Consider the following 72,089-nt stretch of genomic DNA (forward strand, 5'->3'; position numbering starts at 1 on the left):
GACTTGTCAGCTTCTTAATTTTTAGTATTTTTTTAATGCACAAACTTATCTTGCACAATACAATTTAAGTTAAAATGCACACTGCACAAATTTGCACTTTCGAAGTATGTAACGTTTATCTAAATAACTTTTAAATGCACTATTTTTTTCTCTGCACACTTACATGTTTTATTTAAGTACACTTACATAATGTTGATAAAGTTAAGAAAGCAGCTTTTGTGAAATCAAAGTGTTTGAATATTATTTTTATAAAGGAATTTTTGCGAAAATGTAGAAGCTTATACATGGCGAAAAGGGTACAAGATCCCCCGGCAATTGTTAAAAGTGCACTATTGAGATATATTTATTTAATTGGTTTATTTAGGATTAAGTCGTTACCCTTGAACATTTGAAATAAATTAATCATGTCAATTTATAAATACCTATGTATCGTAAATACATATTTATGCGATAGCTAGAGAATACTGTGAAATGTATGTTTTTTTTGTTTTCTTCGAGTTCAATCGTAACAAGTGTTAAATTCCAATATAAAGGTCTCAACTTGAGATAAAGCATTTATCATTTTATACGCAAGATGTTGGAAGCCTCAGTATCTGAGGATGTTAATATCATCCATACGGTATCAGTGTCTAATGGAAAAAAATGTTCATAAATACTCATTTTGAAGCTCTTATAAAACTGTCCTTGCCAAAAAAATATGTGAAAAAATCTACAGTATTTTTCTGATACTAACGAATTATCTCCTTTAAATTTCAATCCAAAAAAAAGCAATGACGTATTCTATTATTTTGATTTTTAATGTAATATAAAACAAAATCGCACACAGCATAACTAGTAAGGTATTTTTGCACAATGACGTTTTCAATAATACTGTCAATTTGTCCATAACATTTTACTATAGTTTCATTTAACCAAAACAACATACATTTCGTCAGTCAGAAATTTGATTGATATAAAAACATACAGAGAAAATATCGCAAAACTACATGGAAATGTTATTTACATTTTCATATTTAGGATTAGGAGATTTGTTTGTTTATATTTTAAAGTATTATCGTATGGGGTGATCTCACTCTATAAGGCTGTGTCGACAATAAATGGATGCGTAGAAAATGCAATGCTAATTTTAAATATAAATATAATAATAATTAATTATCATAATAAATAATCTTTGCATAATATATAGCTTATTAAGTTAAAGGTTCAGAATCAGTGTGCAATTGGTAATATGTAATGTAAGATAATAAAAATAATCAAAATATATAATTAGGATTATAAATGATACTTACTTACAATATCTGCAGAACGTATAATACAAAATAATCATAATAATAATACGATAATTCTCTGTATTTCAATTACGTCGAGTTCACGATGTTTAATCTTGGTAATTTAGATTCAATGGTTCCGATTACTTTTTTGGATGTAATTTCGAAAAATTAATAAATAATATTAATATCAATTTTTAACGATTGGGATACTGATTTTTGGTACTTCTAAATTCAGTCACATCACTCCACTACTTTACGAACTGCACAACTAGTAACGCTTTCCCGAAAGGGTTAAAACATAAATTCTGTTTGCTTTTGTATAAATCAAAACCAAAAAGAATTGCTCTTGAGTTCTATTTTAGTGCTTTGAAGCACTAAAATAGAATTCAAAAGCAATTCATTTAATAGACGTCTCACACTTCGATCGGCTACAACGACTGTTATAGAAAAAGTAATTTTACCAGCTCGAAACCAGCATACTAAATTTGGCGAGCGTGCCTTTGCTGTTGCAGGACCGATAGCATGGAAAGCTCTTCCACCAGTAGTTAGAAAGAGAGTGAGATAATCTTACAAAATAACTAACAACATATTTGCAAAATAATTTTCATCATTTTTGATCAAAAAATATTGTTATTATTATTATAATTATTCTGTAATTCATAACGATGAAGTCAACGATTTTGTAGTAAAATTACTACAAAATTATTTTGAATAGTCAGTTGGCTTATTAATAAAATAACATATGAATAATGGAAACCGTTTTTACAATAAACGTTTTAAATAATTAATAAAAATATTAAGAAAATTAATTAACGTTCTGAGTAGAATTAAGACATGTATATTCATTTATATAATGTTACAATTTTATATTATTGATGCTTTGTTATTTTAATTCATCTTTCTTTAAAATGTTTTTATACAATTATTTGAGTAGCTTTGTCTATGACCTATATTGGTAGAAGTTTTAAAAAAAATATTACAATTTATTTTATAACAAGTAATTTAGAAAGGGAGTTGGTTAAATAAATAGTTAAACGAAAATCAGACTACATTTTATATATTTTAATCTTATTTAAATTGTCTAATTCGTCATAGAATAAACTGTACTAGATTAAACACTTCTTTATTAATACTATTTGTGTGTAATGTGATACTATATTACAAATCTATAAAGATAACCTACAATACGTGCAATATGGATTGAGTAGCTCGTGTTTTAAGCGGAAACATAGTCATGTTTCTGTTTTTGGTGTCATATGTTTGTAACTTGCACCTCTATAATTTCTTTTCATTTTGTAATAAACAATTTTTAAAAGCACATCAGTCACAAATAAGTATATTTGAAAAGAAAAATGTTAATTTCTTTCTTATTTTTACTTATATTGCACTTTAAATTATTGCACTGTATTTAGAAGATTCGTCGACTTTTTATTTTGTATTTTAGATATTTGTGTTATTTTCTACGATACATAAATATAACAAAGTACAATATTTCCATAATATCGCATAGTTTTATTTGCAGTACTATAGAAAGTATACATAATGCACATATTTCATCGTTGTATTAATATATATTCAGTAGAGCAATAAAAACAAAAAATTCTATCATATATATTCAATATATATATATATATATATATATATATATATATATATATATATATATATATATATATATATATATATATATATATATATATATATATATATATATATATATATATATATATATATATATATATATATATATATATATATATATATATATATATATATATATATATATATATATATATATATATATATATATATATATATATATATATATATATATATATATATATATATATATATATATATATATATATATATATATATATATATATATATATATATATATATATATATATATATATATATATATATATGTATATATATATATATATATATATATATATAAATAATTTTATATATATATATATATATATATATATATATATATATATATATATATATAAATATATATATATATATATATATATAATTATATACATATATATATATATATATATATATATATATATATATATATATATATATATATATATATATATATATATATATATATATAATTATATATATATATATATATATATATATATATATATATATATATATATATATATATATATATATATATACATAAATAGTTTGTTTTTTTAAGTTTCTTTTTACATATTATTTCATGCACTTTGTGGTAAATTTTTGAGCACCTAAAATAACCTTTTTTCTTCGTTCATTTTTATTAAATTGTTTTTTTATTTACATACAATATTTATCATAACATGTTTTATTCTAGCCACGTTTAATAAAAATCATTGTTGTTACTATACTGTTAAATATGTAATGTGTTTTAAATGCTTCAAGCGAAGTATTACATTTAAAACATATGAAATTGATTGTATGTATAAATGTGTATATCATCATATTACAAAAATAGTCGTTCTCATTTGTTGTAATAATATTTCTTCAATTCAGAATTGTGTATCGAGTATCAATTAAACAAAAAAATGCATTCAATGCGAATTTGAGTTTTATTTTACAATCCTTTTTTGACATTAAAAAAATCATAAATGAAAACTAAAAAAAGGGAAATTAAGTAGACACACACTATTTGAGTAGGTATCGAAAGAAGGTGACTGAATCCAAATCTTCAGATCAAACAGTTAAAAATTGTTTTTATAATAATATAAAGAAAAAGGTAAATTACATTTGCAAGTGTATATAATTAATGAAACAAATATAAATGTTATGAAAAAAATAAAAATTATGTCTTTATGCATAATCATAAATAATTCACAAAATAAGAATTCTCTAGTAAAGTACTCTCTGAGAAAGTCTAAACCATTTTTGAAAACACTGCTTAAAACTTTTTGGAAATTTAAAATTTACTTGTCAGGGAAGGATTTAAAAAAGTAAGTATTATTTTGGAATAAAGCTTATTTTATTAACTTTATTTTAGCGCCAATAATTCATTTTCGTTTTTTATAGATGAGTTTTGATAGATGAGAGATGTCCGCCTCCGTAGTGTAATGGTCAGCACGCTCGGATACCGTTCTGGAGGTCCCGGGTTCGATTCCCAGGGGAGTCAAATAAATATTAGTGATTTTTTCATTGTAATATTTATTCATATTACCCTGGACTGGTACCTGAAGCGGAGGGCTGATCACCTTTCCTTCATGTGTAAACAATCAAGATAACACTGCGTTTATATGACGCAGTGCCCTGTGCACCATTGGGGTGAGGATAAGGGTTTTATTATTATTATTATAGATGAGTTTTAAACATATATACAGTACAATGACATTCATGCCAATTCATGAAAGAACAAAAAAAAAGGAGTATTATGTTAAACGTTTATCATTTTTAATAAAAGAAATAATAATAATAATTTGTAATATTTAACCTATTCAGGATAATATTTAAGTCAATATTTTACATGAATATACAATAAAATACACTTAAAATAATGGTAACATGTGTAAAATTAAAATTATATTGGTACATTTACTTTAAACTCAGAAAATCTTTTAGGTATATACAAAATAATTTAGGACTTATGTACATTGGTTTATCTTACATGTGCTTAAAATTAATATTTCATACTTGCTGAAAATAAAAGGCCCTGACTTGAATTAAGTCTTCCTTAAATCTAAGTTATCACAATTTAATATTAATTTGTATTATTTACGAACATTTTATTTAATATAACGTATTGGGTATTAATCATATATTTAGGCCCTTAATTTCTCTCATCGTTTTTCGCCTGCTTTTTTTCCGGGAAAACCTTTTGCATATGGAGGTTTTGCATTTGTTGAAACATAGTAAATTCCATGAGCCCTAAAAATAAATAGCAAACTTATAACAATTGATTATAAAAGGTTCTTAAAATATTTATCTAATTGCGTTTAAATAACATAAAACGCTTTAAATAAAACACCGGCTTCCTTGGATTCTCTGTAAGAAATAATTGGAAATTTTACGCATCCGGAACAAAAAAAAAAACAAAAGTCATACAATGCACGGCAATTTGTATGATGATGCCTTAGATAGTAAGTTAATATTTTTCAACGCTTAAAATACAATACATTCTCTTTACTGACATGTTCTCCTATTACTACATATTCAGTATCTATGACATTGGAAATCATATTTTTACAAAAAATATTAAGGTGCTTGGTTTTTTGTATTTTAACCGAGGCTATGGAATATAACATTAATTTCTTTCCTTCAGCGACAAAATAAAATACAAAGCTCACAAACATTTTTCTTAACAACATTACTCAGGACTAGATACAAGCTTTAAAAAAAGCATGCCATTTATTATTATGTTGTCATAGATAATAAGATAATTCTATCAACATTAAAAATACAATACTTACCCTTGACTCACATGTTCTCTTTTTGGAACATATTCAGTAATTAGACTATGGATATCTTATTCACCCAAAGTAACAAAAAAATCCTTTGGCAACAAAATAAAATACACGCACAAACCTTTTTCTTCTCATCTTAGGAACTGATGCAAGCCTTACACAATGCATGCCTTTTTTGGGATGTTGTCTTAGAAATAGTCAATGTTTTTCAATGCTAAAAGTACAGTACTTACTCTTGACTGACATGTTCTCCCATTAATACATATTCAGTATCTCTCGGTTCACACCAACCGATCAAATAAGATATGAGACTAGGGCATGGGCCTGCCCAGAATCCGTCGGGACTATTGATGGACTCGATAAAGTATGGTGTTACTTTTGTGTGGTCACATGATAAGGTTTCTGAAAATGAAACGTTTATTTAAATGAAATAAAAGTGTTTTTTCAAGGCCGCTTTTGTAGTGTCATCTATTGTTTAAAAACGAAAGCTTGTTTAAAATGGTTCAGATACATGATGCAAGTGGCCATACATATATTTATCAAAGATTTCCACCTTCATCACCTACGTTTATGAAAAATCCGATAGGTGTCAGAAATAATTAGTTTTTTATTTTAATATTTTCAAAGATATTCTTATAACAATTAACTCATCTGAAATGTGTAGTTACTATTTGCACTACATCAATCCGATGAGTTATTAATTTTTTTTATGTAATTATTCATTAAGATTTACAGATTATCACCAAATTACACCTGTTTTAAATAATAACAAATTTACTAGTTTTGTTATTCCAGTACTTGTTTGTTTTTTTTTATGATAATATGCTGTAGAGACTTAAATTAGATAATCAAAGAATTTATTAGTTTGGACATTTTGAATTTATTTATAGTAATTTTGTGCCAATATAGTTGTGATGAAAGAAATTTGTTTATTGTCATCTAGATTAAACTTGATAAGTATTATAATACATACTAAATATGGTGTCGTGGGCACATCCAGGTTGACTTGTACCACCATTCAAGTAGAAATCTGCGTGTCCATTGGGTCCCCACTGTCCCAAAATTCCAGCCCCAGTGTGTAAAACATCCACAAAATGTGCGTCAGTAGGGTCTAAATCTCTGGACCTATTATTGCCCATGTAAAACACTATGGTTGGATCCAGTCCTGTAAAAATAAACATGGGTTTTTAATCCAGAGTTATCTAATTTTTCATTTAATGCGTTAAATTAGCCGAAAATTTTTCATAATTATCAATAAATTTTGACATTATTGTTTTCTTTTTAAACCAACTAACCATTACAGCGCTACCCTGTAGTGGTTATGGAGAGAGAATGGAATGCCATACCACTCTGTCTTTGCAATCTTTCTTCGCCTCTTCCAAATACATACATCTCATACATATATTTATTTAAAAGGAATAAACCGCAAAGCCTCTATTTTAAAAGCTTACCTACAGGTAGGAAAGTAAGAATAAGGAAGGTAGATTTAAAAGATACATTACAAACACCCAGACAAATTGAAAATATTAATTTATTGTTTTCATTTTGAATTTGTCGGGAATCGAACCCGCAATGCAAGTTTCGCAGTCGACCGTCTTCCCAACTATGCCACAGCGCCTGCCTGTGAATTTAAAAAGAAATCAATGTAGTCTTTGGGGATTTGACAAAAAATGTATGTTTTATATGGCTCGAACTAAAAAACCTTGGCTCCCCAAAACTAACCAAGGAATCACAACGGGCTATATACTAACTATAATTTAAAACATGTCGAATGTGTTTACAATTTTCATTTGCCTTGAAAAAATATAGTATAATGACATACCAGTAATCCTGCCAAGTTTTCCTTCCAGCAAGTGGTTGGATACAAGTCCAGCAATATGCGCTCCCACGCTGTACCCAATCAGGTGCAGCCTGTCTGGAGGAACTCCACGGGGGTGGAACTGCAGGTATTCTACCAGCTGAGCGATACACTGACTGCAGAATCGTGGGGCCCATGCTATCTAGTGGCAAGTTAACTTCAAATTTAGTATATTAACATTACTTTATTCCAGTTTAATTGTTTTAAGTTAATTCTTTGCGAAAAATAAATTATAGAAAAAGACGACACAACGTTGAACCTACTGGTTTCAACCCTAATGTATGGAAGTGAAGAATGGAAAGTCGATTGAATGCCGTCAAAATGCGATCCCTCAGACGAATATGAGTATAAGCAATGTATGATAGATGTTTGAATGGTGAAATAAGGAAAGAATGCAAGACTGAGATCAGCATTATGGATACAGTTAAGAAAGATGTGTTTAAATGGTTTGGTACGTGAATCACATGAGTGAAGAAAGGATAGTAAAGCAAGTTTATGAGGCGAATGTAGTTAGAAAAAGAAGCTGAAAACTTGACGCAATTAGGTATGTTAAATACTTGAAAGCGGTCGGGTCAGGAGTCGAAATAATTGGCGGGTATATATGTGGAGATGCATGAATGTGGACGAGGTGAGGAATGTTTGCAAAGAGAGAGAAGTGTGACATTCTTTTCTCTCTGTCTTCCCCTGCGGAGAATAGGTGCGATAGTTGGTTTGTCAATTTGTCAAAGAAGACTATTGTTATAGGAATATAAAAGTCTGAGCGTGTACACAACTTATAACTTATCATTATCTGATTTTAAGTGATCACATTATATGGTGTATAAAATTCACCATTCCATCCAAGATTGATAACAACATTACTCAAAGTTAAAACATATATGTACATATATGCGTCGAATTGAATACATCAACTGCATTATTCGAAAAAAAACTTTGTCTACAACTTCTATGGTTGAAATAAGTGAGATAGCAAAAATTTTCACAAAATTTATGAGAGCTTCTTTTTTTAATTATTTGACATACTAGGACATCTGTAAATGTCATTCAGGAATATCCAAATAATTTAAACATGTATTATTTTTTAATATAAAAAAAATATTGTATGTTCCTTAGCACTCAAATGCGAGTATGAATTACAGCAATGGCTAGTAATTGGTAAATATCTTTTTTGTAATAGTTATAATTTAGATAAGTAATGTATTAAAAGAAGAAAAAAAATTTCAATAAAACGCCACTTCTTAACCCTTATGATAAAACTTTAGAAATTTTCTCGAGGAATGTTATATATAGTACGATTTTTGGAGGGTGTAAGTGTATCGACAATTTTAGATTTTAATTTATTCTATTCACTGTATTTCAATTTTCTATTGTGCTTTTCTTGCAAAATCTTTTTTTCTTCGACACTATTGCATCAAATTACTTAAACCCCTCAAAAATGAAGACAAATAAATAAAGTTGAATAATGTTAAAAATACTAATTGCACAATAAATATAAATCAGCCATAAACGAAACGAATGTCAATTGTATATCATTTAATTTAACCCTGTCAAATTGCAAGGTTATTTTTTAGACTTAAAGATCAATAACTGTAGTGACAACTAGAACATTGAACTTATACAAGTTCTTCATTTCAATTATTCTCACCCAATTCGAAGATGTCGATTTCTAGTGTTCTCAAGAGACTTATACATTTACATTGTATTATTTATTATTAAAATATGAAAAAAGTGTACTCAAATGTATTGTAAAAATATGAAGAAATATTTGAGTACAAGAATATCCCTACACATTTAGGCTTTATTTAATGTACATGAAATTGGCTACTTACTTAATTTATTCAACAGTTTACATAAATTTGAAGTGAAAAAATAAATATTCTTCTCCAAAAATAAATATTCTTCTTCTTGCCCTTATCCGCACCAAATGGTGCATAAGGCATAGCATGAAGTTAATGCAACGTTAAGCTGATCATTAATTATATGATGACAAGGTGATCAACCCTACGTTTCAGGTACCAGTCCAGGGTTTATTGATAAGTTTCATGATAAATCTTATACACTTACATTTATTTTGACCCATCTAGGAATCGAACCTGGGACCTCTAGCAAGGTTTCCAAATGTAATAATCACAATGGGGGCTGACAAATATTAGTATCTTATATATCTACATAAATTTTAGAATCCTGTTCATTATAAACTAGTTATATTCTCAGTATTAACTGTTATTTTTCAACAAATATTACATTACAACGTCTGTGCAATCCTTTATAAGGAAGAGCTTTACCTGACTTAGACAAGGTTCCTTGACCAGTGTTCCGAAGTCCACGATAAAGATGTTGTAGTTTCCTCTGGTAAAATATGCCTTCCTCATATCCGTGCTGGGTGCTAAGTTCCTACCCCCTCCGAAACCATGAATTACTATCTTAACGGGATGGCTGGGGTTGAAATTTGATTTGAATAATGATTTTGTATCGGTCACATCAATAAGCTGTCCAAGTTCCTGCGTTTTCCTAAAGAAAGAGAAAAAATATGAATTACAGCGTTAGATTGTGACAAATAAACTTTAAAGGGTTCTGAATATGAAATAACCTGGCCTTATTTTAGTTTATACGTCTAATAATATATTGCATTCTTCATTGGGTTGATCGATCCCTTAATATCGGAAGAATATATATATACTTTTTAATGGTACAGCTCCCTTGTCTTTTTATTTATCTATTTATTTTTATTCCAAACTTTGAGATGAAACGTGAAAGCCTCTATGGTTCATATGTCATATACATTAAATAAAATTAAATGAAAGAATAAAATACAATGGTTACTTAAATGTATAAAAGAAACAAAATTTAACTAAAAATCTAATGAATTGAAATTAAATATATTTTAATATAGGCATGCATGCATACATATAATTATGGATAAACATATGTACAAACGTAATAATCGGAAATAAAATGATTAATTATAGTTTTTGATGTGTTTTTAACTAATTAACAACTAACAAATACAATAAAAATTGTATCTAACAATTTCAATAAAAATATTTTAAATGGCTACGCCTATACAATAAATGCAAACAAACCCTTTATGTTTACTGTATTTTATATAAGTAGGTCAGATTTATTTTTGTATTAAATTACAACGTGAAATATGAATATGTCACGCAACTGGTTGAATAACTGTGTTTTCTCATAATAAATAAATATAACTAACAATCTAAAAAATGAATATAAAGCAGTAATCTATTCACAAGGCAATGACTTTCCCTTGTAATTGAATGACGGTTAATCACTCAATAACATTCAATTAATTTGTAAATGCAACTCGATTGTTAGTTTGATGACTTGTGTTTATTTGCCGATAACAAAATCAGATACAAAAAAATAATAGTATAGAATAGTTGATTACCTATTAGAGAAAATTGTGCAAGATAAGACTGTTATTTTTTAATGAAGAGCCTTGAAAACCGGTTCAAAATATTTCCATAAATGTTTATTTTAACTTTCTGAAAAGAACTGCAAATAATTTCCATAACTAGTAAATTTTGAAATATTTCAATCCATTGCGAGTAACGTATACTCTGTATTATTTTAAATCACGAGGGTATAAGATACATCATTACTTTTTATTTGATATCATACAGTTATTCAGACAAAACAATATTTAAATTAACATTTAACATATATGAAGAAGAAAACGGATGTCGGGGTATTCACAGGGCTTACGACCTGTTATAGGCTAGTTTAATTGATTCCTCTTTATACACGTGCAACATTCACCATTCTACTCATGATCGACAACCACACTTCTAAAATTTTCGGAACTCGTATGTAGGTATACATATTTTAATTGCCCTGTAAATAGCCCGACTTCATTTTCTTTCATTAATTGATTTGGCAGTCACTTTGTAGTAATATCTATCCATTTTAATTTAAGTTTTACTCTGTAAATATCATGGTATTTACCAAGTAAAACATATACTAAAAAAATGTACCTATTTCATATATAATATATCACAATATTTACATATTCAATTAAAATGTGATGTTAAATGCTTTGTCTTCTATAGTAATGTTTTTGTCAATTTTTGTTTGATTGTCAATTTTGTATGTTTTACCTTGTATACAAGAAGAACTGTATCCTAGGATGAGGACATCTGTATGGAGGATTTAAGCAAGATGTCGTGTTGAACAGATCTCGAACATTTTCCGGCCTTTTCGGTTGGTCGTCTTCTTGACAACATATTTCTGAAAAAATATAAAAGGAAAATGAACATTAGAATTACAGTATATTAAATATTAATGAATGAGGTCAAGAACGATTTCTACTGTCCCAATTGGAAATTATGTATGGTGTCTATATTTTATTTATTTTTGTTTTTTTTTTACATACTTATATGAAAAGTTGCTATTGTGATCTTTAGTATCAAAACCCGAAAAATATTTTTGAAACAAAAATGATTTATGAATTTAGTTTTGTAGAATATAAGCTTTATGATCAATTCGTGAAATCAGAATGTAAAATATCCTTCTGGATTTGTGAATATTTAAAACACTTAACATAACTATGATAAAAAATGAAACAAATCTAATATACTTATAATAATTAAGTTGATAAAACCACACCTTAGTTTAAAAACGTCATAAAACCCAATTAATAATAATTCATGTGTGTAATTTAAAAAAAAATTGATTGACTATTTTGTCCTTGATATGAAGATTTGATGGAAAAAAAATCATGATCATCTCAAAACAATGTCGGATGTTTAAACAAAATAATGAATTTGTCATTCTTATTCAGTGTCCGAAGCTTTGCTTGTATAAAGTTTAATATGCACTAGAATTTTCGCAGATGCACAAAATTTAAAAAAAATGACCACCATCGCTTTAAGGATCTTTAAAAATCTCGCATTATTTTTTTCGTTTAGTGTCTAACATTTAGATCAGTTAATAATATTATATTATTTATAATATTATTATTAATATTATAAATAATATAATATGAAATAATAATTTTTATGGCCATTTTACAAAATATCATTATTTTGCTTTGTGTTTGGATGTAGATAGATGTGCTTTAATTTTTTAAACATTCCGTACTGCTCCCCGATCCGTTTAATTAACTCATTAGAAACATTATAAAGTATTTATTTACTGACGGTTAGTAATCTAAAAAAAATGTTTGTGTTTAATTGTTATTTTAAATTTGGAAACTCGTCTCGTTTTAATTGTATCTATGTAATGGGCTCAAAATAATAACCATAGAATATATATTTGTCAGTAATTGTAAGGAGCGTTTGGATATTCTTTAACCAACTTTGCCTCGCGATTTAGCACTCAAAATTTACTACTCCGAAATATCTTAAGTTATTCTTAATTGCAGTGTGTGGAACTATATTTCTTGTAAAATTTCTTATGTCAAGAATGAATAAAACAAAAGGGGTCATGGAAAAAAATAATTTGACGCTTCCATCCAATAATTAAAATTATCTTATAATCCGCGCGACAAATTGACACGCGGATTCTTATACACTTATTTTTAATGAACGTAAATAATTTTAGAGGAAACTACATAAAAAATAATTAGGTTTTCATAAGGCTATATAAGCTTGTTACTTTGAATTCGATGAAGTCATATTAAGTTCGTTAAAGAAGTATCAGTATATCGAAAGTGTATTTTTCCGACTCCTATTCGCATACAGAGGAAATGGATGATGAAATAAAATACTACCTGCAATGAAACTGTTTTTTTTTTCATTTATAGCTTATCTTTCAGATGAATTTCAAAAATATATATTTTCACTCAGAAATGGATGGCTAAATATTCGTCGTATTAAAATATTACGCAGATGCATCCTGTTAAATTGATTTCCATTAAAACTGTAACTTTTCAAATACAGACGTTTTGTAGCGTAAAAGCAAATAAATTTTATAATTTAAATTAAGTCGTTCCTGTAGTAAGAGTATTGAAATTTTATCACTTCCTTTTAGGCCTTATAAAAATGACATTTACTTAATTTTTTTAACACCACTGATATCCTTATATATATATATATATATATATATATATATATATATATATATATATATATATATATATATATATATATATATATATATATATATATATATATATATATATTATATATATATATATATTTTTTTTTTTTTAAATATGGTGGTTAACTCAACAGGATCGAAATCTCAAAAATCTAGATTTAGAGTATCAATAATCTAACTAAACGAAAGCAAAAATAAAAATTAAGTATTTAATTTATTCAATGATTTTCTCATAGTAAGCGATTTTGTATAAAACTTCCATTAGAAATATTTACATATTTTTTTATAATATAGTGAAAGTCAGTTGTTTAAAAAAAAGTACAAGTATGAACATAAAACGAAAAAAAACTGCCTATTATTTTCTTTAAATACCTTACTGTTTAACAAAAAAAGTATTATAATTAGTATGCGTAATAGGTATACTATGTCATAATACAGTAAAAACTCATTAGGTAAAAATTATAACAAAGTAGTCATGGCAAAGATGAAATTAACCTACATACGTATATTCTCATATTACGGTGGAATATTAGATTATTACGTAGTAGAAATTTACATTTCGTAGTAACTGTTGGAAATAATTTCCTCCATTAATTGACTCTGTTTTATTACATGTTAAGAAATCGAGTGACCACTATTAAACTAAGCCTGACCAATATGCAAAGCTATGGCTTTTTGATTGCGGATAGCTTAAAATTTTCACCTTAGGAAAAGGCTGAGATAAGTATTATCGATAAAATTAAGAAAGGTGTGTTGAGATGGTTTAAAGTGAAGAAATGAGTGAAGAAAGAACAGTAAAACAAGGTCGAGGAAAACTTGGTACAATTAAGTATTTTAAATACTTGAAAGTGGTCAGGTCAGGAGTAGAATATCGGTGATTATGTATGGGGAGATGCATGAATGCGAAGAGGCGAAGATTGTTTGTAAAGACAGATTGGTGTGGCGTTCTAGTCCCACTGCCTACCCCAGGGAGCAAGCGGCGTTATAATAATTTTTTTCCTGGTATATATATTATTTTTATACATTTAATTAAGTACCTACTTACGTTTATTATAAATGCCACTGCAATATTGTTTTGCATTATGAAATGAAGACTTATTAACTCAATTAAGAATAATTACCTTTTTTAAAAAATCTTTTTCAGCATCATTAGAATGTTTGGAACTTTAAAAAAATAAAACCTTTTATCGCTGGGTAAAAAAGAAAAGTGAAAGAGTGAAAGATGTTTATTTTATGAGTAATAAAAACATACCCATATCACGATTTTCACGGCTGATTTTCAAATGTCAATTCCTTGACTATTCTATTTTATTTTTATCTATCACAATATTGCACATATATTTCATAATTCATTCATACTACATCACTTTTATTATATGTAATATGATTCATACTTTCTCCAGAGGTCCATAACTTTCTACGTCATTTCATAGTTATAAAATGATGCGTAAGGTATATTATAAGTTTCGAAGCAATTTCCTGCTCGAATGTTAGTTATATTATGGTTTTGTATACAATGAAAGACTGAGGTAACGTGATATATGTTACGTAGTATAAGATTTTATTGAAAAAAATATATTTAAACATTTTTTTAAAGAACAAAAGATGGTCTAGAATATCAGTAAGAGTATCTTTAACAGTCTGCAAGAATCCTATTATTATTACACCCTATTCTGTAATATAATATGCATGATCCTTACAATTTTACAAATGCACCATAAATTATAAACTTTGATGCTTTTTTAACGGTTTTAATGACACTAACAGTGAATTGATTATAAACATTTGAAAATTATACGGAAAGCTCAACAAAAAGCTATCGATGTCAACATAAATAACAAGAAATAGTTAGAATTCTTAATGTGAATAACAAATATTAATCACATTTTACTAAACCCATACAGGTTTATGTATTTCTTAATGTTTACTATGTATTTAAAGGATTCAAGTGAACAAAAAAAATTGAGTTCGTGGCTAGGTTTGATGTATGAAAATGATAATAAATATTTAATTTACGTTTGTTTTTAACGATTGCTTTTATTTAATGACCATTCTAAGAAAAGCGTAGTTATAATTTTACTACTGGCGTGTATTTAATGATTGTTAAATCGAAGGTTTTACGTGCGGTCATGTCTCTGAGGGTCAAACCTTGCGCTTCTTAAATTGATGATTTTCCATATTTACTCGTCCGTGAAAACAAGATAAATACACGACATGCCATGGCATAATTTTTTATTCAAACAAATAGGGTAAGCATACATTAATAGTAAAGTAGTGAATTATATTTATAAAATGAATGTTTTATTTTATTTTGTTTAAGCGAATTGTGATTTTGATGTTCATATAAATAACGCAGACAAAATAGAGAGGATGGGTAATTTACACATGTTATTTGCTTTCTATTTTGAATTTCTTGTGCTTATTTTATTATTTTAATTTTTGTTCTTTTCATTTACCTTATCTGGATCGAATGTTACTTAATTATTGTTGTTGTACTTAATATTGGTTATTGTAGCGTGAACGTACTTAACTAGAATTAAACATACAATGTATAGAGAGACGGTGAATGATTATACGAATAAACGAATTGGTTGTGTGGATTTATTTCATTGTTTTGATTTTTTTTACATAAAGGAATCACTTTCATTTTGGTATGATTGGTGTGTTTTGATAAAGAAAGTGTTTGTCTTAACCAACCTGTACTAAGTATATGCTTTCATTCTAAATATTTTATTATTATTCATCTGAAATATTTTGTCATACTTAAATATTTATTTATTTATTTAACTATAATATTTAAAATGTGACATACAGGAAAATTAGCTGTGAAATGATGGAATATATATATATATATATATATATATATATATATATATATATATATATATATATATATATATATATATATATATATATATATATATATATATATATATATATATATATATATATATATATATATATATATATATATATATATATATATATATATATATATATATATATATATATATATATATATATATATATATATATATATTTATTATATATATATACAGTGGGTGGCCAAATTATTACGGACACTTGTACTTTTTTGTAATTTTCAAGTTTAAATGAATTTTTTGGTCAAATGAATAAGTTTTAATTATTTTTTCTTATGTATTTTTGTTGCTGGTATCATAATTATTGTTTTGAAGATGTATCAATACTGTGAAATATCAAAAAAGTATTTTTTTTTTCATTTGGATGTTGATTAGTGAAAAATGATATTGGTGTGAGCTCAGTTAATATTTTTTTAAACCATTTTTCTGTAAGTTTTTTGAGTTCAAGACTATAAAAACGTAAGTGTTGTTTAATAATTTATTAGTTTTACTAATTCGATAAGTTAATTTCAATGAATTTTTAAATAAAATTCAATTTAGTTTGAACTGAACCATAATATTCTCAATTTAAGTATGGGCAAGTCTTCAAACATATCTCCGAGAAAATATAGGGAAGTTATAACTTTACTACTTCATTCCACATATTTTCAGAGAGAAATAGCAGCACTTACAGATGTTTCGAAGTCAGGAGTCTATCGGATTTAAAGAAAAATTGATAAAAACCTGCGTCTAGAATCAGTCCGCGTCGGAAAAAAAGGCAGAAAAAGCATCACAACTCCGCGTGGTGCCCATAAAATCAGGGACATCTATTTCCAAAATCGTAAAAAGTCTGTTGATTGTCTAATTGTTGTTGATTTCGGTTGATAAACGATGAAGGAATCAACGTATCCAAAAGGACAGTTCAGAGACGGTTAGTTGAAGTAAATCTAATGGGTCGACGTCCAACCAAAAAACTACGCCTGACTGAGGCATGAAGAAAAAACGACTCCTATGGGCCAAATCACACCGGAATGTTACTGTTTTGGACTAGATTCGAATATTTATGGCTTGTATTCGTATAATAAATTAAGAAGATAAAAAATATATGTATTTTTTAAATTATGGTAATACATTACAGGTCTGCTTCTTGGACGAGTAAACATTAAAAATTTTGGTGGGAAAAACTTCATTTTTCCGACGTGGCCCAGGAGAAAAATTCCACCCAGACTGCCTTGTGGAGATAGTTAAAAATACCCTGTTAGCATAATGTTGTGGTCCGTAATCTCATTTAAGGGTATGGGATGCCTCTTTATCATGGAAGGGACCATGAGGCAAGAATAGTACCAGCGAGTACTGAAAAGTCGACTCCAGCCGAGGCTCAAGAATGGTTCCCTGGCGATGAAAAGTATGTGTTAATGCATGACTCGGTATTGTGTCATAAAACCAAGAGTGTTATCACATTTCTGGCTAAAAAAAACCTCTGTATTTTGCCTTACCCGGGGAATTAGCTGGATATGAACCCCATTGAAAACCTTTGGGAACTAACGAAACGTGAGATTGCTAAAAAAGTCATCACCACTATGCGGCAAATGATAGAAACTCTTATCAGAGTATGGCATAATAACCCTAATCTCTGGCACAATGCAAAAATCTGCATTAAAAAGTATGCCCTGACGTTTGGAGGTTGTAATCGCAGCAAAGGGTGTTATTACTAAAATTAAGATTTTTTCGAAATTGTTGAATAATCACTTATTATGATAAAAATAAATTGGTATGATTAAATCCATGATGATAAAGTTTCTAAATTCTAAATAAAGCACCCCAATCAATAAAAAAATATTCAAAAAACCAAATTATTTGCTCATTAAATTAATTTAATAATGAAAATTACAGGAAATTCGAAGTGTCCCTAATAATATGGCCACCCACTGTATATATATATATATATATATATATATATATATATATATATATATATATATATATATATATATATATATATATATATATATATATATATATATATATATATATATATATATATATATATATATATATATATATATATATATATATATATATATATATATATATATATATATATATATATATATATATATATATATATTAAAATGAGAGACGATATGACTTTTTACGATGTAACGTTACTAATAATTATGAATAATCATAAAACGAGTGTTTAAAATAACATAAATATATTGTAATAAATTATAAAAATTCAGTGACACCAATATTTAAAATGTTAGCATTACATTTGTATTATTTACATGTAAATGAATAACATAGAAAATAAAAATGCAAATATCTTTTCAGCGTAATATTATGAAAATTCCACATTATCTTACTTAACAAAAGCTGCGAAAACCATTTTCAACACTCAGGTCAATGCAAATATGGACGTTTAATAATTACGCAAGGTGTATTTGTATTATGGTAAGCATTGAGATATTTTTGAAAGATTTTGTAATTCCACGTATCTGTCAAAATAATTATTGAAACGACCATGTGTTTGTTTCATATTACAAAATGCATGTTATTTTACATTTTGTATTTGGTCAGAAAAAAATATTCATAGACACAAAAAAAACTATTTGATTTCAAATTTTTGTTTAGTTTAATAATAAAATTTGATTCTAATTATTGTAATTACAATCACATAGAATCTCACAAATCTTCGTCATATATTTTCACCTGAATTTGTCAATCGTTGTTGCCTTTATTTTATATATTTATACTTTGATTTGATATCGTGTTTGGTCAATAAATACATAAAACCAAGGTATCACGTGCGGAGTCTCTATTTTATGATGGGGACCAATATAATTGTCTGGGGTAGTATTCCCATAAAAATATAACGCCTTAACCTGGTAGTGTAGTTAACTTTTACTTTACTTTTTTTCGATTTTTTTTACTTTACCTTTCTACTTAAAGTAATCTGGAATACAAAACTAATCTAGTAATTAGCGCGTAACTTTAGAGTTGGAATAGATTACTTGTTTTCACATTAAGTATATGATATTTTCAAATAATAAGTAGGTAAATCCCAGGATATTGATAAAGTTTCATGCTTATCGAAAATTGTAAGGTCAACAAAGATTATACAGATTTGATACCTTCAAGATACTAATAAGTGAAGCTTAATAATAATAATTAATCTAATTAGAATATCTACAGGTATGTAGAATGTTTATTTTTATTTTAATTATGAAATTTATTTTCTCGATCAAAACATATTTGCAAGTACAAAGTACATAATAGTTTGTGCGGAGCGAATGGATATCAAGAAAATGACTAAGAAAATATATGTGGCGAATTTGAGTGGGATAACAGAACGAGGACGGCTGAAAAAGACTTGGCACGATCAGATCAATCAGAACCTAAAATCTGGTGGTGCCAAGAGTCTGCGTAATCGGAGAGCATGTATGATTAGATGTATGGATGCAAAGGAAGCGAGGAGTGTATGTCAGGACAGAAGAGTGTGGCGTTCCATCCTCTCTGCCTGTTATAGAATGTTAGTAGAAGTAGTAATTGTAAGTAATACTTCAATCTGTTGTAATATAAATGTTTTAAATCATTAAAAATAATATCTTTCTATTTTTTTCAAATAAGTTTCACAGTTCGTGGTTTAATGTGTATATAAATATCAGTTGATTACCTTGTACTTAGAAAACATAGACTTCCTTTGGATATACCTATGTGTGGTACGTACATACAATGACCCATGGAGTAAGACAGAATACTTTGTGTGATCTAAGGTGCCTTGTCTGCAATTAACAGCCAGCCTTGAGACACTTTGAGAAATCCTTCGAGTAACATATTATTTATGAAGTTATTTCGAGATGAGGAATGAGACAAATTATCAGCAGACTTTGAATGGGGATTGAAAAGTTGTTTGGCTGTAATATTCTGAGGAATTTACCTTGCTTATATATATTAATAATCCACTTCCATAATAAAATTTATTTCAATAATTGATTCGGCAGGCACATCGAGGTAAAATCAGTCAATTTTTAATTTAAGTTTTACTTAGTAAATACCACTATTTCTTAAAATCTATTGTGATGTCCTTAGGACGTTGAAGAAATTTAGAATTAGCTTTACATACGGTGTTTGAAAATGATGCGGAGTGCATCTAAACACGTGTCACAATAGATTTTAAGAAATAATGGTATTTAAAAAGTAAAACTCATATGAAAAAAGGACAGATTTTATTACAAAGCGACTGCTGAATCAATTAATGAATTTTTTTATTATGGAAACAGCATAAATAAGCCCTATAAATACACAAACTTTAATATTCTTCTTCATCTATCTTGAGATACAAGTAACATTTTTCTTTCATTTCCTTTCCCATGTAGCAGGAATATCCTTCGCTCTTAGCTCCTTCACTACTGCTATCTGAATCATCTCAAATATATTCCACTCCCATATCCAGTGTAGGATCTAGAATGCCAAACTGACTACCTTACCCTTATAACTGGCGACAAATTGACGTAAGGTTGTTCCTGTACGCAGCACTATACCCCATTAAGGGTTATAAAAATAAAAACTCTATTATTTTAAGTTTATCTAAAAGGTTTCATTCATTTAGTTAAGATCTACATAGCTTTATTGAATGTTTAATGAATATTTCGAAACATAAATAAAGCTTTAAGGATATTAGCTTTTACCCTAACTGGTTATTATCTGTATCCACAAATCCTGTTATTATTTGACCTAGTGACGAAATCTACATATAAACAAAAATTATGCCGGTAATATCTCTTTTTCCATACCCTCATCCAGTTAAAATCTGCTTCCGCTATTTAAGGGTTTTTTTACATTCTATTTTCATTATTCCTGGTACAAGAATCTAAAAATTATCAAGACAAAATGAAAACTGGATATTCATGTTACGGCAGAAAATAAACCACCAATATGCAGCATATTAATACTGTTGATTTGTTGTGCATATTTCACTGAGCTTGTTTATTATTCTTACGTCACTAAATCACGGAATGTGAAAATTAGAGGAAATTAGGACACCTTCAAACTATGTGGGTGCGTGCGCAAGTTGTACGTGAAAATTTGTACATAAACCGACATCGTTATTCCAAGTGAGTATATTGGAACTGAACGAGATAAAATTTTGAGATCGTGAGTATTATTGGAGAATAAGGGTTGAATTTTTAATGAAATTATAGTGATGCGATATGTGTACACATTCCCTTCTTTTAATAATTTGGATCTTATTCTATTTTATGTAAAAAAAAACATGTTTAGCGCCAACCATCTATTCACCGAAATTGTAATCTCCTGCATTGTTAATATTTTTATGAGGTATAAAAATACATAAAAATTATTTTAAACTAAACATTTAAAAAAAGTCATTAAAAGTAGGACCATTTATTAGAGCATTTTTATATTTAGTATGTTTTGTACACAATAATTAGTATTACGATATATTAAAGTGTGTATTACCTGTTAATATTAGCAGCACAATCACTGAAGAAAAATGTAGGAAATATTTTTTTAGGAAAGCCATCGTGCACGTGTTTACTAAAACAATCACAAATAATTTGGCACCAAACGTCACTTGATTTTAAAACATTTTTTAAAATTATTAATTTATAAGTCCTTAAGGGTGATTACAGAGAACACGTATTAAGCAATATGAAAATTAAGGGAAATTTGTACGGTATTGTTTATTTCTTTTAAAATATGTATAGCCGAATATTATCAGGTAACTTCACTCGAGGCGTGTTATCGAATGAACCGACCGCGACGGATTGCGGTGGATTGTGCCGAGAAAGTGAAGTGCAGATGTATAAAACGAATGTTCTTGTTAAGCCTACGAAACTGGATTTCAGGTGTTGACAACCTTAAAAATAAATGGAAAAAAATACAATATTATTTTTTAAATTAAACACTTGTTTTATACCATTTAATGAGTTTTATTTCATTTCACACTACTTGTTTCAAAAACTACAGATGTTTTCATCAATAGGTGATTACAAAAACTAACGTGCAAAAAATTATTCAGGTATATGTAGAGATGGGTGGGGTAATAACAAGAGGGGGGGTTTAGGGGCTGTACTTTGTTTAATGGTAATATAGATAATAATGGTGATGTATGAGGGAAAAGCACATTATTACTTAATATTTTATCAGAATTAAATTTTTTATGTAGGTATTTCTAAATTTTCTAAATTGTTCATGATTTGACCTTTGCATATGACTGAGAATCTTTATTTAAGCACATGTCATTCCACAAAGTTAATGCCGAATCAATAAATAATACGAAAATATAAAGCGCTTACATTAAAAAAAAAAGTGGTTAACTCATTTGTTTATCAATTTTTATTAATTAAATTTTGTAAACAAAATATTATACCTAAATTACTAACTCAAAAAAGTCACGTTTAACTAACTGGAAATCGAGATTAGTTTTATATGAGTATGTATGTTGTCTTACGTGCTTAATAATGCGAAAGTGGATAAATACATGTACATTATATGATAAATAAATTATCTATCTAATCTTCTAATCGATGACAGATTAAAATAAAGCAGGAATTAATTTCAACCATTTATAAATAATATCGACTCTTTATGTTGGGAAAATTTGAACATTTAAACAAAAAATAATATACTTAACTTATTCTCAAGTTTTTTTCGACTAAAACGAATTTAGTATCTCAAATCATGTTCATAGGTGTAGTGTTTTTTAAAAAATGTTGGTGAGGCATGAGATATTAAAGAATTATTTATGCAGACAAAATATTTACGTTATATAAGGTTTTGATCTCTAAAAGCGGAATTCTAAGATCTGATTTATTTTTCTTGTTGCTTGCAAGAAATTAAGTGTTATATTTTACAAAAATATTTTAAATAAAATTTTGAAAAAATAAATACCCGTATCTATATTTATTTGAAATAAAATTTCATATACCAGTAAATACAGATAGGATAATAATAATAACAATAATAATAATAATAATGGTTTTGGATAATTTATACGTATCGCGCCATTTTCGTAAAATACTAGCCCAAGGGCGCTTTACTGGGATTGAATTTAGGAAAAGTAGTAAAAAAAATAATGTACCCAACAAATGCGTTAACAGTTTTTTTTTCTAAAGATTCAAACACTCTCACAGTTTCTAACTACTGGTGGAAGAGCATTCCATGCTATCGGTCCGCAACAGCAAAGGCATGCTCACAACGAAGTCATACATATCAGTCATTAAAGCAGTTACATATCATTTATTCATTAAAGTCATACATATCAGTCATTAAAGTTGTTACATGTAATTTATTCATTAGAGTCGTACATATCAGTCATTAAAACAGTTACATATCATTTATACATTAAAGTCATACATATCAGTCATTAAAGCAGTTACATATCATTTATTCATTTAAGTCATACATATCAGTCATTAAAGCAGTTACATATCATTTATTCAAAGCAGTTACGTCTGTTTGCAATGTATAATAATATATAATATTTACGTTATTCGTCCGACGGACTTGGACGAGAACGGTATTACGGTAGGAACGCGTTCACTTTCGATACGCTGATACCGTGAAAGTAATTACATTCAGATGGGCAGAAGCGAAACGAGGCAGTGACATTACATATTATGTATACCATAACACATATGACACAACGTCAAATGTATTATCATTCGGATAACCTTATTAGATTAAATTAAAAAGTGTAACTGTAATTTAAAGCTTTTTGAATATTTTCATTTTTATTATAACAATAACTGAAGCACAAAGCGAATTATTTACACGCGGACAGTTGGCCAAAATTCAGATAACAAATACTTTAAAAGTATAAGATCTTAAGGGACTATTTATCTTGAACTTAAATTTTCTTTTAACATTTTGAGTTGTTTCTGCCTTGATTAGCCCGCATGGACAGTTGATGGATATTTACATAATGCATCCCGTCTTCGCCACTATTTTTAGTTTACGCAGAAGCGTGAGAAGTATTAAGGCATGAAAACTTCGATTATTAATCTTTTCCTTTTTTAAATGATTTAACGAAAAAAAATATCCAACTTACTTATTGGAAAAGTTATCGTTAGATAAGTTAAACGCTTAAAATATTTTTTAATCGCTTCTGTAGTGTAGTGGTTAGCGCGTTTTGCTAGAGGTCATAATAAAAATAAGTGATTTTTTACTCTAATATTTAATTCAACCCTGGACTGGTACCCAAAGCGCAGGACTATCTCGATCACCTTTCTTTTACATAATTGACGATCAAGATAACTTAGCCTCAATACGATGGAATGCCATCTACACTATCGGGTGTAGATTTCTGTAAAAAAAAACAATATGTCACACATTTTTCTATTTAAAAAAAATTAAAATGTCTATCATAGTTTCTTCTACAGATGTTTAAGCCTAATGTTGCATTTTATATTTGAGGAATTATTTTGATTATATATTTAAATGTCTCAATTAATACGAAGAGCTTTGTGATAAGAGTTAAAAAAGAACCGATTAACCTGTAATTTAATTTGGATAAAATTTTCAACCTTGAGATTTTTTAATTTAAAATAACATCCAACTGATGCCAGATACTGGTTAAAAGTGGAGTCACATATCAAACGTAGATGTTTCAAAATTCATGTAATATTTACAAGTCAATTATGGGTGTAACGAAAAATGTAACAAAGTTTACTATGTAAAGTAACCCTTCTTTGATAGGTAAAAGTTACTCTCAAAGTTCTTCATTACGTTTAAGATATTAATAAAAAAATCTTTTACAACGGTATTATGTATGTTTATTTTAATTCCCGATCTTCTAATTATATAATATTGTCTCCGCGATTCACATATAACAAGTAAGTACTCGTTCTAAATAGAATATATTTAAATTCTTTGCATTTTTGCTGAACAGAATACATAAGCAGGTTATTTTGTCTATGCCAACGTTAAAATATTTCAACCGTATTGATTCTCATTGATATGCATATTCTCAATAGAATTAAAAAAAAATAAGAAACCTGAGGTACATATTTGCTGCCTTAGACCCTCAGTTTAATTCTGAAAAAAAGAGCTTGTTTTATTAATACAAGTAAACAATTCATTTACGATTATTTAAAGAGACATAATTTTATTTATTATTTAAGTCTCTTAATTTCGGTAAGTTTTTATTTATCTACTAATTTTCTTAAATATATTGCTAAACATAATCTAAAGAAAGCGAGAATTAATCGATACGGAAATTTGCTTACCGTCTGAAATATTTCAAAATGTAAATTTTTGTCTGAATAATTAGAAAGCTCTTATTGTTTTTTTTCCAGAATTTCTTTACTGATTCATATACTTTGATATATGTAAGTAAAATATTAATGATTTGCCTGCATATAAAAATAGGTAGTATAAATTGCGTAAATATTATTTCATAACTGGGAAACTTTACATAAATAGAAGCACGTTGCATACACCATTTGTCATTATTTTATTTTGTATGTAAATTATAATAAATTATATCCGCCTTATAAGTATTAATGTATTTTATTATTGGTGAGTGTGTATGTGACGTGGTTATGAAAGAGCTTTGATGTATGTAGGTTTATATATTGTACATATTATGCATTATTAACTCTATTGTAATATTGCAGAGTTCATGTGCGTGCGTTATTGTTAGTTCAAAGATCAAATTATTTCCAAAGAAGAGAAAGTTTTGTGAATCAAATGTCTAAGAATTTGGCTTTACTAAAAAAATGCACCAGGAAAAATATTTAATTTATGCGCATAAAGATGCATACATGAAAGGAATCTATTTTCGTTCGCGATTTATTTTGTGGATGTCAGAGAAATCTGTTTAAAAATAGATAAAAAAAATTATGATTTTCAGCAGATTTAAAAAAAAAATGTACTTTTGAATCGTTTATTTTAATCGCCCATCTCAAAGCTGAAATTGATTCTGGTGTAAATGTTAAAATATCACATCCCTTTGTTTTGTTTGATTATTTGTTTACTACGTATGTAAAATTAAAAAAAAAACTTTTTATTTTAAACTTCGACGCTTGAGTTTAAAAGGATAAATATTTTAAGGACCTTCAGTAAACACAATCATATCCCTCTTTTTAAAATGCCTTCAGAAACCAAAACAATTATTTTGATTATTTTACAACATCGACCCATAATATAATATGTGTTGGGTCGACTTATATAGTTTACTTCTTTTCCTTCTTCTTCTTCTTTTAGTAGATCCTTAGGATCTGTTTGTGCCTCGTATGTCGCTCTTGGGATGTTGACTCCCAGCTATCTCTCCACCTTTTGGAGATCTGCCCGGGGGTCTACGTCCTTCAGGATTTCCTTGAAGGGCGATACGTGGAAGTCTGTCTTCTGACATTCTGTTTATATGTTCCAGTACCGCCTTCGTTGTCGTCCCCACCTCACGATATCTTCCATCTTACACATGCTCCAGACATCGGTGTTTCTTATAGTTTACTATAATAATAAATAAATAAAAAGTAAATACGGCACTTTACAAATTAAACAAGAAATACTAATTTTTAAAAAATATTTTAAAATATTAATTTTTTTCTATAAAAAAGAAATTTGATTGCTTATCAAATTATAAATTATAAGTGAAAAAGACTTAATATAGCAATTCCAACATGAGATAATTTGTGTTTAATAAATAAATACATGTATTTTTTTAGGTTTTTTTTAATGTTTTTGATATTTTCCAAATACATTTTGTAAAATAATTTATATAAAGCAAATTTTTAGGCACACATTATTCAATCTGACAAAACATAAATTATTATGTATAAAACGTAAGAATATCTCTTACTTCAAATAATAAAAATAAGTGTTTATATTTATATTTTTGTATGAATTACACAGCAGGCAAATTTGATTAAATCATTTTAAATAAATGATTTGGAAATATAAATAAAGTATTAACTTTATTGCAAATGATTTAAACCCATGTTTGCTGAGGAAAAATAATACTGGCGGTGTTCGTAATGCATTACAAGATCATGGTTAAATAAACGTAATAAAGTAAATGCAACTTTCAAAGTCAATGTAACCGCTTATTTTCTCTTCATCTCTCTAATGACGTCACGATTTCCTTCGCTGTTGAACTCTGTAGCTGTTCACAGTACTATTATACAACATTTCAAGGAAATTAAGCCTCGAATTTGTGGGATTGGTTTCTTGGATGTGGATCAGAATATTTGGGTTTTTCTCACTTTCAGATACAATGGTGTTATACGTGCGTCCTACGGCAAATGGATATTCTTCATTTGTATGTAAGAAATACATACCGCGCGATCTGAAACACGAGTATAAAGCATGAAACAAGAAAAATTTAAAGTCAGAGAAAATACTGTTAAATAATTATTTTAAGATTGAAGATGAGGGAGACCTAGAAGACATTAGCCGATAAACACCGAAAAGAAGCAACTAATATGTTTAAACATTTCTATCTAGACGGTTGCATTAAAGACAGACAGAGATGGAAGATGCTGCTGTAGAGATGGCGTTAACCCTCAATGGGAGATTGTCAGAAAAATAATCAGTAGAAGAAGAAAGCAATGCTCAGTTTTATTTTTGACACATATCTAGACAGAAATCATAACCGTTAGATTCAGTTTCTAGCCGCAATAATTCCAAATGAAAATATTGAGGTTTTTAATATTAGTTTTACTTAGTAAATATCACTATTTCTTTAAATATATTGTGATACGTGTTGCAATGCAAGCTGCGTCATTTTCAAATACCGTATGAAATTGATGCTGAATCCATTGAAACCCGTGTCAAAATAGATTTTAAGAAATAGTTGTATTTACCAAGTAAAACTGAAATTAAAAATGAATAGATATTACCGCAAAGTGACAGCCGAATCAATCGATGAAAATATCAATACTTTTTATGGTATTTTTATGTTTTTTTTTTAATTGTTTGGTAACGCCGTTTTTTTTTAATGTTTGGGTTGTCATTGAAATATATTTATGTTTTTAAAAAAATTGTTTGGTAACGCCGTTTTTTTATGTGTGGGTTGCCATTGAAATAACATTAAACTTTGTATTTATTATTTAAAATATTTTTTAATATGTGAGTCCATATTTGTTTATTAAAATAAAATTTTAATACGATTCGCGGTACTTCCTAGACGTGATATAATACCACATGTATAAATGGCCAATGAATAAATTATGTTATTAATATTATCTCGTATTTATCTCAGAACAGATTAACGAACTTATATAATAAACAAAATCACATATAATGATTACTTGCCGTTTGAAAGTGAGTAGATTGTTCGTGCATTCTCCTAGCATTAAATTTCATTAAAAAAAATTGAGACAATATATTAAATATGTTCGTAATAAAATTATCATCTTGAGTCTAGTTTAATACAAATAATAAATTATATAGTGTACAAACAAATATATTATATTAATTATTGAGTGATGTGTGAACCAAATGTATGAATCACAAAGTGGAATGTACGAGTAACAATGGTCGGGTCGTGAAAGGAAACAAAGTTGTTTAAAGAAATCCGTTCTCACCCAATCCAGTTGTTGTTAACAGTCGGTGTTATCACTTTTAATTGCGATTGTGACTAGAAATCGTCATTATAATCACATGTTGGTAAATTAATAGTACTACATTTTTTAAAGCAGAATGTAGGGCGATGGAGTAACACGGAATGTATTTGTTAATATAGAAGATAGCTAAGAGGTAATATACGTTTTCATACTATAAAATGTGTCAGAAATGAAGACTCTAAGAAGCATATTTGGCAAGAGTCTAGAGAATACGAAACACTAGGATAAGAGAAATATGCGAAATTGAAAATATAGTTAGGTGGGTAGGCAATGAAGAAGTCAATGGTATGCGCATGCGAAGATAATGGAACCATCTAGACTCCCCAACATTACACAACCAATCCCAAGGTATATGGCTCCCGGACAAACCACCAAAGAGATGGATTGACAGCTTGGAATCGACATCGTAGGAGGCTAACACCTCTTAAAAACAGGCCACAAGGCCTACATCAAGAAGAAGAGGGCCATCTACATCAATGGCACAAGGCGTTCCAAGAAAGACGACTTCCGGGAAGACCACCTAAGAGATGGATTGACAGCTGGGAATCGACATCGCAGGAGGGTAATTCCTCTTAAAAACAGGCCACAAAGCTTATACCAAGTAGAAGAAGAAGAAGATGAACTAAATGAAACAATGAACTAAAAAAATATAGTCTAAAACGTGAACTTACTAAACCGAACGTAAATGAAAAAAGAACTTTTGAATAAAGCTTTTATTTAGCAAATGAATTAATTGCTTAAACGGAAAGAAATCTTTTTCAGATAAGGAAGACTGATGATTTATTTTATATAACTGAATAAGAACGCTTAGGTGTCACCAATTTTGATCTAAATTTTTTTAACTTTCCAGTATAATTTATGCTACCCGGGAAACTTCATATTTTAATTTTTTTTAAATCTCAGTTTATTTATTGTAAAATTTATTTTTAGTAGATTGAGAAGGAAATGTTTCACATTAAAACGAAACCTAGGTTTATGGTCAACCTTTATTTTGAGTTGAACATGACACATTTAAAAGCAGTTTGAGAATTCTCATTGAATTATTAATTTGATAAAATTTATTATCCACAGTGTTTTTTTCTTCCTCATTTCATGAATATTATGCAAAGTTCAGAAATTCATACAACAACTTGAGATTTCCATGAAACTTCGTATATAATAGGTAATAAATACTAGAAAACATATCTATTATTATCCTAATTCGAGTATTGAATAATGCATTCTCATAAAAAAGAATTGTTATATAAGTTGTGACAAAAATTTAAAAAAATATTATATTACAAATTTCATATACATAAATAATAACTTACAATTCTTTTGTTACGTTTATCTACAAATTTGAATCTAAAAAGGTATGAATGAGCCTTTCAACGTTTGTTTTTAAATTAAGGTTTCACAACATTTATTTTGCTGTTATCATTTCAACCGATTTCGAGATTCACTTTGCCTTAATGAAATAAATTTCATATTTTATTTTAAAAGTTTATAAATATGTTAAAAAAAATGTGTTTTTAAATATTTTATTAGTGAAGTTTATAAATATATACGTGCCAAAAAGAAACAACGTGAAATATGTATACAAAAAATGTACGTTGATACGTAAAATAGTTTTGTAAAATACGTAAGCTCAGGCAATAATTTCTGCCAAATATTGGATTTAATTAGTAACAAAGTTCACACCAGTCTGATGATGTCGGTTACGACGAAACAGCAAAATAAAATTCATGTGGAAAAAATTACAAAGTTGTTATTTTATTCTATAAGTTCACAATACTTTGAATTTTCACAAACTCTGAGTTTTATGGGTAGTTTTTTTTTAATCTGGGAATTTATTGTTCTAAACTGTCATTGGCTAGTTTAAGTGATTATAGCTTATAAATCGTGTTGTTAGAGCATGTATTGTAATTCCAACGTGCCGGGGAAAAAATATGACTTTGTGCTTTAACTCGTTGAAATCGTTAAGAAAGTTTCAATAATTACTCAAATAACCTACGAATGAACTGTTTAGTTGCATTAGATTGTTGACTAGTAATTTCCCATGAATATGGGGATGCAGCGCTCGTGTAACAAACGTCATCGAAGTTAAGTTGTTTTGAGATGAATAGTTATGCGAATGAGCACGACGTTTTGTTCCAAGACTCGCACGCGAGATGAATGCAAAAGGCGATGAGATGAAAGTAAAAATAATGCAGAACCGTCAGAATCAGTGAAAGTTGAAGCAGGGCTACCAAAATAAACTGGCATTGTGGCTTCGATTCCCGCCGATTGCAAAATAAATTAAAGAAATATTTATATTCAATTGGTCTAAGTGTTTTTGATGTATTTTTCACATCTTTCCTTATCCTTACTGTCATACCTGCAGACAAACCTCTAAAATATAGTATTTGGGATTTAAAATAAAATATTTGATTTTGTACTCTTAATTTAATATTCCTACAAATGTCCCTACATTTTTTTAGTACCTAAACTGTTTCGTATTTTTCATATTCTACTTGATATTTTTTTACTCATATTGTATGTATAAGAGAAAAATATATTCATATTGTGTTGAGAATAAATAAAATCTAGTTAAGAAAAAAATTATCAGTCTTAAAATAAAAAAGATACATACGTTTCAGGTGTGAATTCTCCCATAATAAGATCAGGAGAATCAATTTCTGGACATCTTCCGGTTATGTATTTAAACCAAGATTCACACCTTTTACCATAAAAGCCTTTTTCTGAATTAATAGATTCAGCAAAATATACACCAGCTCTTCGATGACTGCAGCTATCAACAGCTAAAAAATAATATATTAATTTATATTTATAATATATCAATAAAACCCATATTAATTAATATAACCCAAGTATTTAAAATATTATGAATCTCTTCAAAGTATTATTTAAACCTTTTTAAATTGAAAACATTAAATAAAAAAACACATAAAATTTTCTTCAAGGCACAACCCTACTTTAAACGTTAAGCATAAAATAGACACCAACATTCTAATTTGTTTATCATATATGTAATAGCATTAGAGAAGATTTGTAAACCCCGAGTAAAGGCAAGACCAATAATAATCAAAATAGGAGTATTCTATAGGAAGTGTGTATGAGAGATGCTTTCTAGAACACGTAAGACTTTTTTTGACATGTTGCTAGAAGATAATGAGACATCCAACAGAAAGTGGTGATCACTGGGAATGCATAAAAAAGGAGGGAAAGATTCTGGAGACCAAAAATAGGATATAGCATGACTGAGACTTGAATGGATCCCTTCACTGATCAATGTCCAATATTGCTAGGTTTGGAGACAGAATATTCTCGCTGTGGAAGTGGATTAATAAACCGCAAGGCTCATTAATGATAATAATAACTCACAGAGCGTTTAGAGCATTAAAAAATAGGGCTTGAATTTCATCAGCTGTACGTAAATGAAATTTAGAGTGTCAACCATAGATTTGTATTTTATAATTTTGGATATAAAAGAAATATAAGTATTTGTTACTTGTTGCAAGGAATGCTGCACATTTTATCATGATCTTTTTACTTGAAGTGCCTATGCATAATTTAAAAATTAATCATGATTTTACTTTTATAAAGCATCATATTAATATTTATCTGGATTTTTTACTTTTATTATGCATCATTTTAATATTTATCGTTTTTTTTACTTTAATTGCGATCATTTTAATATTTATCATGATCTTTTAATTTTATTAAGCATCATATATTATTGTTTATAGCATTATTATTGTTTTGCAAATTGTACAAATAAATGCGAACATCGATTTCAATCGACAAGATTATACAGGTAAGTTCGTTTTTCCAACCCAAAATATGAGTCAGGAGGTATTTTTTTAATTACCTAACGTCAAAGTGATTCTGAAATCTAGGTACTGCTTATGCAACGCCGCTTATTACGTTCGTAATTAGGCTCCAACTTTATAAGTTTTATAGCCTATTCCCACTTGTCACCGAGTTTACTCTTTAATTAACTATAATATAATGTATTTTTTAATGAAAATTTTAGGCAAAAACACTCGCTATGCCAGGAGGTAAGGAATGGTCAACAGTTGAAATCGGCTTGGTTGAGGTCATATTTTGATGTTGGTTGGTTAGTGTGCTCGCCTAGCGGATTTCGTCAGAACTTGTCTGGCAAAACTCTCGTGAATGTTTTAAAACTTACTGAACAAGGGAAACGAATGTTAACGCTGTCGCTAGATGGCATTACGATAAAATTAAATGTATATTATATAGTAGTTATAATTATATAAACATATTACTAATATAATATAACTAGATTATATAATGCATAATATTGAACATAAAAAAGAAACCCATGCAGGAATAGATAGCATCATCTGAAAAGTTGAAGCCTAATTAGGAAAATGATAAGCGATGTTGCATAAACCGTTTGGTATTAAAAAAAATATTTAAGTATGCAAGGCTTTTAAAAGAAAATAAACTGCTTTACCCAGTAGTTAGGGAGTAGACGGTAAGTTAAAGATTCCGACATTGAGTCCCGAAATAATGACTTATATTCACAACATTTTGAGGATCAAATTACAAGTTGCATTAATTAATAAATAACATGATTTCAGGCGTCTCCCAGTATATAAAATAATTCGGTTAGGATCTTGAATACATTCAAGCTTTCTCAAATAACCATAGATGCTGCTACGAACTCAAACATAAAGCTGCGTGAGATTTGTGATATACTTATGTATGAGTTACAAAAATTGAGTAGTTTGTTTGTCAATCATGGATAGAATGGTAAATGTTACAAGTGAAAAAAGTAATTACTTTATCCAGTCTATGGGAGGTCGTAACACCTCTAAATACACAGTCTTTTATATTGTTCTTCGTTGTTTTTTAACAATAAAATTCAACTAAGTAGACTCAAAATATGAGTGTTTGATTTAACATTTAAAACATAAATTATAATGGAGTTCTACCAATTAAACTCCAATCTATAAATAAATAAATCATATCGCTCACTCCTTTCAACAACGTCATAAATCAAAAATCGAAAATTTTCAGTTGTGCATGTTTTCGGAATGCCCAGAAAATGTAATATTTCCCAGCAAAAGCGGCATATTTTTAACTTCATATTTACCCGCTACAGGGCAGAAAGTGTTGTTTTTGCATTTTAAAGAAAAGGTATTGTTTAATTATTATTTTAAATGAACCAAATATTTTACGAATTTAGAAAAAACCTTCAGGTTTTACCTAAAAAGATCTGTTGCACACTAAAAAGCTCAATAAGTAGCTTGATATTTATTTTTAATGCATTTTATTATATTCTTAAACTTTAAACGATCTCCTGAAAACTCAAGTTTTGTGATTTATGACGTTGTTGAAAGGAGTAAGCGATATGTCTTATACATGATACAAACTGACATCACACACATTTTTTGCGCTTTAAATAATTTTAAGTACATTTAGACTAATATTTTTCCTTAAGTGACAAAATAATTCTCATAAGAATGAATTTCTCATAAATAAATTATATTAAAAATAAATCCAGCTATATCACATAAATTTTGAAGAGATAGATGGCAGCACTCAGTATTTTATGTGGAATATTAAACTTTCCTTCAATTGGAACGTTCTTCTTTACAATTGAAGAAAAGTTTATCTGGTCCAACTTGTCTTTATTGATAGATATTGAAAAAATAAGGCTTCGATATTTTATAATTTTGATTTGTGAAAACAGATACAAAATATATTAAAATAGCTGATATAAGTATATTATTTACAAAAAAAAGATTCAGGTATAATACTAGTGAGTTCATGCACACTTACAAATTTTATCTTGAACTCTTTCATTAATTGATTCGGCAGTCACTTTGTGGTCAAATTTATCAATTTTTAATTTTTTTTTACTCAGTAAATACCACTATTTCTTAAAATCTATTGTGACACGTGCTTCGATGCATTGCGCATCATTTTCAAATACCGTATGTATCTGAAATACGATGTACGGTATTTGAAAATTATGCGGAATGCATCGAAACACGTGTCACAATAGATTTTTAGGAACAGTGGTGTTTACTTAGTAAAAAAATTATAAAAATAAAATCTTCTTAAATCTAATCCCAAAAAAATGTCAGTTACACCATTCAGCCAGAAATACAAGAATTTGTGAATGGATATTGTATTATAAATTTAGGTTTTATAACTTATCGTAAAACACGTCATTAAAACAGAAGGTATGCAAAATACGATTATTTTGAATGGTTTGTAATTTATATGCATCGTATCCTGAGAAGCAGCCAATATTATTACCTATTTATTTTGCAATGGCTTTTGCAGTTATTTATTAGGTACTCAAACACATATAAAGATGCTTACTCATGTTCGGAATTCCACGACACCCAGATTGTATGATTCCGCCATTGACATAAAAGTCCACGTGTCCTGCTCCGTGCAGAATTCCTTTCATCAAAGCATTTGTATGAATTACGTCTACGAATTTCGCATCCGTGATGTCCAATCTCTCCTTTACGTCCTTTGTCACGAAAAGTGGCAATGCAGGGTCCAAACCTAGAAGCATTATATCAATTTTTATTAGATTTATATTATCCACTGATACTTCGTGGTGGAATTGCATTTTAATATATTATTAGATTAAAACCAATATTTTTAGCTTTTCCACTTTATTTTTGCCTGCCTTGTTTTATATATAACATAACAATTTGTATAGCCTCCCACCAGTCTGATGGTGTCGGTAACGACGAAACCCGGTCGCTGGTCAAATAAAAATAAAGTGGAAAAGTTAAAAATATTGGGTTTAATCTAATAATATATCAATTTTAATGTTTTTTTTACGATATAAGTTTTGAAAAAACGATAAAAAATGCAAATAGGACATTATAATAATATAGGTACGTGACTGATCGGCTGTCCAAATTTAAAACACAGTAAGGGACATTTTTTTTGTAGTACGTTTTTTTTGCATTTTTGGACTAAGTAGAGTCTACTTAGTCCATAAATGCAAAAAATAACGTACTACAAAAAAATGTCCCTTACTGTGTTTTAAATTTGGACAGCCGTGATGAACCTTATCATAATTTTATAACCGTTATGTTACTTTAAAACAGTTATTACTTTATGAGAATCATTAAAAAGTAAGAACCTTTTCAAAGTAAGCTAACGCTGAAGTTCAAAGATGTTCCTCGAGGTTTCCACTCATCATATTCCTGTATGGGTACAGTATAACGTTGCGGGGTAATTACTACAACTAGGTAATTCTTCAATAGGCTTTGTTAAGAAATTGAAATATAACTTTATAGCAATCATTAAAAAGTAAGAACCCTTTCAAAGTAGCCTATCGTAATGGCCTAGCACTGAAATTCAGAGATGATCAAGATTTACACTCATCATGGTCCTGCTGAGAGTACAGTATAACATCGCAGGGTAGTTACGATAATTAGGTGCTCATCAATATGTTTTATTTAAAACATGATTTTTTCAATATTTTTTTTCAAGCCGCTTGGAATATGTAAAAATATCGTGGGATTTATTGTAAACTATCTGGTATAAATATTTATTTTTAAAAAGTTAAGTGCATATTTACAAATCTTTTTCCATAAATACTGGGTTTGGTCCTCAAGTGATAACAGAGACAAATAACTTTTTAAAGAATGGAAACATTTATTTCTGGACAGTTTTATGTTATAAATTTTGTAAAAAAATTCAAATATTGAGTAATATGTATGTTCAGCTATGAGCAATAATGAAAGAATATAGTATTCCTTTAAGCTTACTAATGACAAGTCCGAAGCCTTGTAACTATAGACTTCCGTATTCATCAGACTCCAAAATATTCTTTATTTCTGTTATAAACATATTTTATATCGCGACGAATAATGATATTTTTACAATTAATTTTTGCCTCTATAGTGTAGTGGTCAAGGCATTTGGTTATGCTATGCTATGCTGGAGGTCCCATATTTAATTACCAGGGAGGTCAAAAAAAATATATATTTTTTTTACTCATATCTATTTAATACTACCCGGACTGATACGTGAAGCGTATAATTAATCAACTTGCCTTCATACAATAAATATTTCATTAATTTGATGCAGTGCCTTATGCACCATTGGGTGCAGATGAGGGTAAAAAGTGAAGAATTTTCAGATGTATCTGAAAGACGATATAGAGGGGAACTATGCAGGGTGAAAAAAATGTGTTATTTTAATTTACCCGTTATCCTCTCCAGTTTTCCCGATTGGATCCAATTCGCGATGGCTCCCGACGCGTGGGCGCCCAGACTCAAGCCCACCACGTGGACGGACTGGAGTGGGATCCCTCGAACCTTCACCAGTTCGTCTATCAGCTGGGCGATACACCGTCCCACGAGAGGGATATTCTTCGTGGCGCTCACATAGCATGGTTCCTCGACCAAAGGACTGTAGTCAACTGATATAACGTTACTGTCACATTTCTTTAAATATTCTGGAACAACATGAAATAATTGAAACGTTTACATCCAGCCGTGTATAACTATTTTAATAAAAATGTAAATTTTCGTTTGAACAAAATCTCAATTCTCATAAAAACTAATTCAACCTTTGAAATTATTGTACAACGTTACATTTAAATTCGCGCGTGTATTTATCCTCGTATACCTATGATAGATAAAAATATTTTTTAAACAGCATTTTACCGCACAGGCAGTGCCATCTGTTGAACATATCAGTGACACATGTAATATTTAATATTCTTCATAGCGGAAAGGTGCTGTCACTTAACATTTTTATTTGTTTTGGATTGAATTGTTATATATTTTTCATATTTGCTTTGTTTTACAAACATGAAACATTGGATATGTGTGTGTGTGTGTTTTTATTTTCGTTCTTTTACATTTAACCAGACTAAGCAACACTTTACTTTTTTAAAAAATAGTATAAAAAACAGTTTTAATTCATACAACTTAACATTGAAAATGATGTTCAACAATTAAAATTTTACTTGGATTATAAACTTGCGTGCTACACGATTCCTTATTTGTCAATTTTATGTTATTTTTTTTTACCGTTTAAAGGTTTCTCAGTGATCAGTTTTATATTTTGTTGCCTGATCAAGGAATATCAAAAAATAAAATAAAAATAAACCATATTTCTATTTTTCTTTACGCTGATAGCACACTAGCGGATATTGAATCTGGGACGAATGTTGATAAAAATTCCTTACCATTATACTACATCAGCAGACAATACATGCATTTTAGAAAAGTTTTAATATAATCTATAAAACAAGCTTAGTCCAATACGAATACTTATGGTTTTATTAACCTGGTCGAATATCCGTATTTGGATCAAAGTCTTTACTTCCTGTGTATCCGTGGACTAGAATTTTTACTGTAGCGTTTGGTTTGAAACTGGCGGTTTTAATTGAGTTTGGATTAAACATCGATAACTCATACGGATTTTCCTCGATGCACCTAAAACATAAAAATTTAAAACAAGGTTTGGATAGAGGGGGTAGATGTCATTTTATTTATGAGTAACGTAAAAAGTCATAAGTCTTTGTGTAGAGCTTTACTTGACTGTACGACGTTCTTTGGAAGATTGGTGGGAAAAACCTCTTATATATTAATAACGAAAAGCAGTTACTTTATCTCCCACCTATTAATCTAAATAATACGAGCATTAAGGTTAAAGTAGGTATTTAAAAGATAGAAGCGAATCTTGTCAACGCTAACGTTATCTAAAAGGTCCTCATTTCTGTTCTAATATATTCAGTTCAACAAATTTTCATGATCGGTTAGGAAGATGTTATATGAATACAATGTAATGTATGATGTAATGACACGTGTATTACAGTAGATTTTAAGATTTAATGGTATTTACTAAGTAAAACATTAATTAAAAACGAATAGATTCTACCGCAAAGTGACTGCCGAATCAATTAATGAAATTCTGAAAAGCCCATTAGGGGCTTAAGATATAATTTTTCAGAAATTGTCCGCTTCTTCAGGGAAGTGATTAACATTTTTGGCAGTTATGATTGGGTCCCGGGCTCGATTTAGTGGGGGATGAAAATAAATGCAAGTGTTACGCTCCAAAATAATTAAACATTACCATGGATTGGTACCTACCTGAAGCTGGTTTTGGTACACAGGACTGATCCTCCTTGCCGTCATATAATAATCGATAAAATTACATTGCATTGCATCCATTTGATGCAGTGTACTATGCATTATTAGGTGTGAATAAGGGTCGAATGTAATAAATTGCATTAATGAAGTGTTTTTTTTTTTTTTCATATTTTTGAAGCAAGGAAAAAATAAATAACTGAATTTGCATATGACAATAAAAATGCAAAAAAAAATTTAATTGTTACTTACTTGTCATACAACCAGAACGTTATATTTTTGTTAGGACATTCTAACTTTGGAGTGATGCACTTCTCTGTATCAAACATTAGTGAATTTCCATGATGAAAAATGAAAACTAAAAAAATATAGGCAGAATGCATCATTTCGTATTTGTATCGTGTTTTAATTTATAAATTAATATAACCTGATACAAATATAGCAATTTTCATTTTAATAACGAAAACAAGCTTGTTATGAAACGTTTGAGAATTATTAGTACTTAGTTCAATTTATACGTATACAGTGCGCATTTAAGTAAAATAAGCGATTACACCTCACGATACACACATTATATTACTACTGTCAATGAGTCAGTATAACGTTATTTTTATAAGCGATTTATAATGAGAACTTGTACCTAAGTGCAGGGGAATAACAGATATACGAGTAGGTTTTTTTTTTCAATAAAAAAAATCACACTGAAAATCTTATTGCTTATCGATATTTCCAAAGCACAAAACGTCTTTTGTGTTTACCATATATTTTTATAATTAGATTTTTATATTTAAAAAAAATCATACATATTTTAATACGAGGTATCAAAAAACTACCAGGGAAAAATCGTAAATAATAATTTTTATTCCATATAACACATTTTTCAGTTTATGGTCGGTTTATTATTCGGTTTAAATAATAATAATAATAAAACCCTTATCCGCACCCCAATGGTGCATAGGGCACTGCTTCATATGAACACAGTGTTATCTTGATCGTTTACACACGAAGGAAAGGTGATCAGCCCTCCGCTTCAGGTACCAGTCCAGGGTAATATTGAATAAATATTACAGTGAAAAAATCACTTATATTTATTTGATCCCCCTGGGAATCGAACCCGGGACCTCCAGAACGGTAGCCGAGCGTGCTGACCATTACACTACAGAGGCGGACAAATACAAAAACAAACGTGTCGGTTTAAATAATATAAAATTTAATGGGAAAAAATCGCTCAATTCTGTTATTACATTAAAACAAAAACGCCTAAGACATTCATCTAAAATGTACATGAAAACTCAAGAAATATGCGCACAAAGTGGATTGTATTGTGGTCGTTTTTTAACAGGTTTTTATCATATTGTTTGTTGCAAAAAATCTTTTAATTAAAATGTTTCAATTCTAAAATCTATAGTGTAAATAACTGACGCGAAAAGTATTTTTTACCATCTTTTTATAAAAGAAAGTTAAGATTCGTTTTTACTTAATGTTTCGGCATTCACTTTGTGGTAAGACAAGATGAAAGGTTTAAATTGAAAAATACTTATGTATGTTTACATTTAGACCTGAAGATGGAAGCATAGCTTCCGAAACTAGTCGTTATATAATAAACTCAAGTGGTATTTTTTTTTAATTTTATTTTTATACTAAGAAAATGGTTGAAAATAAGGAATATTAAAAATATACGGTATTTGTAAGTAGAATACAAAAAAACGTCGATAATATGAATGGTGAAGTGCTTAATTAATATAGGTTGAATTTGCTTAGTGACAATAACTGGTGTTTTACCGGAACCTAAGTAATATTATTATTATTAATATCATTAATTTATTATGTTGTCATCAAATATTTTGCCTCGAGGCAACTAAGCGTTTAATTACAAATAAATTTGTCACCGACATACATTCCAGTGACACTGGTAAGGTGCCATCGCCATAGGTGTTCCATGATAACTTTACAAATTTGATAAACAAAAATACACGAATTTGAAGCGATAATATATTGAATAAATAAAAATAACACAAAAGCGCATATATACAAACAAATTAGGTCATTGCAATAAGGAACGTGTTCAAAAGATAAATGCGTGTTTGCGTTTTTGCACGTGACATTTGATAATTTATTATCAATTAAATATACTGTCCTAATAATAAAATAATTTATATCCCAATAGTGTTTACAATTAAAATGATTTTTGTCCTTAAATATGTATGTTTTTTATTTGCAGAAAATAAAGGTATGAAATAGGCCAGCACCTCAAAACGTATATTAAGTCACAAAGTAGAACTTTTCCAATAAAGATACATGTGTTGGTCATAATCTTACCTGAAAATGCTGCGCAGCTATCTTAACCTACTACATCAAAATTATGTATAGTATTTTTTTAACGGTGGGTTACGATAAGCTCAGTTTTTCTTCTTTTGTGTGTAAATGTGATTACCGATTTCCAATAATTTTAATTGTTGGTTGGATATATTATGATTTTTGTCCGTCTCCATAGTGTAGTGGTTAGAGGGAATGGCTACCAGACCGGAGGTCCCGGGTTAGATTCTCATGGTCAAAATAAATCACAGTAATTTGTCACTCTATTATTTATTTAATATTAATCTTGTCAGGTTCGTGTAGCCCTGGGCTGATCACCTTTTCTTCATATATTTGACGATCGAATCAACACTGCTTTTTACTGTGCAGTACCCTATGCACCACTGGGAGCGAATTAGGTTTGTAAAATAGTTAAAGACAGGTTGAGTTTTTTCTTTCGTTAATTGTTTGGTCAGTCGCTTTGAGGTAAAATCTATAAATTTTTATACCAAGTCAAACATAAATCAAAAATGAGTTTTTTTCTAACCAATTAAAATAAAATAAACCACGCACTTCAAGTATTTGTTTAATTTATGATTCAATGTTTTATTACTTGGAAAATAATCATGTTTGTTTCTATTGCAGTTCTACTCGTATCGATGTGTTGATAAAATAAAATAATAAAATAAACAAAATTGTGATTACAAAGATAATTTTATAATATTCTCGTAAGGAAATAAAATACAGAAAAACCTGATTATAAAAAATAATTAACCTTCGTGTGCCATTATTCATTACGATAAAAAATGAAGAGTAGTTTGGGGCTAGTAGGTTAGTATTTTATCACAGCTCGTGGGTAAAATAAATAAATAAATAAATAGTTCTTGAATGGTGCACCAAACTCAATTGGATTATAAAGGAAGTATGACTGATATTTGTGATGTTCTTTGGTGGTAGAATATGATCAGTAATAACTCGCTAATAGGTACTTTGATTTTGGTTTATTATAAATAAGTATTATTAGGTAGCTCTAAGTGACTAGGAGATACAAACTTAGAATGCCCTTGCCAGACTTTGCGGATATGCACGCGATTGCAGTAATGTTGTTATCACTAATGTGTAACCAACATACCCAAATTCCTTATAATATTGAAATAAACAGTTATATTTTTGGATAAAAGGTTTATCCTGCTCAAAAACAAATATACTTATAAATTATCGTTGAGGGTTTTAGGCGGTGTTGTCATATGTGAGAAAAGTACAAACTTCAAATTCTGATACATGGGCACGGTAAGATAGGCAAGAATGAAACCATGTTGAGCAGTTGGAGAAAACAATTTTTTTGGGTTTGTGCTCACAACATACTCGTAAACAAACCTTGTGCACTACACGGAATTTTACCGTCCGGCAGTCCGGTTTTTTTTATAAAATAAAAGTGACTACGACAGTTTAGCGTGATCGAATTTACGCGCACCCTGATCACGCACCTATCAAGCTGTATGAGCACTTGCAGATAAAACGGATGATTGCCTTAGATTGGCTTGTGCTTTTGGCCGTCTTTCTTCGGATCGGTCCGCTTGATCGGTGCATGATCACGGTGCGCGTAAATTCGAACACGCTAAACTGTCGTAGTCGCTTTCATTTTTCAAAACCAGATTTTCGATCAATTAGCCCCGTCCTACCGAGCAAGCGTTAAGAATCAAACTCTTATACCAATAAAATATGTATAATACAAATGTTTAAAGAATGTGTATATAAATGTACGAAATATAATTATTTTTCCTTATCTCGAGTCTATTTTGTGACTGCCATCTGTCGTTGAATGTGCACGTACTTTTAAATCTACTCAAATAATATCGGAGCCACTAAAATATCAAATTTAATTAGCCGAGACACAAACCAATATGGTTATGTAAATAAGACACAGATGGCTCTATACTAATAACTTTGTATATGTCTAAAACATGGGTGGCCAACATTTTTAGCAGTCGGGCAAGATTTTAGAAATCATATTTCTTACCGGGCCGTAAAACAAAATTTCTTGTATTATTCAAAGCAAACATTAAATATGCTTTTTTAGAAGATATAACAAAAATGTGAATCAAACATATTAATAAGATAAGAGTTAGGAAATACAAAGAATATATACATTTTTAATTTTTTATTTGTGAGACATCTGATTTTGTCTGGCAGAACTAACTGCATCAATGTTGATACGTTAACGATTGGTGATGTTGCTACACCCAAACAGTTTTCCAAATGCTCATCAGTGATTCTTGTTCTCATTTGAGATTTAATATGCTTCATTCGACTAGTATCATGGCTACAGTATAACTAGCTTTTACATATCATTTTGACTTTGAGTCCCTCTAGCACTCAGTTATAGCAGCTTGTATTCTTATCAATGTGTATTTAAAAGTAGATCGGAATATGTTGTGATTTTTTTGGTGGCTTTGTGTACACTTGACATTTGTATGAACAATATAAGAGAGATCAACATATTATATTTGGCGATTACTATCAGAAAACAAAAGGAATTACCATGCTTGGTGAAATTCTAGTTTCCCGTTTATATCCCAAAGCTTTTTTAACAATTTTTATTTGTAGCTAATGATTATATTATATACAATAAAAAGACATCGAAAAAGGAATATTATTTGTTGTATAATGTATTTCATTTATTGAAATGTATAACGTACCTATCTACATATATGCATGCGGATTACGTACAGAATAAGTCAAAGAAAATGTCTATTATAATATTTATTGAATTGGCATTGACTTTACTGATAATGATTTTGAAATAAAACAGTCGCATAAGACGACTTTTAAGTTTATTAATATAAACACTAGTTTTGAGAACTTTAAATGTTACACTCAAGAGAAAATGAACTGAAAATATAATCTCTACAAACGAATACAAACTCCAGCATGTAAATTCACTTATTGAAGAGAATATCCGAAGTTCTGAAAATTCTTTTAACATGTTTTTTTCCTGAAACTTTGTGGCACGTTTTAAAAACTACATAAAATGAAACTCCAACTTTTTCCAACTTATCTCGACAATCGTATTATCATTTCCAAGAATGGATATGGAATATTATATTATTATTTTTAGTGTTTTTTTTTTATTATTAAATAAATAAGAAAATAATTAAATAAAAAAAGCATTTTTAAGTACCTGATGAATTTAAGTAATACTTATATTTTAAATATTCTCCCTATTCCTAGAAATGATAGTAATAAAAACACGTCTAGATTCCCCCTTCAAATCAAACTTAATTATCCACTCATTATCTCGCATATTCAACTAATTATAAATATTTCTATGTTTTAAGTTCAGAACATATTCATCTATGATAGCAAGGTGCTTGTTGAAACCAGCTGGAAAAGGTACTCAAAATAAAATTGGTAAAAAACAAATTTATAGTTTTATTTTATGAAGTTTAAAAAATGTGCCACAAAATATCAACAATAATAATAATTGAAACGTCAAAAAAAAGATAAATTAAAAGCTCACATAATATGTTATTTTATGACCACTTTTTAAGTTTATTAATGTAAACACGACTAGTTTCGAGAGCATCAGATGTTCTCACCAACAAGTTAAAATACAAACCGGATTTTATTTTCTATCGTAGAGTTTGTGTTTTTGTATAGGTCAATGCATTATTTTCTTTGAATTTTCCCGAAATAAAATAAAAAAAAACACAATTTTGTAAAATCGCGAATAAGAAATATTTTATTCCGCCAAGGAGGACCCAAAGCCATACTCGTATTAGCCGCAGAAGGAGGAATTATTAAAGAGGGATTCCCACCATAAAACTTAATATTCCAAGGCGTTTGAAAAATTTAAACAACTAAATACATACTAACATTATTATTATTACATTGTTCTCTCGTAACGTACAAAAATGTACTGAAAAAAACTGCATCAATTTCATTTTATGTTGGTCTAAACTGAGAAAACTAGAATTATCGGAGCGATCGTAATAATTTGATTACCCACCTTATGTATTCTTTAAACATAGATATTTATTTTATGCATATTGGTTACTTTGACTTTTTAAGTGCTCACTTAAGGCTTATTAAGTACCGTGAAAATAGTTACTTATAAAACATTTAGTAGACATTGTCTCGGAGAATTCTCGGTTGTGGTTAGTAATTCGCGGCTTTAGCTCATTTACTCGTACAGAAAAACAATGCGAAGTATTTATTATGTGGGCTTCCGTTTCTGTAATTTCTGTCATTATTCTGGAAATTAACCATCAACTTGTACCATCTTTAATGTTACCAGTGCTAAGTTATGATTGTAAAACTCATTAGTTTACTTGAACATTAAATTTATTGCCTAGCTATGCTAATACTTAGATAAAAGGTTCAAGGGCTGAGGATCTGTAAAATGATGAAGATTTACTTTTATTAGATACAACGTTTTAAGTGTCTCCAAATACTTGGATTATCTCCAATTAGAAAAAAAACTAACTAACTAACCATCACGCCGCTTCTCCGCAGGGGTAGGCAGAGAGAATAGAGCGCCACACCACTCTGTCCTTGCAAACATTCTTCGCCTCTTCCACGTTCATGCATCTCCTCACACATACCCGCCGATTGTTACGACTCCTAACCTGACCACTTTCAAGTATTTGGCATACCTGATCGTGTCATGTTTTTCTCGGTCTTCCTCTGCTTCTTTTCCCACTAACATTTGCCTCATAAATTTGTTTTACCGTTCTTTCGTCACTCATTCGTTCCACATGTCCAAACCATCTCAACACACCTTTCTTAATTTTATCGACAATGCTTATCTCAGCTTTGCATTCCTTCCTTATTTCACTATTCGCACATCTATCATACATCGTTTTGTCGCACATTCTTCTGAGAGTAATTCTTTTTACTAATTATTATTATTATTATTATTATTAGTAATTCATTCTTCTCCAATTAGGAGTAACTTAATATTAGAATTTAATATAAAAAAATAACTCGTAATTCGAGATAATACACATTTGTGAACAAGTATTTGGACATACTCAAAATGTGGTAACTGGTCAAATTATAAGCTAAAATAGATAAATAATGTAAAGCATATATTCTAGCGTTTGTCATGTATGTGAATAAAATCCAGGGTTCGGACCTCACATACAAATGAAAGAGTTTCTGCTCAATAAAAAGGTTCTTTCATCTCACCATAGATGACTCCAATGAATTTCTAGTCTATTCAAGCAATATGTTTCGAATGTGAACAATATCTGTAGTCCCAAGAATTTGAGTAGTGTGTTACACAAGTGTAAAGTGATCACTTAAACCAGCCTATGACGGTCGTAAGACATGTAAATGCCCAGACTTCCATATTTTTATTCATCTATGCTGAGACTGAGAAAAAAATGTAAAAAATAACTCCTAATTGGAAATAATGCAGATTTACAACATTTTGAGTTTGTCCAAATACTTGTTCACAAAATCTGGATTTTCTCTAATTACAGGAGTTATTTTCATATTATTTTTTGACATCTCATCAAAGATGAAGAAGAATATGGAATATAATATTTCATCTCACCAATAGATGTCTCTGGTGAAGTTCTAATGATTCAAGAACAACGTTTCGGAATTGGTTCATATACTTATATAATACCAAGAATTTGAGTAGTATGGTTGTCAATAATGGGTAGAATTGGTGAATGTAACACGTGTGTAAAGTGATCACTTAAACCAGCCTATGACGGTCGTCAGCCCCGTAAATGCCCAGACTTCCATATTCTTCTTCATCTTTGATGAGATGTCAAAAAATAATAATCCTGATTTGTGAACAAGTCTTTAGGCACACTCAAAATATTGTAAATATAGGTACTCATTACACGTCTGGCAAGATAAATACACCTGAATGTAGTAGGTATGCGCGAGTAATCAATGCTGGTACTGCGAGGGGAAGAAATAAACTGAGTGGTATTTTAAATACCAGTACCAATCTTCTTGCCTGCTTGAATCCAATCCATCATAATTCATAAACCTGCCTCTATAAGTATGTATGTATGAAGCACAATCAAAAATTTTGGCCCGGAGCTCCAATACAATCACAGGCGGAAATTCTTTAGCAAGATAGGTGGGTAGGTACTTAAATAATATACCTTTATTCATATTTCAAATGCGCTACTTCTCGAATGAAAATTATATTCCTCACTTTTTTTATAGCTAGCTGTACCCGGCATCGCTTTGCTGTGACGCGGTCTGTTTTAATAGAAAAGAGAGAAAATAAAAGGCACACATTTCTTGTATGTTTAAACTCACAGTGCTTGTGACGCAGTTTAAATATTAAAAATCTAAGAAAAAAAATGCAACTGAGAACATTTAAAATATTTAGAGACTGCAGCTGTCAAAAGTATTGTCGTTGACGTCGAAACGTCAGTTTTTTATTATTTAAAAGAAAAAACATTATTTTTCCTGTTACATAAAATTACATTAAACTATATATAAAATTACGCCTATGTTCTAATGCAACGTTGTATCAGTTGAACCGATAAATACTTCAAGAAGATTTCAAACAAAGTAAAATTGACTTTTAGGTTATTATTTATTAATTTTTATGAGGGTCTCTGATTTAAAAAAATCTAACTCAAGTCAACCATGGATGCTGCCGCTGCCGAGAACTCACATATGGGGAGGTGTCAATTATAAGATTCTTCTTTGCCTATGTTGGGAGAAAAAAAAAAAATATATATTTATTTATATATATATAATATATATATATATATATATATATATATATATATATATATATATATATATATATATATATATATATATATATATATATATATATATATATATATATATATATATATATATATATATATATATTTATATATATATATATATATATATATATATATATATATATATATATATATATATATATATATATATAATATATATATATATATATATATATATATATATATATATATATAAATATATATATATATACATATATTTATATATATATATATATATATATACATATATATATATATATATATATATATATATATATATATATATATATATATGTATATATATATATATATATATATATATATATATATATATATATATATATATATATATATATATATATATATATATATATTTATATATATATATATATATATATATATATATATATATATATATATATATATATATATATATATATATATATATATATATATATATATATATATATATATATATATATATATTATATATATATATATATATATATATATATATATATATATATATATATATATATATATATATATATATATATATATATATATATATATATATATATATATATATGTATATATATATATAATTTATTATTAGATTAAAACCAATATTTTTAGCTTTTCCACTTTTTTATTTGACCAGCGACCGGGTTTCGTCGTTACCGACACCACCAGTCTGATGATGTGATGTCGGTAACGACGAAACCCGGTCGCTGGTCAAATAAAAAAGTGGAAAAGCTAAAAATATTGGTTTTAATCTAATAATAAATTAAAAATGCAATTCCATCACGAAGTGTCAGTGGATAATATAAATCTATTATATATATTTATATATATATATATATATATATATATATATATATATATATATATATATATATATATATATATATATATATATATATATATATATATATATATATATATATATATATATATATATATATATATATATATATAAATATATATATATATATACATATATATATATATATATATATATATATATATATATATATATATATATATATATATATATATATATATATATATATATATATATATATATATATATATATATATATATATATATATATATATATATATATATATATATATATATATATATATATATATATATATATATATATATATATATATATATATATATATATATATATATATATATATATATATATATATATATATATATATATATATATATATATATATATATATATATATATATATATATATATATATATATATATATATATATATATATATATATATATATATATATATATATATATATGTATATATATATATAATTTATTATTAGATTAAAACCAATATTTTTAGCTTTTCCACTTTTTTATTTGACCAGCGACCGGGTTTCGTCGTTACCGACACCACCAGTCTGATGATGTCGGTAACGACGAAACCCGGTCGCTGGTCAAATAAAAAAGTGGAAAAGCTAAAAATATTGGTTTTAATCTAATAATAAATTAAAAATGCAATTCCATCACGAAGTGTCAGTGGATAATATAAATCTATTATATATATATATATATATATATATATATATATATATATATATATATATATATACTATATATATATATATATACTATAGGTACTATTAAATAAATATTAGAGGGAAAGATCACGAAAATTATTTTTACCCCCCCTCTTTTACACTACGGAGGTGGACGTTTTATTGCGATGACATTAATGTAGATAGATTACCGATTTCAAAATGACAAAGTCTTAAGAAATAAAAATACAGAAGTAAACATGAATTTGTCTACACTTCGTTGTTAATCTTTCGATTGGAATACCACTGTAGGAAATCTCGCATACACTTGTTGCAAAAGAAAAATATCCAAGCAAGAAAAATGATACGTAAAAATGATGGCGTACATAAAGCACGAGGATTAAAAAAGTTATAGGTACTTTTAAACATTCATCCATACCGTGATGGTACATAGGGCACAATAATGGATCGACGCAGTGTTAACTTTTCATCATTTAATATATGAGGGCAAAGTGTTGAGTCTTAAGTTCAATATAATATTTTGATTGTTATGCGTCTCAGAATGATTTGTGGGACTGGTTTGGACAGAGGTACCTAGAAGGATATCTTGAACGGTAATTGTACAGAAGAAATTAGAAAGATTATTCAGATTTCAGTTAGAAAAACCGAGATACTCGTGTCGTTCCGATATCCGAGATAGTCGTGGGTTCATGTCATATATTTTTTTAATGATTAAAAATAATAATTAATGAACTGGCAGTGCATAGAGTCTTAATACCAAGTGTGATATATGGAACTGAAGCATGCAGTTCGTAAAAGAAGGCTGAAAGTCGACCAAATGCAGATGCAATCAAACAAAGCTGCGGAAAAACGATACATTATGGATGTTTGAATAGAGAAGTAGGAAAATAATGAAGAATGACGTTTTTTACAACGGAAAAAACCACAATGCCTCTACTTTTAGAGGCTTGTCTGCGAGTAGGATAGGAAGGATAGGGAAGATTAATGTAAAAATGCATTAAAAACACTCAGACTAATTGAAAATAAATCTTTCTTGAATTTATTTTGCAATTGGTAAGAATCGAATCCAGGTCACAAATTTTGCAGTGAAGTACCCAACTACGAAACGGTGTCTGCTGAGATAAATACTATCGTTACAATTAAGAAAAGAGTATTGAGATGGTTTGGACGTGTGGAAAGAATGAGTGAAGATAGAATGGTAAATCAAAAACACGAGGAGATTGTAATTGTCCAGGAAAACATGTCATAATTAATTATTTCATATACTTGAATTTGGTTAGGTCAGGAGTCGTCAGGAATAATCAATGTGGGGAGATCCATGAATGTGGAATGCGAAGAATTTTGGCGGAGTGATTTGTCGTTCTATTTTCCCTGCGTACCTCTGCGGGGAAGTGGCGTGATGGTTTGTTAATAAACTGGACCCTCAATTATTGCAACTATTATTTAAAAGATTTTCACAAAGATGTACATACAATACATGTACATGTTGATACAATGTCTTCAATGAAATATATAAAGAAAAAAATTCTTCCGAAATAGATTTCATCTAAAACTATACAGTTGTACCTAAGGATATGTAAATCATTATTTTGAGCATTTGATGAGCGTAGTATGAGTAGAAAATACATTAGAATGAAGCAATCAATGCAAAAGTATTTAAAAGCTTTAAAATACTCAATAGAATACACATATAGGTTTGCTGTCTGTCCTAGCATTAGTATTACTCAACACATTTCAGTGCCTGTTAATTATAATACTTGTGCTGATGATATATCCTTTTTTAAGAACATCGTCTTTGTTTTTCTTGATTTAAAATTTTTATGTCGAATAATAAATTATAAAAAATTTGGAGGATTCTTAAAAAACTAAAAAAAAAGATGTTAATTTATTTGCACTAGTATGGCCTAAACATTCAATAATTTAATGTATAAATAATAAAGAAATTATAATTATATATATATATATATATAATTCTGTTTAAACTGTAGTAATATATAAATTTCTTAAAATACCTACAACTTATAAGTGAGATTGTTAAATACATATCATTGTTAACTTGCTATTCTGCTGAAGAATTCGTGTAATGAACAGGTTTCTATTTATCAATAAAATAGTGCAATATGAGATGAGCTTTCGGCCTCATCCCTCGGCATGAAAGCCTTCGCGTGTTGCCTTCGTGCCGGGATAACACGGCCTAATCAGTGTTAGTGCAGGGAGGGGGGGAGGGGGCAGGCTCCGCAGGAGGGGGCCGGGTAGGGAGGCAGCGCTCGGATCGCAGTGCCCGGGTGACTGTCCCCACGACAGCAAGGCGAGCGCGGTTTCGTGGTCTCTCGATTGTTTACGCCAGCCGAAAGTTTTATTTTATCTTTCAAAAACACCCCGAAAGTGAATGATAAAGTACTATTTAAATTTACCTACGGCTTGCTGAAGTTCTTTTTCGATATTCGTTGTCGGTCTCGCCAATCCGGGCTCGGTATTTAGTTAATTGTATTCGATATTTATGACAGTGTTGCGTGCGCGGCGGATGGTGCTCCGGAATCTGCGTTGCCGTGACTCGAGACTTTCGTCCCGAGTTCTCGCGGACTTTTGATCGTTAAGAACCAATTCTTATCTCTCGATTGTGTTTTATAATTTCTCGTGACACAGTTTTAATAAAAGAAAATATAAGTGATTTCGCGGAAGCGGGCGGTCAGCCGCCATGTTGTGAGAGCGGGACAACACACACGAGGCGCTCACTCCCGAGCTCCCCGCTTCACCCCGCGGTGTCTCCAGCCGCCGCCCCCGCGGTCCGGGAGGCTGAGTCGCGTGGTATCTCGTGAAATTTCTTACAAGTCTCGCGCGTGCGGTATGAGCGATCGTCTCTAGCGCGAGTTTCCGCGATCGAACAGTGATATATACAGAACCATCGGGATAAACATGAGCGAGCGTGTCGTGGCTCTAGCCTGCCGTCGATAGCGTCACAGATGCTGCGAGGGTGCCTGCTGCTGCTGGCGGTGGTGGGTCTGGGTACAGGCCTGCCGCCACCCGCGCCGCCCCTGCCGCCGCTGTCGCCGCAGATGCAATCCCGGGCGGTGGACACCCGTGTAACGCTAGAAATTCCCGAAGGGAGGCCCCGTGGCTCTCCCGTGGGATACATTCCCACCAAACCAGGCTTCACTTACCGCTTCAACGAACCTCCTTCAGAATTTACCTTGGATCCAAACACTGGAGAAATACGAACAGATTCCGTGTTGGACAGAGAAGTTCTGGAAAATGACCGATACGATCTCGTGGTTTTGTCCAGTCAGCCGACATATCCAATTGAAGTGAGGATAATGGTTACGGATGTGAACGACAATCCGCCGGAGTTTCCAGAATCCAGCATTGCAGTTGCATTTTCTGAAAGCTCGGGGCCTGGAACGCGTTTACTCCTAGATGCTGCTACTGACAAGGATACTGGGGCGAATGGAGTTTCTGATGATTATAAAATAATCGAAGGAAACCACGATGACAAATTTCGTTTAGCCCTCACTGCTAATCCCAGCGGTGAAACATCATATTTACACTTGGAAACGACTGGAAAGTTGGATAGAGAAATTCGAGGATTTTATATTTTAAACATTTCTGCTCGTGATGGTGGTGATCCTCCAAAACGTGGCTTTCTTCAAGTTAATGTGACTATTTTAGACGTGAATGATAATCCACCAATTTTCGATCACAGCGATTACATTGTATCTTTAAACGAAAGCGTGCCACCCGGTACACCAGTGCTTCAAGTAACTGCTACTGATAGTGATTTAGGTGACAACAGTAAAATTACATATTACTTAGCCGATACAGAAAGACAGTTTACCGTAGATCCGGAGTTAGGAGTGATATCTACTACAGAAATTTTAAACTGTCCCCAGCAAAATTGTCAAACCATCGCTCGTCACGGAAGTTCATGTCCAAAAAGTTGTGTTTTTACTGTGTTTGCTAGAGATCATGGTTCACCCAGACAAGATGGTCGAACTTATGTAACTGTCAACCTAGTGGATGCAAATGATCATGATCCAGTTATTAAATTTCGGTATTTTCCAGCAACTGCAAACTTTGCAACAGTTGATGAAAATGCGATTAATGGTTCCGTTGTTGCAGCGATGTCAGTCGTAGATGTGGATGAAGGACTCAACGGTGACACAGAAATAAAAATTATTTCTGGTAACGAACTGAATCACTTTCGTTTAGAATACACCCCGAGCTTTGATATTGTGCGCGTTAATGGTGTATTAGATAGGGAAGAAATAAGCAAATACAATTTGAGTGTAGTGGCTACGGATAAAGGTACTCCGCCTAGAACAGCGACTGCATTTCTTATTATTCACGTGAACGATGTGAATGATCACGAACCAGTATTTGAAAAGTCTGAATATTCCACGATCTTGAGTGAACTCGCACCACCGGGAACTTATGTAGCTGGAATTACGGCAACTGACGAAGATTCTGGAGTTAATGCCGAAATATTTTATGCATTCACATCTGGAAATGACAACCAATGGTTTGCAATCGATACTGTCTCAGGTCTCATCACAACACGTGCTGCTTTGGATAGAGAAGTTCAAGGGACTGTTGAGCTTAAAGTGTCTGCTCGTGATGGTGGTCCAAATCCTAAATGGGCATATACTCAACTCAAAGTTACAATTTTGGATGAGAATGATGAAGCTCCTCAATTTTCTCAAACTTTTATAAATGTAAGTTTATCAGAAAATACTCCACCTCACACTCTTGTAGCAATGCTTACCGCAGCAGATCACGATCAGGGAACGAATGGTTCAGTTACGTACACTTTGCAATCAGATGTACAGCAAAAATATCCCGATACTTTTGCTCTAGATTCTTTAACTGGTCAACTCACTACAAAGTTGCAATTGGATCGTGAAAAAATATCAGAGTATGAAATTCATGTCATAGCAAAAGACCAAGGTTTTCCTCCTCAGTCGTCAACCGCAACCGTTTTTCTGAGCGTTCAAGACATTAACGATAATAGCCCAGAGTTTTACCCGCAAAGGTATTTTCTAACTGTCGCCGACGATATGCCTAAAGGTACTTCCTTATTGAAAATATCAGCATCTGATATGGATGATGGCGATAATGCAATTATTATATACAATTTGGAAAGTGGTGGTGAAGGACTATTTTCTGTTGATAAATGGAGTGGTGTTATAACACTTCAAGGAAATTTAAGAAATGTTCAAAAACCTCTTTATAAACTTACAATTTCCTCAAAAGATCGAGGTGAAAGAAGGGCTGTTGAAGATGCTGTAGTAGATATTATAAAAGAATCGTATATGGAAGAGTTGGTGTTTGATCCATATGGAGGGTATGATCTTCAAATCATAGAAGATAGTGGAAAAAATAACGCTCATATAGGCAGAGAAGTAGGAATTGTGCGTGTAAGAAGTTTTAGCGATACTATTACTTATACAATTATTTATGGTGATATAAAACACGTATTCAAAATTGATGAGCATACCGGCCGCATCACAACTGCAAGTAATATTGATCGTGAAGACAAAATGATGTACAGTTTGACCGTAGTCGCTCGATCGGGACTAGCATATGGAAAAACCATTGTGAATATATCCGTATTAGATGTAAATGACAATCATCCAGTATTTCCAAAAGACAAGGATGAAGTGCGTATTCCGGAAAATACGGCAGTGGGGCAGGAAATATATTTTGCAAGAGCTAGAGATCGAGATTCTGGTATAAATAGTACAGTGACTTATTCACTGACATACAATTTGGATGAACAGTTCAGAATTTCAGAAGCAACTGGAGTTATTTATTTGAATAGACCAATACGATCTGAACCTGGTACAACATTGTCAATTGAAGTGACGGCTAGTGATGGAGGTAGTCCACCATTATCTTCAAAGCATTCAATCATCGTTATGGTAGAAGACGTTAATGACCATACTCCAGTTTTTGATCACACATCTTATGAAACCTCATTACTCGAATCGACCCCAGTAAATGAAAGATTCTTTGCCCTTTCTGCAACGGATACAGATTTAAGACTAAATGGAAGAGTAACTTATTATATTTCAGAGGGCAATGCTGAAGGAAAATTTGGAATATTTCCAGATGGGTATCTTTATGTCAAAAGTCCTCTCGATAGAGAAGATAAAGATTATTATTCACTAACAGTAACTGCTAGTGACCAAGGGAACCCCCCTAGAAGTTCACAAGTACCCGTGGTTATTCATGTCATTGACGAAAACGATAACAGCCCTGAATTTACAAATTCGACATTCACTTTTAGTATTCGAGAAAATGAGCCACCTGATTCCTTTGTTGGAAAATTACTGGCCACAGACCGTGACATTGGAAGAAATGCAGAATTAATATTTTCTTTATCGAGCGCACAAACCGATTTCGCAATCGATCCAAGAAACGGTTTTATAAAAACTTTACACGTATTCGATCGAGAAGCGCTCATGACGTTGACGGGCCAAAATCTGATTTCTTTGGAAGCAACAGTCACAGATAATGGAATGACCAAACTTCGAGATAAAGTAAAAGTAAACATTTTTATTACGGATGTGAATGATAATCCTCCTAAATTCCTTAGAACACCATATAAAGTTCAAATATCCGAAGGATCTCCAATAGGAACTCAAGTTGTAAGAGTATACACAATTGACGCTGATGAGGGTTTAAATGGTGATGTATTTTATTCTCTCAATGAAGGAAATGATGAAGGAAAATTTACGATCGATGAAGCGACCGGTCAACTATCACTAGCTAAGCAATTGGATCGTGAATCTGTTCCAAAATACGAATTAACAGTCGTTGCCCATGATGCTGGCCTACAGCAACGTCTCAGTTCATCAACGGTTGTTGTCGTTGAAGTATTGGATGAAAACGATAATGCACCAGAGTTCACGCAAACAGAATCGAGAATATCAGTGAAAGAAACAACACCAGTGACAACAGAGTTGATGCAATTCAAAGCAACTGATGCAGATCTAGGCATAAACAGTGAAATAACTTTTTCTATTTCCTCGGGTAATAGAAAAGATTCATTTAGTGTAGATTCACTAACGGGAATATTGTTTTTACATAAACCTTTAGATTACGAAGACTTGACATCGTACGTTTTAAATATTACGGCATCGGATGGTGGAAATCCACGTCTATCGACAACTATACTATTTTCCGTCGCTGTGATAGACGCCAACGACAACCCCCCAAGTTTTCCTAACACGGCAATTGTTCGACAAATCCGCGAAGGGATACCAGTTCATACACCTATTGTCACTGTCACAGCAGAAGATCCGGATTCTGGTATAAATGGAAAGGTTACTTACGCTATAGCCCATCAAGAGCCAGATGATTCTAATCGTCATTTTGGGATAAATGCAGCTACTGGTGTTATTCATACATTACTACCGATAGATAGAGAAACAATCGATACGTTCCGATTAACTGTCGTCGCTTCTGATCGTGCACAACCAGAATCAGCTCGACTTTCCGCTGAAAAACTTGTTACAGTAATTGTGGAAGACATAAACGACAATGCTCCTATTTTTGTTTCTATGAATGCCGCTGTGCTTCCGACTCAAGACGCTAAGGTTGGTCAAGCCAGAGACGGGACGGTAATAATGAATGTTTTCGCCAGGGATCTGGACTCTAGTACCAACGGTTTAGTCACTTACGAATTGGTTTCCGGCAATACGGAGCTTTTCCGCTTACATAGAAGTTCGGGTGCTTTGTCCTTGCGTAGATCGGGTGGAAGAGCCGAGCCTCGGTATCGGCTAGCCGTAAAAGCGACAGATGAGGCGGTTCAAAGTGAGAGGCGTAGTACGGATGACTATATAACTGTCATCTCTACAGGGCCATCAGGCCTAGGTCCCGTATTCGAAAGTCCTTCTATGGAAGGAAGCGTGTATGAAAATGAAGCGGCCGGGACAAGTATTCTAACAGTGCGCGCTCGACTCGAGGGAGCCGAAGTAGAGTTCTATGTGACTAATGTAACAGATGGAAGAAAGCAGGTTGATCGACTATTCGATATCGACCCTCGTCTGGGCATTTTGTCCACAGCAGCGCCATTGGATCGAGAAGCTGCACCGTTCTACAATGTGGAGGTGTACGCAATAGCTGTCACCGGTACCATACGGACTTCTAGTGCTAAGGTAATTGGAAATCAAATATTTTAATATGAAAACATATATATCCTCAAAGAACGTGTGTATTTTTAAGAGTAAATAATAACAAGAATTGCAGAATATTGAATCGAGATTATTCATTCAAAACTTACTAGTTGCAAATTATAGTAGATATGTATACGGGTATTATCATTGCCATTGCGTGATTTTTTATTACATTAAAAAATAGGAAAATTTTCTGTAGGTCGAATTTGTACTTCAGTTTTCAAGTTATTTCAAAACTTAAAGTTCAAGGGCTCATTTTACTATTGGATACTTATAATATATGACGTATTTTTTGATTTTATATTTTTCGTAACGTCGGGTTACGTTATTTTGTACATTAAGGTTTCTTACATACTCGTATTTATATTTGCCAGTAAAGTAATAAATTGCTAGTACTTTGCCGGGCTCTATTCAAACAAATCGTAACAATAACTCGAATTGTCTCATAAAATGGAAATATTATTCATTGTTGAGAATTGATTGGCTGAGGCCTACATCGACGCTTCCCTCGAGTTTACATACTCTACATAGATATTGCGGCTTATAGCGCCACGAAAGAAGTGATGCGCACGACCACAGCTTGATTTACAATCGAAATAATTGAGGAGTATGAAATATAACATATTTATTAAAATACATTGAACCTAATACAACATTGTACTGATACGGGAATATTGTATTGGTACGGTTTATTCAATTAGTATGTTTAATTAATGTATGTAAGTTGATCGATTTTTTCTACTTACATGTGTAAGCTTAACAGTACATATGTACTGTTAAGCTATTGTTATATCGTATATTAAATGAAAAAAAATATTTTCAGGAACAATTTATTTTGAAACTTAATCCAAATGTTAAATAAATTATAATTTTGATTTGGCGTTTAATTTGTAGAACTCGATTTTAATTTATGTATGAATTTTTATTATTTATTGATTCGGAATGACATGATTATTTTATTAAAATTAAAGACTAATTGATAAAGTGTAAACACTAATTAAATTAATTAATTAATTAAAATTAAACACTAATTGATAAATTGATAAAGTGGATTATTCAAGTGTTTAATTTTAATAAAATAAAATATGAATTCTTAAATAAAAACAGATTTTTGAGTCTACTAAGTTATATTTTATTAAAAAACACATAAAAATTAATATTGTGACAATTGTTCCGCCTTGTTATGGCATTTTCAAACGAATGTCATTCGTGTTTGATTTAAAACTTGATACAATGCCATTACTAGGCGAAACAATTGTAACAATATTAAAATTTGTGTATTTTTTAAAAATGAAATACAACTTAGTAGACTCAAAAAAATCTATGTTTGATTTAAAACTTGATACATAAAATATTTTTGAAACGTTTTTCTAAGTTTTTGTTCATTTATCATGATTTTAATTCGTTCAAATCCAAAAAATTTTTTTGGACTAATATATTTTTAAGGTTTAAAAATTTCTGGTATTCAAATACACACAATAATGATTTAATATCATTACTGCCAAACAAAATCAATGCATGAAAAAAAACTGATATTCAAAATATAGATGATAACTTTAAAAATATCATGAAACCCAAATAATGTCGACACTTTATAATAAATTTAATTCTGAAATACACAAAATAACGATGAAATTATCATTAATATCAAGCAATATCGATAATTTTCGAAATAAAAAAAAGATCTAAAAATATACATTATATTGATTACTTTAAAAAAATAAACAATTAATTAAATAAAATATTATTACACACCCGAACAATATCAAGCTACCTAATTTTAAAAAATCTGTCTCAAATATTAATATGATAAAGCAAAGCTTAGTTAAGCAAAATTAAAATTAGTATTGTGGTTTTGATAATACGAGTAAATATGTTAGGTAGTATTCGAAAAATACTTACTAAGTTAAAGTAAATTTTGCAATGGATAAATATTATATTACCTGAAAGTTACTGCTGAATCAATTGATGAAAAGTTTCAACAAGTTAGTAATACCACATTAATTTTAATATTGTTGAAGTTTTAACTTGGCTATTTAAATACGCAATTGTTATTTTTTAATGCCCAATAATTTATTATTATTTTTAGATTTGAGTGGGTTAGTTCTTATTTTTAATACCTTCTAACATCTTCATACGAACTAGTAATATTACATATTCATCAAAATGAAACTTTATTTTTGAAAAATAATATTATAAAATAACAATTTGAACATGCTGTCTTTTCTCGTTATTTTCTCAATAATTAACATTTTTTAAAAATCTCATAAAGAGGAGCTTTTGTGAAATACGGAAATGTATAATTAAAATATTAAACTACATATGTGATATAAATATATATAAATTTAAAGATAAACATTTGTAAATCTTTTTCGTACGTGTCCTGCCTTTATCAGGCAGTAAATCAAGAGCCAGACCAAAGATGCATTATTTTCCCCGCGACATTGTCACGAGAATTGTTATGCAAATGGCGCCTGTTGGTGCTCTGTCTTCAATTAGCGCGCATTGTTACAATATTATAATATACAAGGTTTATATATAAAAGTTACACAATAGCGTCTCGCGGGTTCACGTGCAAAACTCTTGTGTGGTAATACGATAATCTTCTTTTCGAGTGGGCGGATGCAGGATACATCTTTCAGTAGGATGTTTCTTGAATATTTACGCATAAAGTGTTGTTCATTGCAAAAATAAACACAAAACATTTGTAAAAATACCCGGAGCCTCCAGCAAACCTTCTAAAATACTTCAAGCCTGTTTTAAGTAAAAGTTTAACTTTCTTTAACCGATACTGTAAAATCATATCAAAGATATGTATGTAAAAACATATTCGTTCGAATTTTACATATGACATTGAAATATTTTATAAATCAGGTAAATCTACGTTTTACTATTTTAGCCGATACCGACATTTTCATGTGACATACTAGATTTGGAGTTTTAAAAAATATTACCAGCTTATTTTTTACTTATTGAGGATGCAATAAAATAAAATCACATTCTAACTCTCTAGTTTATGTACTATGCAAAAATAAAACATTTTTTAAAAATATGTATTAAAAAAATATATTTTTGAGGAACATGGATATTATTTTATTTCAAATAAAATACATTTTTGATGTGTGTACAGGACGATGTGCGGAATTATTCTATAGAAATTATTTATGAATATTTCTTTACAGTTAATGTTTTACAATTTTAAAAATATATGTAATTCAAGTGGAATAAAATGATTTAACTATAAAATACAATTTAAAATAAATTGTAAGATCGCTTTGATTTGATTAATGGAAACATACAAATTTCGAGAACTACGATGAGAATATCTGTAGTTCTCGAAACTAGTCGTGTTTTCAATAATAAACTCCAATGTAGTCTTTTACGTGAGTTATTATTATTTTTTATTGAAAGAAATTGACTTATGGATAAATAAAACGCGTTTAAAATATACAAAAAAAAATGTTAATGCGAAATAAGCCAGATGGTAAAAAAGGTATAGTAAATTTATGCTGTATTTTACACTATAAAGGAGATAATAAATAAACATATAAAATCCCCCTTTTTATTCAACTTATCTGCTTCGTAAGGTATGCGCATGCTCTCAATAAGCATACGTGCATAGTTTATCTAAAGAATTTGTTAATTGCTTTATTAATTGCTAATGTATTTTTGGTGCCGAAACTGGTTTATTTAACCGGAAAATCCATTACTCTGAACAAACGAGTGGCCAAAGAGCATTTGCGAAAAGTATTTCGATTTTTTTTTATAAAAAAAGGTTCTGATCTAAATATGTGATAAAATTTCTCGAGAACAACTCAATTTAAGTATTAAAAATAATATATTGAGAATATCGAGGAATCCACTAATTTAAATGGCATTTTTAAATCAATTCTAGTGTACCTAATGCGTTTTTTAAGCAGTTTATATGCAACAGTCTTTGAAAAGGGTTAATATAAGAGTATCTAGAAAAATATAAACACAAAACTGGGTTCCAGTTATTATGATCAAGTACTTATTACTATGGTTCATATTATACTAAGTTATTTATTATATTTGTGAAAATATTCCGCAAAAATTATTTGATTTTGTTTAAATTATTTTATGAGATTACAAGAGTCCCGAAGCAGTCAATTTATATAGTTTTAGATTTTACGTATAAATAGATATTCGATAAAGTTTTTGGTTGCTGTTAAACTATTCAAAACGTTTGAAAAATTTGGCACGTTAAAAAATACTGTCACTAGCTTTACTATTTATTCTTAAAATTAAATTAAATTTTTGAAAACTTTAGTCTAAATGCCAAAAATCCATCTTTAGCAAAATACACTTATGGTTACTTACGAAAAACCACTGAATACAATAACCGATGTCTTATTGCAGAGGGTATTTTGATTGATGCAAGTACAGAATATTCCTATAACATGAGAGTTTGAGTTCATCGCAGTATCCACTATGAAAAGGTATTACTCCTATGCCTTGAATTCTTCAACCTCAACAATAGGTACATACCTTCATTTAACTACTAGACATCTTATGGCTTGGGGCGAAATTCAGACACGGCGAAAAAGTGAAGCGATGAAGGTTCATCCACTCGACTCGCTTTAGATGCTTCATCTTGCACATCGCATAAAAAAGCTTTAAGTACATATTCTTGGAAATCATTAAATAGTTTATGACATAAGCAAATTGGAAAATCATTAGTTGCCCGATCTTCCGATCTATTTTATACGCTTTATGCAATACCTTACTCTATTTTTATAATGCAATTAATGATTATATTCACATTATTATGGTATTTTTTCATATTCACATTTTAATATCTCACTGCAACATAAAATAGCTTCAGGGTCCTCGCAGTCGCTGTTGCAGTCTCTTTATCATGGAATAAATCTTCATCAGATTTTGAATATCTATAATTAACAGTAGAGCTACATATTTTTAACACAGGTTTTATATATATATATATATATATATATATATATATATATATATATATATATATATATATATATATATATATATATATATATATATATATATATATATATATATATATATATATATATATATATATATATATATATATATATATATATATATATATATATATATATATATATATATATATATATATATATATATATATATATATATATATATATATATATATATTTATTTATGTAAATATTTATTTATTTATTTATTTATTTTCAAAAAATTGAACTTAATCCAAATAAAGCAACCTTACAGCTTTTTCCACTTTTATTTAAGGCAGCAGTCTGATGATGTCAGTAACAACGAATTCAGGTCACTATAAAAAAGTGTAAAAAGCTATACGAGAATGGCTGTGGTTTCGTTATATATCGTAAAATGTCAGAACAAGACTTAAATCATCCCAAATAAATCAGTTAATCTGTTTATCTACAAACCAATTGATGAAAAACTTTGAACTCGAAGTTTACCAACACACCTCTTAAAACAATTTTTTTCTTAACTCTCAGCTCAAAGATACACGTTGCGTTAGTATATAAATTTATATTTTAAATATTAAAAATTAAATACATGTATTTAGACTACATACTAATAAAATGTTGGTTTAATACAAGTGTTTTTAATAATCAGTATACCATTCCATAAAGTTAATGCCAAATCAATAAATAATACATTTTTCGAATGGTTATCTCACCGGTTTACTATGAAACATGCTTCCGTTATATGGGTTACATTCAACCCCTGAATTATGAGTAAGTTTGACTGCAAATCAAACCACGTGGTAACACAGGAATTGGCAGGAACCAACTGGGAGCATTCCTTCTTTATTGCACTCCGAATTCTTGCAGTTTTGTATCATTTGCATTCCCGTCTCGTTATTAGCGCCCGTTTCTCGCCTGCGCACCTCCTGCCCTTCTAACCTCCCCCCGCCTCACCTTAATTCCCGTCACCCTGCCCTTTCCTTCCTCATTCTCCTTTCCCCTTTCTTACTGTCTCATCCTTCCACGTCGTCTTCCACTAATGAACCAGGCAAATAATTATCATTCACTTCTGTCAAAAGGAAATAAGTTTCACGCGAGGTTTAAAATTATGCGAAATATATAAACAGGCTTCGAAAACTCTACCTTTGAATAGCAAGATTAATTATAAACATTTCATTACATTCATAATACACAAACTTTAGAGTATTAATTATGTTGTATGATAAGATTTTTAAATAAAAAAATGTGTAAAAATATTTGATTGCAATCATTATATTGTTACTCTTTATATTATACTGAAAACAATATAAAGATTGTCATTCAGCTTTACAATATTACTAAAAGTTTTTTTTAATTTTTTGGTTCAAGTCATTGCACTGCACATTTTCATTATTCCACTGGGCATAATATGTACATTAAATAAATAAATATACGACTTTCTAAGAATCAAAACTCATGTTTTACAAAAATTGAGTTTCAGAAATATATACAAGAGTCTCTAATTATTGTCATTAATTACAAATAACGTAATTTTTTATTCTGTTTTTATTGATATCCCAACATAGATTAACGAGCTTTTGAGATGTGAATGAAGAGGATCGAATATGGTTATTTGGTGGTTTAAGCAATCATATATTATTATTTGTATGGAAACATAATATTAATTATTTCTCAAATCATTGGATGACATAAGCTGATGCAAACTTTGATATTGACTAAGATAAGTGGATATACATGTAACGCTACGTTTAATAATTTTACACTTTTTTCCTAATTTATGTAGAATTTGAAATTTTGAGTTTTGATTCTGAGGCACTACAGCTGCCAAAAGAAAGAGAACAATTATCGAAACGATGAATTCACATTTATAGCCCGCTCGATAAAACTATATAGTATTTAAATGTATTCAAATTCCTTGGCATTGATCTCTGTCTCAGTATTATCTATATTATTGTAATTTTGTAAGTTTGTAATTGTATAGTGGATAGTGATTTTAATGTAGAAAAATTAGTAAAAATGACACATTAATGCCAACTGTATATTTATAGTAAAAAAAACGAGTCCACTTTGATTATGAAAAAAATAAGAATGAAAATAAAAATCCCAAAAATCGAAAAATTAAAGATCAAATGAACCCAATAATAAAGAACGCTAATAATTACATCATGGGCACAGCAGGATATGAACGCTACAAATATTGTAAATTTTATAAGAAATTCAATTATCTTTAATTTTTTAATCGAATACAAATTTTATTGAAATATTTATTTACAAATATTCCGGAAATAATTCATTTAATGGGATGCAGAAGTTTTATGATACGCACTACAAAGTAGGAAGGTAGCTTAAGATTTTTGTTGAATTTGGTATATCCTCTGATAATAAGCAGTTACGACCATTAAATACGAATCAAACATAAACAGAATAAGAAACTCATAGAATGTTACGATGAAGGGACTTATAAAATATTTCAGGCTCGGCTGTGGTCATTACCACCTGCGGGCTTTTGAAATGCCCGAAATGATTTTTGCATAATGAATATTTATGCGCTCCTGAAAAGCGAGTCAATTATTTTTTATGCATATTTTTTAAAATCTAAAGTCGAATATGACTGCAAATTTTAATCGTCATTTTATAGTTTTAACCAGTTTTTATCAAATCTTTACATCGAATGCGGTATTCGAAATGAAATATTATTATTTAATCAACGATCGCAGTTCGATGAAACGCAAATTTGCGGAGATTTAAATGTATTTTTAATACCCATTAAAATTAATTCACGATGTATTCCGCATAGTGAAGTAAAACATTCCTAAATTATTGCACGCGCAGCGTTCACAGGACCATAAAATAAAGTCATTTTGGTTACGTCATATCACCGTCATAAGATTGTTTGTGTTCGAATCATTCAATATATTTAATTGTGTAATAATTTACGTAATAAAATTAAAAAATAAATATAATTACCCATCACGTTCCTTCCCCATTGCGGTAGCTAAAGACGATCAAACGCCACACAACTCCAACTTAGCAAACATTCTTTGCCTATTACACACCATGCAGTTCCTTAAACATACATGCCGGTTATTTCGACCACTTCTTGTACTGTATCTTAGTATTTGAAATAGTTGATCCTGTCAAGTCTTTATTCTTCTATTTCTAACAACATTCCCCTTGTATATACTTACTTAAGCGTCTTTTCTCTATTATTCGTTCTAGGTTAATCTAAACTTAACTTAATGAAAAAACCTTAATTTTATTTTATATTCTAATAAAAAATTGAAGCCGAATTCCATTTTGATTATTTTAATACATTTTGTCGTTCGTCTATGTCATGAATCTTTGTATGTACATATCTAAGAGTGCACATCGTAAAGGTAATGGATTTTTCTACACACTATTCACTTCATCATTTAAAGTGTCCACGCATTGCTGCACACATTGCTGAGTTCACAGGACTAGGCCTACCCACCTCAGCTGCGACCCCCTCCTTTACGGTGTTGGCGTTCATTGTTCATTTGCTGCTCGAAGGATATTATCTCGCATTAGAGTCCAACAAGTTTGCAAACAATGCATAATGATTTAAAGTTACTGGCAGGGAGCCATTGAGTCCAGCGCGACAAACGATATTCCGGCATTGTTTTAATCAGCAGTTGCAATAAATTAGTTGTTTCAATTTCTAAACTGGCCATTACTATATACCATATTCTAATTTACGCAATGATTGTCTAATGTCACTAGAACAGTGAATGCATGTCAGTATCAAAAGGTGTTAAATCAACTAGGTGTCAGCTGTACATATTATAATAAATCGAGTTGTCAAACCTTAAAGCGCTTTCAAAGTTTCAAACATATAAATGTATATAAAATTATAGTTGAATGCAAAAGTAAGACATTTTATTAGCTTGTGTTTTGTTATGATATTTCTTGGTGGAACTACATTTTAAATAATAAAACAACAACCATATAGATTTTCAACTTTTATAATATTTTATCTGACCAGCCTTATTGTGTATGTAAAATATCTCATATAATAAAACAAATAATTTTTTTAGAGTTTTTTTCCGACTTTTATTTTATACGACAAGTGACTAGGTTTTGACAACATCAGACTGGTAACCAGTCTGATGATGAGATATTTTACTTACAAAATAAGTCATGTTTTCGAAATCATGAGTAAGAAAGTAGACACTTTTTTATAGATTTCATTAACTGAATCGTCAGTGAGCAGTCACTTTGTGATAAAATCTATACATTTTTCATTAAAGTTTTACTTAGTAAATACCACTTTTTCTTCAAATCTACTGTGATACTTGTTTCGATGCGTTCCGCATCATTTTCAAACACCGAATTTTCGGTGATCGAAAATGATACGGAATGCATCGAAACACGTGTCACAGTAGATTTTAAGAAATAGTGGTATTTACTAAGTAAATTTTTTTTAAAGTTTAAAATTGAATATATTGTATATCTCTTTGTATACTATGCTGGTAAATATGAAATGAACAATTTTGTATTATTTTGTCGTGTTGTGGTCCCGTAGTTAGTGTCACGGACTCTTGAGCCAGAGTTTCTGGGTTCGAACCCACTCTACTACAATTTGATAAAAAATAATGAACCGCTTACGCTCACATGAACAGTATGAAATTGAAGAATTATTGTAAATAATTGATTCTCATCAGACACTAGATTATTCACCCTACAGAAGATCTATCAATATTATAAGATGAAACATCTATCGTTTATATACGAAAGAAGATGGAAGTCTGAGCATCCCAGGGATTACGACCTGGCATTTGGCTGACTTATCACATTTGTATGTAATGAGTTAATTTAAGAATACTGGGGTTCATTTCGTTCCACAGCGGCAATTGTTGTACAACAAAATAATATTTACAATGAAGGCATAGCGACTTGATGAAATTCCGCACTGACTTTCTCCGCCATTGTAATGCGGCGCAGGCTGTATCAAGCCTGCTCTATCTTATACATATGTATATATACCCAAGTCACCTTCTTTCAACGATCTTGCAGAGTTATTACGTAGATATAGAGATCGATACAATGTAAAATAGGTAGGATTATCATAAAAAGGAGTACGTTTTCATTTGAAACTTAATATTTTATTTCTTGAATGTTTTTCGCAGATACTTTGTGGCACATTTTATGAACTTTATGAAACTAACCTACTTTGTTTTAACCACTTTTTTTTATTATTAGTACACTTTAACCTACCGGTTTCAACAAGAACCTTGTCATTATCGGGGTTTTTTTAAATTATAAAACATTAAAAACATTAAAATATATAAATACTTTAATATCAATTTTAACACTTTTTTGGTGATTTATATTACGGTTATCATAAAATAAAAATAAAATTAACGCATTGATTTACAAAAATACGTTTTTGACATCTCCATAAAAATAAATAAAAATATGAATGTATGGATATTTACAAGGCTTGCAATCTGTCTTAGTCTGGTTAAGTGATCTACACGCGTGTAACATTCACACATCATTCATGATTCACAACCAAAATTCTCAATTTTCGTAAGTCATATGATCAATCTCATGACGTTCCATGACTGAGTTTACAACATCCATAGATGGCTCCTATATAAATCCAATTATAGATGATTTGATTAAGAAATATTTTGCGATGTCAAAAATGTAAAAATAACTCCAAAGTGAGTCCCAGATTTGTAACAAGTATTTGGATACACACAAAATGTTGTTACAAAAATACCTTAAGAAGTGTTCACATAATTTTCGAAAATTATGCATTTAAAAAACATGTTACATTTTTTTTAACCAATCCATCCTTCAGTATTCTTCCTAAGTCTACTTTTCTCCTTTCTTTTCTTCACTTCAAATGTCGAAATATCCTATTAATTTTCATTGTATTATCTGCCCACTTTTATAGTCGATACAATTTAAGTGTAACTAGACCGATACCATTTAAGTTAGCTTGAGATATTATTATATCTATCAATTTGCAAATCGATTGAATAAAATGTTAATAAATAAAATAAATGAAAGTGCTTGCGCTTTTTTTGTATAAAAATAGTGATTGCACGAAATTTGAACATAAAAGTGAAACTTAAACTAGTCACTCCTAAATTGCATTTCTTTACCTGGGTGAATGGATTTCTTAATCACGTAAAACGCATGAATTTTATTTCATTAAGTTGTAAAAAAAAATGTTATTATTAAGTATCTAAATTAAGAAGAAATGAGTGGGTTGTGGTCTAGATATACTCGATGTTGTGAGATATTTTGAACATAAATACTGAAGACTGCATATTTATAGATTTGGCGTTTAATTTATAATAAATAATAATAATAAAACCCTTATCCGCACCCCAATGGTGCATAGGGCACTGCGTCATATAAACGCAGTGTTATCTTGATCGTTTACACATGAAGGAAAGGTGATCAGCCCTCCGCTTCAGGTACCAGTCCACGGTAGTATTGAATAAATATGACAATGAAAAAAATACTTAAATTTATTTACCCCCCTTGGGAATCGAACCCGGGACCTCCAGAACGGTAGCCGAGCGTGCTGACCATTACACTACGGAGGATTAATTTATAGAACTCTATTTTAATTTATGTACTAAATGTCAAATCAAACACTGTTTTTTTTAGTCTTCTAAGTCGTATTTTATTGTTTGAAAAACAAATAAAAATATATTTGTGACATTGTCACAAAACTGAAACTGTCACAAAATTTATTTTTCATGTGTTTTTTAAGCAATAAAATACATCTTAGTAGACTCAAAAAATCAGTTTTTGATTTCACATTTAATACATAAACTTCTCCGCATATTGAGTTTAGCGAGTGAATAAGACTCGGAGGTATTGAATTGAGCTGTAAACACAATAATAGTTCAAACAGCAGATCTAAGTTTATCATTGTGCCATCGCTTCGTTCGTGTGGTAGGGAAGCTGTAGTATAACAGTAAGTCCACTTTCTCCCCGCCTTCATTGGCATACCCATAAATAACCATTTCAGTAATATCATACGGGTGAACGTGATAAACCTTTTGATGGCTGTTTATTGAATAATGGAACGCATACCAGCGATTATAATGACATTTATTCCGCAGACGTGCCTAGCGGATCAACTTTAAAATACCGAACGGAAAATATTACCGTGTATGATACGTCCTATGATAATAATGCTAACAAACAATAGATATCGAAGAAATAAAGCCACGTGGTGATATATGGAGACGATTATTTTTATCTGCATATTGAACCATTGTTATGAACCATACTATAGATACATTCATTTTGATGAGTAATAACTGTCATTTTAAACATACGCTGAATAATTTTTTATTTTTTATTAATTGATCGCTATCTGGCAGTCACTTTGTGGCAAAATCAATTCATTTTTAATTGAAGTTTTACTTTTAAAATACGATTATTACTTAAAATCTAAGCAAAGAGAAGATCGCTAACGTTAGGTCCCCCTAACGTTGGCAATCACTAAGGCAAAGGCTTCGCGATCCTACGCCGTCCGGAACAAGTCCTCCTCTCCTCTCATCCTGGTTCAGTCGCGAATGTTGCGAAGCCACGATGTTCACTTTCTGCTAAAACCACTATATCTTAAAATCTTTCGTTGTCTTTTGACACGACCAGATTTGAGGCTCTGATTTATTTCTGTCCTTCTTTTCTCCCATGCCAAATATTCTCTGTTAGTCATTTTCTTGTAATCCATTCACTCCAAATATCCAACCAACCTTTCGTGATCGTTATTAGTCTTTTCAATGATCCATTTTTAATTAAAAAAATTACTTATTAAACACCACTGTTTCTTAAAATCTACTGGTACACGTGTTTTGATGCATTCCGCATCATTTTCAAACTACGTATACAGTGTTTGAAAATGTTGCGGAATGCACCGAAACACGTGTCATAATAGATTTTAAGAAATAGTGGTATTGAATTAGTAATTTTTTTAATTAAAAATGGTTAGGTTTTACCACAATTGACTGCCGAATAAATCAATGAAATTTTCAATTATCCTCTCATGGCCAAGTATTTCCTTCTTATATCTTCACTTTTAACTCTGCTATACACAGATGGGCTGAGGGAACAGTTTTTTTATTTTGCAAAATGGTTCCAATTGCAAAAGTCAACTCAATGTTTCACATACAAATCCACAATAAAACTGCACTTCCTCATTTAAAAGTAAGTACAAATAGGGCAACACATTTTATGATCATCGTATGCACATACTTCATGCGTATAGTAAGGACGGATTGAGTAGCATTCTTATGCGTCTACGTTGAGAAACTAACTTTACTCAACATAACATAACATCTTGCAAAAGCGGACACTTTATATCAAGAGTGTAAATTGATTAGAAATTGTAGAAATTATTGATGTTTTCTTCATTAGAAATGTGGCGATTTTCATTCCAAAAGACATCAGTAATAAAATACGCATTAGAGATCGATCGACGATCAACTTGAATTTTCGAACTGAAAATAATAAAAAAATAACTCCTAAATGCTCATAAGACAATTTTTATTAACCAGAAAACAAACATCAGTGTTAACACTTTTAATAATTGTTTTTTTTATTCATTTATTAAAAAAAGAGAAATAGGTATTTGTGTTTTTATTATTTACAAAAATATTTCAATTTCATACTATTTCTGTGAGCCTAAGCGGCTCATTATTAGAAATAGGTATCAAATTGTAGTAGAGTGGGTTCAAACCGAGAAACTCTGACTTATATATATATATAAAAAAATATAAATACAAAAAAAGATCCCATAAAGACATGGGGGTATACAATATAATTAAGGTCATAGTAAAGGGCACCGGCAAGAATACAATAGATATTATAAATGAATTATTTTGATATAATTCACGTACTTTTAAAATCCTATAATCATCAGTTAATAAGGTTACTGGACCATGAATATAACGAAAAATAAATATTTTTAAAGAATTCAAACCTGATTAAGAGTCTGACAGTGAAAGGAAGTAAGTGCATTGGACAATTATTCCGAGGCGTTGTTTGCTAATTGGCCACTGAGTGAAAATAGTTCTTGGGGCGTATTAATGATGGCAATAGCCATAGAATATAAATATTAGTGGAACAGACCGATCGAAAGA

General features: G+C 29.7%; 3 protein-coding genes across 4 annotated transcripts in view; 1 reads left to right on the plus strand and 2 right to left on the minus strand.

Moving 5' to 3' along the window:
- Nucleotides 1–4,686: 4,686 nt before the first annotated feature.
- Nucleotides 4,687–22,277, minus strand: LOC148303332 (pancreatic lipase-related protein 2-like). Its single transcript, XM_088270111.1, has 7 exons — nucleotides 21,968–22,277; nucleotides 11,684–11,813; nucleotides 9,851–10,076; nucleotides 7,530–7,707; nucleotides 6,681–6,872; nucleotides 5,941–6,109; nucleotides 4,687–5,171 (listed from the first exon to the last, which is right to left on the minus strand). The coding sequence occupies exons 1-7, from the start codon at nucleotides 22,029–22,031 to the stop codon at nucleotides 5,084–5,086; spliced, it is 1,047 nt and encodes a 348-aa protein (XP_088126237.1). The 5' UTR covers nucleotides 22,032–22,277; the 3' UTR covers nucleotides 4,687–5,083.
- Nucleotides 22,278–26,874: 4,597 nt separating this feature from the next.
- On the minus strand, nucleotides 26,875–39,751 carry LOC148303333 (pancreatic triacylglycerol lipase-like). Of its 2 annotated transcripts, none has more exons than XM_088270113.1 (6): nucleotides 39,417–39,547; nucleotides 38,362–38,510; nucleotides 37,271–37,522; nucleotides 35,416–35,607; nucleotides 31,688–31,856; nucleotides 26,875–26,962 (listed from the first exon to the last, which is right to left on the minus strand). In XM_088270113.1, the coding sequence occupies exons 1-6, from the start codon at nucleotides 39,545–39,547 to the stop codon at nucleotides 26,953–26,955; spliced, it is 903 nt and encodes a 300-aa protein (XP_088126239.1). In that variant the 3' UTR covers nucleotides 26,875–26,952. The 2 variants fall into 2 exon arrangements, with proteins under 2 accessions (XP_088126239.1, XP_088126238.1); XM_088270112.1 differs by lacking the exon at nucleotides 26,875–26,962 and adding an exon at nucleotides 27,164–27,797 and having other exon boundaries at nucleotides 39,417–39,751.
- Nucleotides 39,752–52,112: 12,361 nt separating this feature from the next.
- The window catches only part of ft (cadherin-related tumor suppressor fat), a 289,702-nt gene continuing 269,725 nt past the window's right edge, over nucleotides 52,113–72,089 (plus strand). The window contains exon 1 of the mRNA XM_088270108.1: nucleotides 52,113–57,964. Coding sequence (XP_088126234.1) covers nucleotides 52,772–57,964 — 5,193 coding nt within the window. The 5' untranslated portion in view covers nucleotides 52,113–52,771. The remainder of the gene's footprint in view (nucleotides 57,965–72,089) is intronic.

The sequence above is a fragment of the Brachycentrus maculatus genome, unplaced genomic scaffold (assembly GCF_059751285.1).
Source record: "Brachycentrus maculatus isolate JH-2025_06_01 unplaced genomic scaffold, ASM5975128v1 h1tg000372l, whole genome shotgun sequence".
NCBI classification, from domain to species: Eukaryota; Metazoa; Arthropoda; class Insecta; order Trichoptera; family Brachycentridae; genus Brachycentrus; species Brachycentrus maculatus.

Bases quoted from the DNA above. Each gene is read 5' to 3' on its own strand.
- LOC148303332 (XM_088270111.1), bottom strand. From the start codon at position 22,031: ATGGCTTTCCTAAAAAAATATTTCCTACATTTTTCTTCAGTGATTGTG. The intron at 6,110-6,680 runs GTATGTATTATA...TTTCATTTTCAG, and splicing joins TGCCCACGACACCATATTTA to AAACCTTATCATGTGACCAC. The intron at 5,172-5,940 runs GTAAGTACTGTA...ATTTATTTTTAG, and splicing joins GGAGAACATGTCAGTCAAGA to GGCTCATGGAATTTACTATG.
- LOC148303333 (XM_088270112.1), bottom strand. From the start codon at position 39,550: ATGATGCATTCTGCCTATATTTTTTTAGTTTTCATTTTTCATCATGGA. The intron at 38,511-39,416 runs GTAAGTAACAAT...TTTATGTTTTAG, and splicing joins ACGTTCTGGTTGTATGACAA to GTGCATCGAGGAAAATCCGT. The intron at 27,798-31,687 runs GTATGTATCTTT...CTCGTGTTTCAG, and splicing joins GGAGAATTCACACCTGAAAC to ATCGCGCGGTATGTATTTCT.